The sequence below is a fragment of the Zingiber officinale genome, chromosome 6B (genome assembly GCF_018446385.1).
Source record: "Zingiber officinale cultivar Zhangliang chromosome 6B, Zo_v1.1, whole genome shotgun sequence".
Classification (NCBI taxonomy): Eukaryota; Viridiplantae; Streptophyta; class Magnoliopsida; order Zingiberales; family Zingiberaceae; genus Zingiber; species Zingiber officinale.
This window is the reverse complement of record NC_055996.1, coordinates 15,439,956-15,512,044: the sequence shown is the minus strand read 5'-3', so window position 1 is coordinate 15,512,044 and position 72,089 is coordinate 15,439,956. Positions and strand designations below refer to the sequence as shown.

At 41.9% G+C, this 72,089-nt stretch overlaps 2 protein-coding genes and 2 pseudogenes across 3 annotated transcripts; 2 read left to right on the top strand and 2 right to left on the bottom strand.

Annotated features, from left to right (window-relative positions):
* The first annotated feature begins 40,098 nt into the window (after window positions 1–40,098).
* Window positions 40,099–45,482, top strand: LOC121992085 (protein IQ-DOMAIN 32-like). Its single transcript, XM_042546224.1, has 6 exons — window positions 40,099–40,374; window positions 41,734–42,066; window positions 42,134–42,328; window positions 43,287–43,361; window positions 43,449–45,072; window positions 45,314–45,482. The coding sequence occupies exons 1-6, from the start codon at window positions 40,288–40,290 to the stop codon at window positions 45,328–45,330; spliced, it is 2,331 nt and encodes a 776-aa protein (XP_042402158.1). The 5' UTR covers window positions 40,099–40,287; the 3' UTR covers window positions 45,331–45,482.
* A 1,183-nt stretch (window positions 45,483–46,665) lies between these two features.
* On the top strand, window positions 46,666–47,946 carry LOC121990794 (annotated as a pseudogene).
* Window positions 47,947–50,299: 2,353 nt separating this feature from the next.
* LOC121990793 lies at window positions 50,300–52,277 on the bottom strand (annotated as a pseudogene).
* Window positions 52,278–52,978: 701 nt separating this feature from the next.
* Window positions 52,979–57,418, bottom strand: LOC121992083 (armadillo repeat-containing protein LFR-like). Of its 2 annotated transcripts, none has more exons than XM_042546222.1 (8): window positions 57,154–57,418; window positions 56,044–56,213; window positions 55,532–55,674; window positions 55,190–55,434; window positions 54,159–54,264; window positions 53,933–54,071; window positions 53,525–53,652; window positions 52,979–53,451 (listed from the first exon to the last, which is right to left on the bottom strand). In XM_042546222.1, exons 1-8 carry the CDS (start codon window positions 57,353–57,355, stop codon window positions 53,196–53,198), a joined length of 1,389 nt encoding a protein of 462 aa, XP_042402156.1. In that variant the 5' UTR covers window positions 57,356–57,418; the 3' UTR covers window positions 52,979–53,195. The 2 variants fall into 2 exon arrangements, with proteins under 2 accessions (XP_042402156.1, XP_042402157.1); XM_042546223.1 differs by having other exon boundaries at window positions 54,159–54,261.
* Between the last annotated feature and the right edge of the window lie 14,671 nt (window positions 57,419–72,089).

Sequence of the window (72,089 nt, the reverse complement as noted above, 5' to 3'; positions counted from 1 at the left end):
TTGCTGAGAAATTTGGATTAGACAAGCAATGAGACACGCGTTGAAGGACTGGTGCCGTGGCTTTCTTTGTTTCCTGTTGAAAGAATTATGAAACAGTCATGTTGACTTGGCGAAAAAATGGTACCTTAATGAAGGACTTTGTATGCACGATGAACATTGGAAAAGTGACAAGAATTAGAGAAAAAAAGGGGCAATAAAACAGCTACTTAGACAATACATATAAAAGCAATTCACTGATGCATACCCAACGGCCTTATAGTTCATTGCCAGTTCCCTATAACTGAAAATTTTCCTCGCATCGACCTGCGTTTATTTATAGAACATTAGTGTGAATAAGTGTTTTACTGTCCGAGATCTGAGCTGATTTCTACATTGACTGAATCATGGAATCTTTGAGAAAGAACAGGAAGAAGGCCGAATCAGCGGGAAAGCATGAGAGGGAAAAAGAGAGTTAGAATGGATCAAGGTCAGGATTGCCCCAACTCAATTACTCTAACGTCCAAGTCAATCTCCGATAGGGGAGAAAATGAATAGTAGAAGAGAAGAATAAGGGAATGTGTGACAATATATGTTCGCATACCTTGGTCCATGAATGTGAGCTATTCTCATTAATTAGATGTCGTATCACAGTAAAAAAAATATCTCATCGTTGTATCTCCGCCATATGACATTGCACATACTCCGTATCTTGTATAATCATACTATTTCATGTGTTTTGACAATCCACATGATGTAGCATTTATGATGTCATCCCATTAGATATGGATCTATTGGGTCTAACCAATTAAGCAAAAGAAGGGTAAGATGACTAATCTGAGTATACCAAGGGAGGCTGAGCACCTGAAGTCGGATCGGCAAGACCAAATGGAGCTAAGAAGGATGTGGAGTTGGCGAGGTCGAATAGAGTTGAGCAGAGTAAGTTGTTGGGGGAACTAACCCCCTAGAGTCGGGTGAACCAACTGGAGGAATTAGAGAGCTAGGTTGGCTGAGCGGAGTAAGATTTTGGGTGAACTGAGCCCCTAGAGTTGGGTGAACCGACTAAAGGAATCAGAGAGCTAGTTGTCGAGGACCTGAGCCCCTAGAGTCGGGTGAACCAACTGACCAACCTTCTCGTCTTGGATAACTTGACTAGGGGATATCAAATTAACCTATCGAGACTTTGACCTCCATCTTAACAAGACTATTGACCCTCTCCCCCTACGTGGAAAACTCTTAATTCACTCTCCGTATTACAAGTCTCCCCCGAGTTTAGTCGAAGAAGGCGTGAGTCTGATTGACTAGACTGTTATATCTAGGCAAAAGGCCTGTTTAGTAACGTTCACATCATAGCTATCGTTAACGGTTAGAAGAAGACATGTGGCGAATTCTAAGCGTGATCCGAGCGTCGCTTTGCATTAAATGTCGCCATGATCAACCTCAATTTCCTGTTAGGCATGCCTTGATGGTACTTTTCCAAGGTCGTGCCCACTAATGCGATATGAGCAATGTTCTAAAATTCAATAGGCGCTAATCGGACGTTAGACTAGCGCCTAGGCGGGGACTAGGCTCTGCTAGGCGAATTCTACGGTATTAACATAAATTACATAATAAATCACATATTCCAACACAATAACATCAAATTTAAAATTAATTCAAAATTACACAACCAAATATCACATATTTATTATATTTTTTCTTTTCTATAATTTTCAACAACTTATTCTTCATCGGACACAAACTCAATATCATCATTGTGATCCTTCACTTCTTCTTTAGATGCAAGATCATCCTCGTGAAGTTCTCTCACTCTAGAGCTTTTTTGAGATTATAGATTTTTATCTGCTCCACTTACTTCATCAATCATTTGTCATGTGAGCCCGGAACCTAGTTCAACTTCATCATCTTCCCCATCATCCACAATCCAACCTTATTCATTTAAAGCATATTTTGCAAGACGTACATCAACATTCCTTTCTTTTTTTCTTTTTTTTATTCAACAATCTAACATTAAATTGGACAAATACTATATTGTTCAACCTGTTGACATCCAACCTATTTTACTTCTTTGTATGAATCTTGAAAAAAAAGGAAAGAAAATATTATAGTCAGTAATATGAAATTAATGCTTTACTTTAATTAAAAACTTAAAGCTTACAGTTTACTTCTTCGAATGCACTTTAATTTCTTTCACATCCAGATGAATTTATAGTTAATGAAATTATCCTCAATGTCACTCTTAGCAAGTTGGGTGTGTGTGCACCGTATGTACTCTATCATGCACATGGATCAAATGTATCATCATTTTTTTCACATGTTTTTACTGTCAATATTTTTCCAAATAATCCAGTCTTATCTCAGTATTTTACAAATTCCTTATTAATAATTGTATCATGTACATCTAACTCATTTGCAAGTAAAATTTCTATGCATTCAAAAATCCTCGTCACGACTTTCTCTTAAAGTGCAATAGAACTATCTTTATAGTAAAAATAGAGATTCAACAAAAATACAATGATATGCAATGATGTATCAAGTCTTACTTTCATTTTTGACTCAATAATTATTATGATAGGCTGCTAATTTGACTCCACATTGTTCAGGGTTACTTTAATATCTTCTTTAGGATCATGCAAGAAAATGTTAGTCCGAGGTAAAATAAAAGCTAAACTACACTGCAAAACAGAAGTTAGCACAATTATAGTAAAAGAGTAGTAATTAGATTCCGTCTCACCAAGATCAGAATCTAGTCACGATCTCAACTTAGATTTCCGAAATTATTCTAAGTTGGATTGACGCCTATTGTTCCCTCGAACGGGGAACACATCCTCACTAAGTCACTCTCCTCCAGTGACTTATCTTAACTTACCTATCAGACATTCGGTCAACCCGTCGATCTGTCTGGACTTCGTGCCAGCTATCAGGTTAGCCTGTCAACCTAGATGGGCTTCGTGCCAGTTATCTGGTCGGCCCGTTGACCTAGCTGGGCTTCGTGCTAGCTATGAAGTCAGTCCGTCGACCTAGCTGGGTTTCGTGCCAGCTATCAGGTCAGCCCGTTGACCTAGCTGGGCTTCTCCTACACACTTCGTCAAAGTGTTAGATCACATTGAAACTAACTTAACCTTATTTTGTCATTCATTAAAACCTGAGTTAGACTGTCAGTGCTAACTGCACCAACAGATATCTGGCAGGAAGTTCAATTGAGTCTGGGAGACCTAACAACTAGCTAAAGTTCAGATGACGCATCTGGCAGGAAGACCTGGTGGGCCAAGAGTCGAGTAAGTCGACAAATGATAAGTGAGATAAGCACGGGAGGAGAGTGATCCAGTGAGGACGAGCCCCAATGGGGCCATATGCACTGGTCTAAATTGTTGGTGCAACCTTAGGTCAAGGTTGACCTGGTTGACCCGACTCGAGTTGACCTGACTCGAGTTGTATTTTGATGTTTGACAAGAACAGAAGAGTTGTATTTTGATGGGAGATTGTTGGTGCAACCTTAGGTCAAGGTTGACCTGGTTGACCTGACTCGAGTTGACCTGACTCAAGTTGTATCTTGATGTTTGACAAGAATAGAAACTTGGGAGGTTGTGGGTGCAACTCTTGGTCAAGGTTGACCTGGTTGACCCGAGGTGAGTTGACTTGGCACGAGAAAGTCCAAGTATGGAGACTTGGCACGGAGAAGTCCAAGTATGGGAACTTAGCAAGTGGAATTCAGAGAGGGCTCGGTAGCTCGTTCTCTGGACCGGAAGTGAAAGACGGAGAGGGCTCGGTAGCTCGTTCTCCGGACTAGGTCAGAGAGGGCTCGGTAGCTCTTTCTCTAGATCAGGAAGGCAGATGAAAAATCCTGGTGAGTGAAGCCAGGTGAAAGTCCTGGTGAGTGAAGCCAGGAAAATGGAAAGTCCTGGTGAGTGAAGCCAGGCAGACGGAAAAGTCCTGGTGAGTAAAGCCAAGCAGATTGGAAATCCTGGTGAGTGAAGCCAGGTGAAAACCCTAGTGAGTGAAGCTAGGTGAAAGTGAAAGTCCTGGTGAGTGAAGCCAGGCAAGGGAAAGTCCTGGTGAGTGAAGTCAGGCAGTTGGGAAGTCCTGGTGAGTGAAGCCGGGCAAGGAAAAATCCAGATGGATCAAGGCTGATCGGACATCTGGTGTTGTGAAGGTCAAGTAGGTCAAGGGAGTGACCGGATACTTGGCACGAAGAGAAAAGTCTAAATGGGTCAAAGGGATTGACCGAACACTTGGTAGGGAGCCTTAGCAGGTCAAGGGAGTGACCAGATGCTAAGCATGAGATACCAATAGGTCAAGGTTGACCGGATATTGTTTTGGAAGGCGTGGGACTTGGTTTGGGCAAAAACCAAGAGCTGGATCGATCAGTGGATCGATCCGATACAGTTATCGATGCGGTGACCGATCAAGAACAAACAATATCTCTTGATGTTATCGTCGATCCCGCGGATCGATCGAAAGCAAAAGGCAAAGAGAAAGGAGGGATCGTCGTGATCCACATACCTGATCGTCACGACCGATCAGAGACGATCGAGAGTTGGGCGAGTTCTGCGAAGAGTGCGATCCGTCTGGGACCGATCAGATAGGTCCTGATCGGTCCCCAAGACCAATCGGAGGCCTCGGACCGATCGGGGAGCCTGATCGGTCCGTATAGCCGTTATGAGTGACAATGGCTATCTCCGTCTTCTTCACCGTCTTCTTTCGCATGTTATAAAAGGAGATCGAGGGCTTCCTGATTTTTCTTCTTCTTCTTCCTCTCCTCACCGCTACCTCTTGCTTCGTAAGAGCTTCTTTCTGTCGAGCTTTCTGAGCTCTGAAGCTTCGCGTGAGCTTCCTCGGCTGGGGTCTCCAACAGTTGCTGCTGTATTTGGCCCGTGAAGTTGCTGCTTTATCAACAGCCGACGAGAAGGCAAGATTGTTTGTTTTTACATTCATATTGTTGCTTCTTCTTGTGTATTCTTGTACTCCTATTCTTTCTGGTGCAAGAAAGATTGTGGTGAGGTTTCTCCACCCAGAAGGAGTATATATATTAGCCGGTTCTCCGGGGACTCATCCACCGACGGATTGATAGGCTTCGTCCACCTTAGGGACACACCGAGGAGTAGGAGTATATCTCCGAACCTCGTTACATCGACGCGTATTGAGGTTTGATTTCTCCGCTTTCGTTTCTATTATTTTTATTTCCGCTGCGCTAACCTTGATTTGTAGAAAGAAACGAAGATTTGAGGTCGGCTATTCACACCCCCCCCTCTCTAGCTGCGTCCGAAGATCCTAACAAGTGGTATCAGAGCAAGGTTGCTCTTCGTTGGATCAACAGCCAGGGGAGCACGAGATAGAGAATGGAGTTATTTGGAGAAGACGTCACAATTCCACCTTTCTACGATCGCGACGACTTCACGTTTTGGAAGGTAAGAATGAAGTACTTTCTTATGACTAACCTAGAAAATTGGAGGTGTGTGCAATTAGGTTTTACTCCTCCATTGGATAAAGAAGGAGAACTTTTGGAGAAGAAGAAGTGGACGAAGGAGCAAATCCACCAATCAACCATCAATGATGAGGTAACGAAAATCATTAAATTTTCTTTACCTAATGATATCTTGTGTAAGATAGGTGGATACAACGATGCCAAGGAGTTGTGGAATAACTTGGCTAAGTTCCATGAGGAGAGCTCCACTTCAAGTCATGAAGAGGAGTCAAGTGAGCCAAGTAGCTCACATCATGGAGGTAAGGAATTAGAAGTTGAGGGCTACTCAACATCTAAGGAAGAAAAGGAGGAGAGCTCTTCTTCAAGATTGGAGCAAGAAGAAGAAGCTTCTACCTCCGGAAGGGATGAAGAAGAAAGCATACAACCATCCTCAACCCTAGGTAACTCAAGCAATTTACTTTCAAGTAAATTACATATAATGTGCTTTGAGTGTAGGGAATTTGGGCATTACAAGAGTAAATGTCCAAAGAGGATTAGGAAGACTCCACCGGCGCCAAAGGTCAAGAAAGCCGGAGTCCCGATACGCAAGGGTAAGGAGCACGTGGTGTGCTTCCAATGCAAGCGAAGGGGACACTATAAGAGCCAATGTCCGAGGGGGAGGCAATCTCACAAGGACAAGAGACCGAGCACATCGATAGGGGGAGCTAAGGCAAACCCTAAGGTACCTTTTAAGGCACATTATTGCAATTCTAATAAGACACATGCTAGTAGTTTTATTGCAATTGCTAATAATGATAAGCATGTTAATTATAGGAATCAATATATGTGCTTAGGTGCTAAACATGTTAGCTTGAATAAGGACAACTCTAGAAATGTCAACCCTAAGATTAACTCATCTAAGGTTAAGGGAAACCTAGATAGGAATCCCAAAACTACTAGACATATGCCTAGGAGTACCTCAAAGAACAATGACAAATTAAAACTTGAGGTATTAGAAAAGGAGAATCAAGTCTTGAGGTCAAGACTTGACACTTTAGAAAAGACCCTTAAAAATTTAGAGAAGTCAACTCTAGGGTCTAAGGGTCAAAAACCCAAGTCCAAGGACATGAAAGGTTTGGGTCACAAACCTAAGTTCCAAGTGGTCAAGCCCACTTATCATAATGTTCCATTCGATTATGGAACAAAACCTAGGACTAGGAAGACCATCACCAAGGTCACAAGGGGAGTCACCCCTAGAGTTGATCTTGATGAGTCCCAAATGACCAAGGCTTCAAAGCCTAGAAGGGTTATTAGGAGGGTTGCTAGGGAAGTCATCCCTAGTGAATATTTAGTGAACCCAATGAGCTCAAATAGGTATTGGATTCCTAGGAGCGTGATTTCATCACGCTAGATGAGTTAGGGTGTGCCAACCTTACTTGAATAGGTAGTTAACCTAATCATGGCAAAAGGTGACACTTTAGGAATTTTCAAGGTGTGATCAAGCCTTGAAAATGAAATTAAGAATTATTCCTAAGGTGATTAGAATGTGCCAACTACATTTGAGGAGTTCTCTTAGGTCAGTTTAATTGGCACATAGTGATCTAAACATCCTTGGTATATGATTTTAGGTCTATTACTCTTAGGAATATAGAACCTATGGCAAAATGATCAAAATTATCAAAAATGGCAACTAAGGCTAGAATTAGGTATTTCCTATACCTTTACATGTTATTTGCCATATATGGTTTGTCATATGCCATGTCATGACATCATATTTAATTTAGTATCATTTGAAATGTCATGATAATACTTGGGTTAGCTATATGTCATGCCTTATTTAAGTTTCATACTTTATGACATGACATCATGACATTGGCACATGTTTTTACTTATGATATTATTTTATGTCATGTCATCATCTCTTGCATTTATCAATTAATTTGATTTAAGGATAAACAACACAATTTGATATGGAGATCAAATTGTTGTTTAGAAAATGCATGAGAACTTAGCCTAAGACGACCTAAACCCATATCTCACATCAAAATTGACTTGAATGTGTTTGATACACCTTAGATGTGTGTGAGATATTAGGATCATGAGTTAAGATCAAGGTGCATAGTTCTTGTACCTAGATGAGCCTAATTCGAAATGGAGGATTATAGGAAAAACTTGTGTACAAGTCATGTACATATAGTCCTGAGATTATGGTCCTAAATTAAAGGGTTTTAAATCATTTTAAAATTGATTTGAAAAACCTTGATGAAGCTTTTCTAGTAATAGCATTCATCATTGAGCAAGTTGATACAAAGTTTTTAAAAATTTGAGCCATTTCAAAACTTTTCGAACTTTATATCAAGATTTGAAAATGGAAGTTATTTTCATAGAAAACTATTTTTCCATGATAGTATATGTTATGAGGAATGTATCCTCAAAATTTTATAATTTTTAGAATTTTCTGTAATTTTGTAGGGGTTTCTGAATTTCGGGAGGAAGAAATTCAGAAATCAGATGTGTGACCGATCAGGAGGTTCCCTGATCGGTCCAGGGGATGCTGGATCGGTCACTGGACCGATCCAGGGAAGTCTCGATCGGATCAGGGCGTGCCAACTTGCTGATTTTCGACTGTTTTGTCTGAAATTTCAGCTGGGAGTTGGTGTTTTGGATTTCTAAAGGCTTGAAACTCTCCAAGACATTGTTGGTGCAATGGTCAAAGGGGAGTTGACCTTTAGGGGGAGTTTTACCTATTAGTCAAGGGGGAGTTGACTTTTATCGGGAGTTTTTACTCCTAAAGACTTGAGTGATATGGGATTATCACTAAGTTAATTGTTGACCTTAGTATCGAGGGGGAAATTAAGGGTTTCAATGAAAGGTATGGGACCTTCATTAGAAAGAAACTCTTGACCTTGATTCACTCTTTTTGATGTGTGTCAAAAAGGGGGAGAGTGTAGGTTTGGGGAGAATGTTCAAGGAAGAATATTAGAAAACCTAAGTTAGGTTATGGTTTTGTCAAACATCAAAAAGGGGGAGATTGTTGGTGCAACCTTAGGTCAAGGTTGACCTGGTTGACCCGACTCGAGTTGACCTGACTCGAGTTGTATTTTGATGTTTGACGAGTACAGAAGAGTTGTATTTTGATGGGAGATTGTTGGTGCAACCTTAGGTCAAGGTTGACCTGGTTGACCTGACTCGAGTTGACCTGACTCAAGTTGTATCTTGATGTTTGATAAGAACATAAACTTGGGAGGTTGTGGGTGCAACCCTTGGTCAAGGTTGACCTGGTTGACCCGAGGTGAGTTGACTTGGCACGAGAAAATCCAAGTATGGAGACTTAGCACGGAGAAGTCCAAGTATGGGAACTTAGCAAGTGGAAGTCAGAGAGGGCTCGGTAGCTCGTTCTCTGGACCGGAAGTGAAAGACGGAGAGGGATCGGTAGCTCGTTCTCCGGACTAGGTCAGAGAGGGCTCGGTAGCTCGTTCTCTAGATCAGGAAGGCAGATGGAAAATCCTGGTGAGTGAAGCGGTGAAAATCCAGTGAGTGAAGCGGTGAAAGTCCGGTGAGTGAAGCCAGATGGAAAGTCCCGGTGAGTGAAGCCGATGCGGAAAGTCCCGGTGAGGAAGCCGCAGATTGGAAATCTCGTGAGTGAAGCGGTGAAAACCCTAGTGAGTGAAGCTAGGTGAAAGTGAAAGTCCCAGTGAGTGAAGCCGGGGTTGGTGAAAGTCCCAGTAAGTGAAGCCGGGCAAGGGAAAGTCCCGTGAGTGAAGCCGGGCGGTGGGAAGTCCTGGTGAGTGAAGCGGGCAGGAAAATCCAGATGGATCAAGGCTGATCGGACATCCGGTGTTGTGAAGGTCAAGTAGGTCAAGGGAGTGACCGGATACTTTAAGAGAAAAGTCTAAGTGGGTCAAAGGGATTGACCGGACACTTGGTAGGGAGTCTTAGCAGGTCAAGGGAGTGACCGATGCTAAGCATGAGATACCAATAGGTCAAGGTTGACCGGATATTGTTTTGAAGGCGTTGGACTTGGTTTGGGCAAAACCAAGAGTCGGATCGATCAATGGATCGATCCGGATACATCGGTTATCGATCGATGCGGTGACCGATCAAGAATCAAACAAGATGTTATCAGATGTTATCCGATCGCCCGCACCGATCGAAAGCGAAGAAGGCAAAGAGAAAAGGAGGGATCGGTCTGGTCGATCCACTATGCCCTGATCGGTCCATAGACCGATCGGGAGACGATCGAGAGTTGGGCGAGTTCTTGCGAAGAGTGCTGATCGGTCCGGGGACAGATCAAGATAGGTCGATCGTCCCCAAGACCAATCGAGGGCCTCGGACCGATCGGTGGAGCTGATCGGTCCAGTATAGCCGTTATGAGTGACAACGGCTATCTCCGTCTTCTTGTCTTCTTTGCAGTGCAAGTTATAAAAGGAGATCGAGGGCTTCTGATTTTCTTCTTCTTCTTCCTCTCCTCACCGCTACCTCTTGCTTCGTAAGAGCTTGTTCTGTCGAGCTTTGAGCTCTTCTTAGCTGAAGCTTCGCGTGAGCTTCCTCGGCTGGGGTCTCCAACAGTTGCTGCTGTATTTGGCCCGTGAAGTTGCTGCTTCATCAACAGTCGACGAGAAGGCAAGATTGTTTGTTTTTACATTCATATTGTTGCTTCTTCTTGTGTATTCTTGTACTCCTATTCTTGCTGGTGCAAGAAAGATTGTGGCGAGGTTTCTCCACCCAGAAGGAGTATATATATTAGCCGGTTCTCCGGGGACTCATCCACCGACGGATTGATAGGCTTCGTCCACCTTACGGACACGCCGAGGAGTAGGAGTATATCTCCGAACCTCGTTACATCGACGCGTATTGAGGTTTGATTTCTCTGCTTTCGTTTCTATTATTTTTATTTCCGCTGCGCTAACCTTGATTTGTAGAAAGAAACGAAGATTTGGGGTCGGCTATTCACACCCCCCTCTCTAGCCGCGTCCGAAGATCCTAACATAAATTAGATCTATTTTGAAAGTCTAAGTTGAGACCATGACTATATCCTGGTCCTAGTGAGATAGGATCTAAGTTATAAAATTGATCTTGTTTTTAATGTGCTAACTCTATTTTGTAGGGTATTTTTTATTGTTTGGACTAATGTGTCTTGTAGGTAATTGAACCTGCAAGATTGGCTGGAAAAAGGGTCTCCAGGCGCTCGAGAAGGGTCTAATGCGATGATGATGAGGGGCCCCACCCCGCTGCTACGGTGGAGGTCAAAGTCAAGACAGTCAATAGATGGATGGTATCGGCCGGTCGGGCGAATCATACTCCGATCGGGCATTAAGCACCGACCCACCGTCTTCGACAAAAGGAGTAATCAAGCCGACACTCAAGGGACTATGCGCAGAAGCCGAGCTGAGCGACTCCTCTGCTTGGCTGAGCAACATACTCAACAATCTAACATGCAAACAGTGGTAGGGGTGAGCATTCAGTTAATTCGGTACATAAATTAACCGAATTAACCGAAAACTGATTTAGTGTTGGCTAACCGAATCAAATCAAAATTTTACTAAAACTAAATTAACCGAATTACTTATTTCAGTTAACACTGAGTTAACTAAATTTGTTTAAAATAACAATAAAAAGAATTTATATAAAATTAATATCAAATTAACGAATGCTCACCTCTAGACAGTGAACTTCTGGCCGAGTGGCCATCCTGCTCGGCCCAAAAATAGCTCGCGGGGACACTGGACTTCTGGCCAAGCGGCTATCCCACTCGGTCTGACAACGGACAACACTTAAATAGTGGACTTCCAATCGAGCGGCTATCCCGCTCGGTAGGACAATATACAACACGTGGACAAGAGAATTTAGACCGAGCGACTATTCCGCTCGGCCAAGCAACAGACATAGCAGGATATCTTTTGACATCCTTTTAGGAGCTAGTGTCGTTGACAGGTGGCATGGTCAGATAGAAGATCGTACGGCAGAATCTTCCACTGTCACTTCAGAGATATGCTCGGCCTGTTAATGTACTGTGTCAGGGACACTTTATTGACACATCTTTTCAGGAAAAGATTTGAGATGCGTGCCCACCTTGGGAAGCATGCACGCGCGCTATAGGAGCTCTATATAAAGGGGGGTCCAAGCATCGACGGAGGTATGCTTTACACACGATTTCTACTATTGCGTTACAGTTCTCGTTGCTTCTTACTTCATCGGAGATTGACTTGAGCGTCGGAGGGTCAACACCGGAAATTGACTTAAGATACACTTGTATACGTCTACACTATCGTGGCATACAAAATTCACGGGGATTTTAAAGTGTTGGTCTTGACTAAATATTATTGTTGATCCGACGGTAAGAATGGGGGGCCCACCTTCTGAAGGGTCCTAGCCTAAGGACGGATGGAGGGCTGGCCAAGCGGGTAATGGTCCGAGCGGAGCTAGAGATAACTCATCCATGGGCTTGGGTTTCCGACGCCAAGGCAGGAGGATCGAAGGGCCGAGCGGGAGTCCGCTCGGCTGGGACCAAAGGGCCGAGCGGGTTGTCCGTTAGGCCAAGATAAGGGCGAGGGTACAAAGGCGGCCGAGCGGCCTATGCGCTCGGCTCGGGATATGGGATATCAGCAGAAGCATGTCTGATGATTAGGCCATACACAAGATCGCACGATGGAGGATCTCGCCGTCACATCATGGAGAGGTGGATACAGTAACGGTATGGCCTTAGGGATGTCCTTCTGACAGACCCATACCTGGGCATGATCGAAAGCAGGTGATCGCTTCGATTGGCGTGCTCAGGCTTCTTCAATAGGTCTATATAAGGCCCCCATTTCTTCACCGGAGGTACGGGCATCTAGATCTCTGAAGCCACTTCCTTTGTTATTCCTCGCCTGACTTGAGCGTCGGAGGGCCATCGCCGGGACACCCCTCCCGGCTCGGTTTTGTTGCAGGTTCGCCGGAGCACTCGAGGATCCAGCAGGGAGCGCCACGTCCCCAGCGTCCGTTGACTCCTGATTCGGACAGGATCAATTTGGCGCCGTCTGTGGGAACGCACCTGCATCCGAGCAGAGGCAATGGACGAGGCTGGAAGACTACACACCGTGGCACTCTCACAAGAGGAGTTTGACGCTATAGTCGAGGCGAGGGCAGCCAAGATAGTGGAGCAGCAAAAGGAGAAAGCACAAGCTGAGCGAGCGCAACAGCAAACAACCTCAGCTTCAGCAGGCCGGGCGGCGCAAGCAGACCGCCCGGAATATGTTTCAACAGGAGGGTTCCCTCGGGCTCTCTTCCGTACTCCCCCAGAAACCGCGCCCGCCCACGGGGAGCAAGGATCTTCGTCCGATGAGCCTCCCGTTCGGGATCATAGAAAGGGCAAAGCTCCCCGAGCGGACGCGCCACCCGAGCAGGTTCACCGGCAATTCTCTAAAGCCATACATCGGGATCCGCTACCAAAATATTATACACCACCGCCGATCGGAGCTTACAATGGAATGACCGACCCCGACGATCATTTGGGGAAGTTCGACAGCATCGCCACCTTGCATCAGTACTCCGATGGCGTAAAGTGTCGGGTATTTCTCACCACTCTATCGGAATCTGCACATAGGTGGTTTCGGAGACTGCCGGACGGCTCTATCACTAGCTTCCAGGAGTTCCGAACGGCATTTCTTCATCACTTTGCGAGCAGCCGACGTTATCAAAGGACAAGCGTCAGCCTGTTCACCGTCAAACAAGAACCAAGAGAATCTCTCCAGGCGTATATACAGCGATTTAATCAAGTAGCGATGGACATCCCCACAGCCGCTTCGGAGACAATGGTGAACGCATTCACGCAAGGCCTCGTGGAAGGGGACTTCTTCCGCGCACTCATTCGCAAACCGCCCAAAGACTACGACCACATGCTGCACCGGGCGAATGAGTATATAAATGTGGAAGAGGCGGAGGCTGCCCGACGGAAGGGATCTCATGCCGAACGTCCGGCCCAAGCCGAACGGAAGCAGCCCGCTGCCCATCAGCCACCAAGAGGGCCAAGAGTTGAGGCATCCCGGGCGCATCATACGAAGTCCCCGGTGGTCCAAGAGGTAGCGGCCGAGCGGCCAAGGATGAAGAAAAAGAGGGTATGGACTCCAATGTTTTGCTCTTTCCATAATACTGACTCTCACAACACCCGCGATTGTCGGGGCTTGCCTTCTATCACACACCCCGTGCGACGGGGTGGCCCTCGTCGATCACCTTCGCCCGACCGCCGATAGCGTCAGCAAGAGTCCGGTCGGCGAACATATAGGCGATCTCCCGAACGGCGTTTCCCTCCAAGGCATGAAGATCGTTCTCGAAGGTCCAATGAGCGACCTAGGCAGTCCGCTCGGGAAGAGGAGAATAGAAACAACATCTCCCGGGGAGAAATCAATATCATTGCGGGTGGGCCGACCGGAGGAGATTCACACAGGGCAAGAAAAGCAAGAGCTCGGCAGCTCAGAATCCATGAGGTGGGTTGCAGCCAAGAAAGGGCGAGCGGACCCGAGATCAGTTTCGGGCCCAAGGATCTTGAGGGAGTTGAAGTGCCGCATGATGATGCCCTTATCATTAAAGCGGTAATAGCCAACTACACCATCCACCGTATCTTCATTGACACTGGCAGCTCGGTCAACATCATCTTCAGAAAGGCCTTAGATCAACTACAAATCGATCAAGCCGAGCTGCTGCCCATGACAACCCCCCTCTACAGGTTTACGGGCATTGAGGTTCTTCCGGTCGGACAGGTAAGACTGGCTCTCTCCTTAGGGGAAGAACCGCTCCGGAGAACGAGGACAACAAACTTTGTGGTGGTCGACTCCCCTTCATCCTACAACGTGATATTGGGGCGACTGGCGTTAAGCGAATTTCGAGCTGCTGTGTCGACATTCTACCAGAAGATCAAATTCCCAGTCGAGGACAAAGTCGGCGAAGTACGAGGAGATCAATTAGCCGCTTGGAAATGCTATGTGGAAACAGTCCGAGCTGAATCCAGCGCCGCTCGAAAGTCTCCACGGATCGGGGTGCACGCCATAACCGAGAAGCCTCCTGCCTTAATTTATGATGAAAAGGAGGAAGTGCAGATTCATCCGAGCCGACCGGAGGCCACAACCTTTATTGCCGCCGACCTGGAGGACGAACAGAAAGAAAAGGTGGTCAAATGCCTCCAGAGGAATCATGACGTCTTCGCCTGGTCGACGCATGAGCTGCTCGGTGTCTCCCCCAGCATAGCCCAACATAAGCTTCACGTCCGACCGGACGCTCGGCCAGTAAAACAAAGAAGAAGAGATTTCAGCGCCGAGCAGAATATTATCATTCGAGCAGAGGTAGAGAGACTCTTAGAAGCCGGCCACATACGGGAGGTTCAATTCCCAAGCTGGTTAGCAAATGTGGTGCTCGTCTCCAAGCCGGGCAACAAATGGAGGGTGTGCATCGACTTCAGAGATCTGAATAAAGCCTGCCCGAAGGATTTCTACCCTCTGCCCCGAATCGGGATGCGAGCTTATATGTATGTTGGACGCCTATCAGGGCTATCATCAAGTGCCGCTCGCCCCGGAAGATCAGGAAAAAGTTAGCTTCGTTACACCGGACGGGACGTATTGCTATACGGTGATGTCGTTCGGGCTGAAGAATGCCGGAGCAACATATCAAAGATTGATGAATAGGGTCTTCCGCGAGCAAATAGGACATAACCTGGAGGTATATGTAGATGACATCCTCATCAAATCTTTTCGAGCGGCCACTTTATGCAAAGATATGGAAGAAACCTTCCATACACTCAGAAAATATGGGGTCAAGCTCAATCCTCATAAGTGTTTGTTCGGCGCCAAAGGAGGACGCTTCTTGGGCTATATTGTGACCGAGCGGGGTATTGAAGCTAATCCTAGCAAAGTGAAGGCTCTTCAGGACATGCCACCGCCCAAAAATATGAGGGAAGTACAGAGGCTGACTGGTCGGATTACAGCGCTATCACGCTTCATCTCTAAGACTGCCGATCGGAGCCTTCCGTTCTTCAAAATCCTCCGCAAAGCTACAAAGTTCCAATGGAATGAAGACTGCGATCGGGCCTTTGAAGAACTGAAGACGTACTTAAGTTCCCTACCTGTGTTGGCCAAGCCAACTGTCGGCGAGCCGTTGTACATTTATTTATCCTCAACCGAGCATGCTGTGGGATCGGCGTTAGTCCGGTCGAGAGGTGAGGAGCAACCTGTATATTTCCTTAGTCATATCTTGAAAGATGTTGAAACCCGCTACACCGGACTCGAGAAGTTGGCCTTTGCTTTGATTCTTGCCGCTCGGAGGCTTCGTCCTTATTTCTTGGCGCACACAATTATCGTCAAGACCAATAGCCCGTTGGGACGAGTGCTTTTGAACCCAGAAGCTTCCGGACGGCTCATCAAATGGACAACCGAGCTAAGCGAATTTGATATCCAATATCAACCCCGCTCGGCTATCAAAGCACAAGCCTTAGCCGATTTCGTGACAGAAGTGCAGAACCTGGAACCCGAAGCTGTGTGGAAAGTGTTCGTGGATGGATCGTCCACTAGACACGGAAGCGGAATTGGGATAGTATTGCTGTCCCCTCAAGGAGAGCGGATGCAACTCTCCGTCCGGCTAGATTATCGAGCGACCAACAACGAAGCAGAATATGAAGCCCTTATTGCTGGATTACAGGCCGCTCTGCACGTTGGAGCCGGCCGAGTCATCCTCTATTCAGATTCCCAGTTGGCTGCTCAGCAAATCTCGGGGATGTTCGAGATAAATAGTGTGAGGCTCAAGCTCTACGTGGAAGCTATTGAAAAACTTAAACTCAACTTCAGGGAGGTGGTTATTCAGAAGATCCCCCGGGCGGAGAATCAAGTGGCGGACGAATTGGCCAAGCTGGCAAGTGCGTTATCCCCGGTCGGCTCTCAGAAGCCGATCGAGCAAGTATCTTTAGTGGCACATGTCGATCGGATGGAGGGCATCACATACCCGAGCGACTGGAGGACAACTATTGTGGAGTTTTTGCGCTCGGGAGCTATCCCATCCGACCAGGAAGAAGCTCACTTACTGAAGAGAAGGGCTAGTCGGTTCACCCTCGTAGGAGATCAACTCTACAAGAAGGCCTTCTCCCGTTCGCTCCTAAAATGCGTCAGCTGGGAAGATGCCGAGTACATCATTCGAGAAGTGCACCAAGGTTCGTGCGGTGGACATCCAGGAGGAAGGTCATTGACCAGGAAGATTTTGCTAGCCGGGTATTTTTGGCCAACACTTCAAAAGGATGCTGCCCAGACCGTTGCAAATTGTCTATCCTGTCAGAAGTATCACAGCATGTCCCACCGACCGGCAGAAGAGATGAAAGCATCAACTGTGGCGTGCTCGTTCGACCAATGGGGGATGGACATCGTGGGACCCTTCCCCATGGCTACCGGGCAGCGGAAGTTCTTATTGGTGGCGGTCGATTACTTCTCAAAATGGGTGGAAGCTGAGCCACTTGCAAAAATATCCGAGCAGATGGTCAAAAAGTTCATATGGCAAAATATCATATGCCGCTTTGGCATCCCAAGATGACTCGTCTCTGACAACGGACGTCAATTCACGGGGAAGTTGCTCGAAGAGTGGTGCGATAGTTATGGTATCGAGCAGCACTTCACATCGGTGGCATATCCCCAGAGTAACGGTCAAGCTGAGGTAACAAACCGGGAAATTCTCAGAATTTTACGGGCTCGGCTTGACCATGAAGGAGGTAGCTGGGTAGACGAGCTGCCGGACGTCTTATGGGCTCTCCGCACGACACCAAAGGAGGGAACGTGCGTTACTCCCTTTCACTTGGTATATGGAGGTGAAGCAGTCATCCCGATTGAAGTTGGGGTGGAGTCCGTCCGGGTGCAAAACTACGATGAAGATAACGCCGAACGGAGGAGCGTGGAGCTAGACTTGGTCGAAGAGGAAAGAGCTAAAGAGTCCGTCCGGCTGATGGCGTACCGACAGCGTATGAAGCAGAACTACAACCGACGCGTGATCCCTAGGGCCTTTCAAGTAGGTGACCTGGTTTGGAAGAAAGTTAAGCCGGTTGGGGATGTCGGCAAGTTGGAAGCTCCCTGGGCAGGACCCTTTGAAGTGGTCGAGAAGCTCCGTTCGGGCGCTTATTACCTCAAGGATGCGGAAGGTCGTATGCTAGACCGGCCATGGAATGCCAATCACCTTCAGCCCTATAGAGCTGGGTGAGAGGTGCGCTTTGCTCTATTTTGTGTGAATTCAAAATAGCTGTACTCCTTTTATCGCAGGAAGTAAATTATTCCCAAGGCATTCTATGTTCATAGCCGAACGGTTGGTTATCCGAAGGCCCCGAGCCGTTCGGCCGGAGGTATATTGAACGAGCCACACGCTCGAACGAAGGCCAAGGCCATTCGGCCCGGTAAGGAGTTAGCCTTGGAAGGCCGACGAGCTCCGTCGTTAAAGATCGAGAGCCGCGCCGACCGGCTATAAATATCCGCGACGACGAGCTCCGTCGTTAAAGATCGAGAGACGAGCCGGCGTCTATAAATCCCCGAGCAGAAGACCGACGAGCTCCGTCGTTAAAGATCGAGAGCTGCGCCGACCGGCTATAAATATCCGCGCCGACGAGCTCCATCGTTAAAGATCGAGAGTCGCGCCGACCGACTATAAATATCCGCGCCGACGAGCTCCGTCGTTAAAGATCGAGAGACGAGCCGGCGTCTATAAATCCCCGAGCAAAAGACCGACGAGCTCCGTCGTTAAAGATCGAGAGCCGCGCCGACCGGCTATAAATATCCGCGCCGACGAGCTCCGTCGTTAAAGATCGAGCCGCGCCGATCGGCTATACGCTACCGACGGGCTCCGTCGTTAAAGATCGCGAGCCGCGACCGGCTATAAATATCCGCGCCGACGAGCTCCGTCGTTAAAGATCGAGAGCCGCGCCGACCGGCTATAAATATCCGCGCCGACGAGCTCCGTCGTTAAAGATCGAGAGACGAGCCGGCGTCTATAAATCCCCGAGAGAAGACCGACGAGCTCCGTCATTAAAGATCGAGAGCCGCGCCAACCGGCTATAAATATCCGCGCCGACGAGCTCCGTCGTTAAAGATCGAGAGCCGCGCCGACCGGCTATAAATATCCGCGCCGACGAGCTCCGTCGTTAAAGATCGAGAGCCGGTCCGGCGTCTATAAATATCCGCGCCGACGAGCTCCGTCGTTAAAGATCGAGAGCCGCGCCGACCGGCTATAAATATCCGCGCCGACGAGCTCCGTCGTTAAAGATCGAGAGCCGCGCCGACCAGCTATAAATATCCGCGCCGACGAGCTCCGTCGTTAAAGATCGAGAGTCGGTCCGGCGCCTATAAATACCCCGGGCGGACGAACGAGTACAAGAGTAAGAAACCGCAAAAACCAAAGCCGCTTGACAAAGAACACTTGGAGCATGAATGACTCGGAGCATAAGCATTAAGCAAACAGAAGAATATTATGAGTAATAACCAGGAAGACGCAAGCAAAGATAAATTGCATTAGAGGGAAAGCATGCCGAAACGGCAAGTACAAAGAGTTGTACTGGACATGAAAAACACAAAAACAAGACAGGAAACACTCCTCACTCGGGGTCTTCAAAGTTAAAAAAGGCGTCCGGGATGTCGTCTATCATAACAGCCAGATCCGAAGGGGGAATGCTTAGGTCAGCAGGAAGGTGCCCCCTTTTCTTCAAGTACACCATGGTGACCTTGACCGCCTCGGCGAAAGTTGAGGAGACGTTGCCACCGAATTTTGCGCCGAACCGCTCCGAGCGGAGGTATTCTTGGCGCGCTGCTGCTAGGCGGTTCGGCTCTCCCTCCTTATATTTTTTGAGTGCCGCTCGGGAAGCGGTTAAGGTATCTTGGACAGCCTTCAAGTCCACCTCGGCCTTTGTGCGTTCTGCCGAACGGTCTGTTGGAGCAATCTAGTGACCCTAGGTTTTGATGTTTGGGCAAAGGTTTAAGTTAGGTTTATTGTTGTATTTGATATGCAGTGTGAATGTGCAGGATACAGGTACAACAAGGAAGTCCAAGTGTGATCTTGGCAAAGGAGGAAAGTCCAAGGATGAGTCTTGGCGGTGTAAGTCCAAGCATGTAGTCTTGGCAACGTAAGTCCAAGTGTAACTTGGCAATGGATGAAGTCTCGGAGGCGCGACCTCTTGGCAAAGGAAGACCCGACAATAATGACAAGGCCGATGGAAGCTCCAGAAGGCAAGACGTGAAGGATGGGGAGGCATCCGAGGGACGCAAGGTTGATGGAGGAGGTTAGAAGGCTAGGTCTAGGTTGGTCGGGCAGGGACGAGTGCTGAGAGATTGTACTCGGAGTAAAATATAAGAATTAGGGTTTACTGTAGCAGTACTGTAGCGACTGGCAGCGAACAGAATGTGTGAAATCGAGCCGTTGAGGTGTAACGGTCGAATTTCCACAGAGGTCAGTCGACTGCATGTTTTAGCAGTCGACTGGTAGGCGGGGTTTTCAACCCGCGGGCTATAAAACCAAAGCTTGGGAGCTTGGTTTGAGTTGACGAAATTAGACTTGGTTAAGGTCTAATTAGTAGTCTACAAGTGCTCAAGAGTTTTCCTTGTGTCCAAGAGGTCTTGGTGAGTCTGTGGTGAGGTTTCTCCACCCACAAAGAGTTTGAGCTAGCCGGAGGTCTTCCGGGGAGTAATCCACCGACGGATAGGGATCGTCCACCTTACGGACACGCCGTGGAGTAGGAGCTTTATCTCCGAACCACGTAAATGATCGTGTAGCTTGGTTTGCATTCTTTCTTGTCTTGTATTTTGTTTAGCTTGTTTATTTTTGTATTATTCCGCTGCGCAAGCTAACAACGTAGGAAGCGAACGATTTGGGTGAGCCGCTATTCACCCCCCCTCTAGCGGACGTCAAGGTCCCAACACGGTCCTCTCGCTCGGCGTTCAGCTGGGCCTCCAGATCCTTGGATCGCTGATCTAGCGCACGGACATCTACTTTCATCTTGTCCAAATCGGCTACCGCTCGCTTCTTCCGGGCAGTAGCGTGTTTGGCATCCGCTTCGCGCTTCTTGACTTGGCCCTCTAGCCGAGCCACCTCTGTAGCCAGGTCGGCAGCCTTCTTCTGTTCGGCCTCGAAGGCTTGTTTCTCTCGCTCAGCAGACGGACCTCCCGACACTTGGAGTTTTTCCAGGAGCTCCTCCAGCTCGGCTAGGCGATGGCTAGTGGCGATTTGCTCAGCCCAACGCTGCAAGGGAAATAATGAAATCAGGAACCAAACAGTAGCATGGTACGGGAAGAAAAATGAATTTACCTGAGTGGCCTGCTGCATGTTGTTGTCGCCGAGCTGCTTGGGCGTCATGAGGGCCACTTGAATCTGCGCGTCCTCAAAAAGCTTGGCGAGCGGACCCGTCAAGGTTATTTCGTGAACGGGGCTCGATGGCCGATCGGCGGACAGTAAATATTCCTCCGACGGGAATCGGAGGGTAGTCTTGATGGTCGGATGTCCGGACGACGTTTCTTCAGTCGCGGTCGCCTGACGCGAGGACTCCCCTATGGTGGAAGTTTCGCCCAACCGACGTAAGCGGGGACGAGTCCGGGGAGGAGAGCCGGAGGGCTGTGCGGTGGGCGAAGCCACAGGGGTCCCGATCTGAGATGGCGTGCGATCAGGCGAAGTTACGCCAATCGGCGCTTGTGGTTCCCCCTCTTGAGACGGCGGAAGGCTGGAGTCTCTTCGACGTTTTCGCCGAACCTCCAGTGGTGGATCCCCGACCTGGGGGACGCCCAACTCGGCGGGGGCCGAGGAAACAGGATCCGTCTCAACCTCCGTTGAAGCGGATGGGGCAACTTCTGTTTCAGGGGCGGACTGCGCCCCCCCCCCCCCCCTCTCCTGCATCTGCCGGGCGGCTGGGAATGAGACCCCGTTCGGCAAGTTCTCTTTTGGTGGCCGCCTCAATTTCCACGGTTTTCAACTTCAGATGATCAGTAGCCTTGGAGCGCCACATGACTTCAGCTGCAGTGAAAGAAATTAAAATCAGTTAGACAAAAAAGGCGAAGGGAGTAAAGAGTCCTTACTCATGCGGTAGGGAAGATTGGCCCAAACGGGAGACAACCCAAAAATGTACAACACCCCCTTGAGAAGCAACTGGTCGATCTTGTACCGCTGACCGGACAAGCAGTTGGCCGCATGAAGATAGGCCGGATCGCTTCTGAATTTGCCGAGCCCCGGCTGGGTAAGCACAGCAGTCTGCCATTTGGTTCTGAATGCTGGCCGCTCGGGAAGTCGTATGTAGAAGAAAAACTCCTTCCAGTGCTTGTTGGAGGTCGGCATATTATCAAAAAATATGAAGCCTATTCTACTTTGGAAGATAAAAGTGCCCAACTCGGATTGTTTGGGGTAGAAGAAGAAGTGGAATATTTTGGGGTCAAGAGGGATACTGTGCAGCTTAAAGAGGACGACCACCCCGCTCAGCAGCCTAAAAGAATTCGGCACCAGCTGGCCGAGCGGGATGCGGAAATAATTACAAACCTCCAAAATAAATGGATGGGTAGGAAACCTAAGGCCGCCCTAGAATTGGTCTAAAAAGAAACAAATGGTGCCGATCGGCGGGTCATGTGGCCGGTCGGTCGGGTCGGCTATAATTATTTCATGGTCATCAGGGATCCCATACGTCCGAACAAGATGTCGAGCGCTCTCCTCGTCAAATCTACTCTCCATGGTCACATACCAGGGACTGTGAACATCTACGGCGGGGGCGGAAGTGCTCGCCATGACTAAAGCCCCAAGAAGAGGAAAGAAGGAAGCCGAAAGACACTCGGAAATAGAGGACCGATGAAAGTTCGCAAGCAAGGAGACGAAAGGAGTTCCCCGCGAAAGGGAAAGGCCGAAAGGAAGGGAGAAGCTTACTGAGGGAAGATGGACAAAAAGGATCACCAGAGAGCCGAAGACCACCAAGAGGCGAGGGCTGGGACGGCCGGAATGATGCAGCAGCAGCGGGCACCTTCAACGGAGAATATGCGATGAAACAGAGAATGCGGCGTAAAAGGCGAAGACGAGGGCTTTATACGAACGAGGCTGGTCGGCCTCGTCCGTCGGATGCAGGTCACGGAAGACGAAGTCATCATCTAACCGTCCGTTTCGAAATAACCGGCGTCCCATCGTACGGATCATCACCGCCACGCGAGAAGAGCCACGTGGCGCTCTGTCACCAGGCGCAATTAATGCGCCCATACCGCGCATGCTTCGACTTAATGAAAAGGATTTGCGCGATGTTCGAGAAGATTTAGACAAGCAAACATCCACGTTGAACGCCAAGACATCCAAAACAAAGAGCCGAGCGGCTGAATGTGGCGTAAGGGCCGAACGGCTCAAGGGATATTATAAGCGACGGTAAGGCGACGACCGCTCCGTTCGGACACATAGTCCAGTCAGTCGGACTCACTACCTCCTTCGACTAGACTTGAAAGAGAGGCAAGTGATCCGGCGGTAAGAATGGGGGGCCCACCTTCTGAAGGGTCCCAGCCTAAGGACGGATGGAGGGCTGGCCAAGCGGGTAATGGTCCGAGCGGAGCTAGAGATAACCCATCCATGGGCTTGGGTTTCCGACGCCAAGGCAGGAGGATCGAAGGGCCGAGCGGGAGTCCGCTCGGCTGGGACCAAAGGGCCGAGCGGGTTGTCCGTTAGGCCAAGATAAGGGCGAGGGTACAAAGGCGGCCGAGCGGCCTATGCGCTCGGCTCGGGATATGGGATATCAGCAGAAGCATGTCTGATGATTAGGCCGTACACAAGATCGCACGATGGAGGATCTCGCCGTCACATCATGGAGAGGTGGATACAGTAACGGTATGGCCTTAGGGATGTCCTTCTGACAGACCCATACCTGGGCATGATCGAAAGCAGGTGATCGCTTCGATTGGCGTGCTCAGGCTTCTTCAATAGGTCTATATAAGGCCCCCATTTCTTCACCGGAGGTACGGGCATCTAGATCTCTGAAGCCACTTCCTTTGTTATTCCTCGCCTGACTTGAGCGTCGGAGGGCCGTCGCCGGGACACCCCTCCCGGCTCGGTTTTGTTGCAGGTTCGCCGGAGCACTCGAGGATCCAGCAGGGAGCGCCACGTCCCCAGCGTCCGTTGACTCCTGATTCGGACAGGATCAATTGTGATTCATAGGATTTTAAATGTTTGTCAATCCCCTAGTTGTTATACTATAGAAAAGACTTAGTAGTCTCAATTATAATGATAGGACTTGGACATTAAGGTAGACTGTCCTCTTAGAACTGAGAACAATATAGGTGTATTTAATTCATTAGTTGTTGAAACATATTTAGTGGTGTTATCTACCAGTACCTGGAGTGTAGATCCAGATGTCACTAATCATGTTTGCAATTCATTGCAGGGTTCCAGGAAACCCGACAGCTATATGAAAAGGAAAACATCGTCTACATGGGCATTACTGCAAAAGTATCAGCTGTTACAGTGGAAGATGCTTATCCTCTGATAGGAATAAAATATGGATTTTCATAAATTGTCTTTACGTACTAAGTTTAGAAAGAACCTGATTTCGATTTCTAAACTATTAAAGAATATATATTCTATCTATAACAAACTTGTTATCAATAAAAATAGGGAAGTTATCTGTTCTGGTACGTTGGTTGACAATTTATAATCCAATAACTTCCACAATACAATAAATGAAAATTAATAACATATTTTCTAACTTTAATAAGAGAAAGTAACCTTCGGGAATGAACTAATCATATTTTTGGCATCTAAGGCTAGGTTATATTAACTTGAGTAGGATTCAAAGGATAATAACCAATGAACTCTTGGCTTCATTGGTAGTGAAAATCTTTCCAACCTGCGAGTCTTACTTGGAAGGAAAAATAACCAAGAAGCTTTTAAGTCTAAAGGGTATGGAGCCAAAGATATGTTGGAATTGGTTCATTCTGATTTGTGTAGACCTTTGACTATCCAGGCAAGAGGTTGTTTCGAATATTTCGTCTCTTTTATAGACGACTATTCGAGATAAGGATACATTTACTTGACGTGCCACAAGTCAAAGTGCTTTGATTAGTTCAAAGAGTACTAGGCTGATGTGGAGTGACGTCAAAGTAAAAGTATCAAGACACTACGGTGAAATCGTAGTAACGAGTACCTCTTAGGGGAGTTTAGGAGTCACTTATCAGAAGACGGGATTTAGTCCCAACTAACTGCACCTGGTACACCCTAACAGAATGGTGTAGTAGAAGGAAGGTATAAGGCTCTTATGGAATAATTAGATCGATGATGAGTTATTCAGAAAATTACCAAATTCATTTTAAGGATGTACACTGGAAACGGAAGTGAACATAGTACCTTCGAAGTCAGAACTCTCTACTCCTATTGAATTGCAGAATGGGTGTAAGCCTAGTCTGAAGCATATTCGGATTTGGGTGGTCTAGCACATGAGAGACACTGATAAGTTGGACATGAGTTCGCTTGTTTGTGAGTTATCCTAGAAAAACAGAAAGAGGTTTATAGTCCTTAAAATCGGAAGGTCATTGTTGGCACCAATGCTTGATTTTAGAAAAGGACTATACTATGAACCACAAACCCATGAGTAAAAATTATTCTTAAGGAAATTAAAGGACACGTCTAATCTAGTACCAACTGTACAAGATGAAATATCACAAAAAACTGCAACACGTATCACAAATGATACACAATTGCAGAAAATGACTCGCCGTAGTGGGAGGGTTGTTAGGCAACCTAAAAGATTCATGTTTTAGGAGAGTCTTTGGACTTGATCCCTGGTGGACATGAACCTGATCCCCGGACATATGACGAAGCACTCCAAGATAAAGATGCGATATCTTTGCAAAGAGCAATAAATACAGAATTAGAATATATGTATTCTAATAGAGTTTGGGAGCTTATAAAATCACCAAATGGTGTACAAGCCATTGGGTGAAAATAAGTCTACAATAAGAAAAGAGGGATAGACAGGAAAGTAGAAACTTTCAAAGCAAGGCTTGTTGAAAAAGGAAACTTTTTCACCGGTAGTCATGCTTAAGTCTATCAGGATTCTATTATCTATTACTTCTCATATGGACTATGAGATTTGGCAAGTGGATGTCAAGACAGCTTTCCTTAATAGAAGTCTTGAAGAAAACATCCATATATAGCAACCAGAAGAGTTCATTGCAAAGAGCAAAGAGCATCTTGTGTGTAAGCTCAATTAGTCTATGGACTGAAGTAAAGCTTCAATGTCTTGGAACATCCGGTTTAATAAAGTAATCCAAACCTATGGATTTATTTAATAACCGAATGAGTCTTGTGTATACAAGCAGTGTGATGAAAATGTGATGGTATTTCTTGTACTATACACAAATAATATTTTTGGTAGTTGGAAACAATATCAAAGTGTTGTCAGAAGTAAGGGTATGATTGTCCAAACAATTCGATATAAAGGACTTGGGAGAATGCATATATTCTTGGGATCAAAGTAATAAGGGATCACAAGAAAAGAATATTTTACTTATCCCAAGCTTTATATATCGAAACAATCCTTGCTCGTTTTAAGCATGCAAAACTCCAAGAAAGGTTTCTTACCTTTTCAGCATGGAGTAGGTTTATCTAAAGAGATGTCTCCGAAGACATCAAAGGAGATAGAGGAAATAAAGGCAGTTCCTTATGCTTCGGCTGTTGGAAGCCTAATGTATGCTATGCACGAGATCAGAAATCTGTTTTGCCGAGGGCATAGTTAGCAGATATCAATGTAGCCCTAGACAAGGACATTGGACTTTGGTAAAGCATATATTGAAGTACCTTAGAGGCACTAGAGATTATATGCTAGCTTACAAGGCAAATAATTTAGTCCCTGTGGGTTGCACAGATTTTGACTTCCAATCGGATAGGGACAATAGTAAGTCGACCTCGGGGTTTTGTGTTTACTTTAGGAGGTGAAGTCATAACTATGGAAGAGTGATAAGCAAAGGTGCTTTTTCGGACTCTACCATAGAAGCTGAGTAAATGGCAGCCTCTGAGGCAGTCATAGAAGCTGTATGACTCAGATACTTCATGATGGACTTAGACATGTTTTCTATTTTTCCCCAAAATTATTACAATTTATTGTAATAATAGTGGTGCAGTAGCAAACTCAAAGAAACCATAAGTCCATAAGGCAAGTAAACACAATAGAGTGCAAGTACCTCCCAATACGAGAAATCGTATAAATGAGGAGAAGTTATTGCCGCCTAGATTGCATCAGGTGATGACCTGTAGATCCTTTCGATAAGGTCCTTAAGGCAAGAGCTTTTGATGGCATGTTGAAGGGTTGAGAATCAGATGTATGGCAACATAGTCTTTTAGTATAAGTGGGAGATTGTTAGAGTGTATACTAAAAGTCTAGCTTTTGTATAAACATTTATTTAGAAATAAAGAATCACAGTGGTCAATATCTACATTTATTTGTTAAATGTAATTTGTTCAATTAATTTATATAGTAGACAACATGGTGTGTGGTGTCACACACAGAAGATCATGTTGTCGGTTCTTTATAAATTATAAACAGTTGCTCGCGACTAAGATGGAAAGGAACAAACCGTTGAAGTAGTCGTAGTGTAATTAAGTATTAGTTTATCTTAACTAATAAATTACACTGATACACTCCAAGTGTATTGAGTATGCCCATTTTAGATAAGTTCTTTTTTACTGACTTTATAAAAGAATTAAACCTTAGTTTTTATGGAAGTGTGTGCTCTTAATCCTAATATAATAACAAACACATATATTTAGTATTTATTTTTTTGGCTTATCAATGGGTGAGATTTAACTCGATAAGTCAATAAACCCGATAAGTTGGGAAATGATATTACTTATAGTGTGTGTTGTTGATTATATGAGGAAACTGTGTCCTAGTTATCTAGGTTGAGAATGTCCCCAAGAGGAGCTCATAAGGATTGTCATGTTAAACCCTGCAGGTGGACTTAGTCCGATATGATAATGAAGTTGAGTGGTACTACTCTCGGAGATAGATATTAATTAAGTGAGTTGTCAGTAACTTACTTAATTAGTGGACATTCGTTATCTTAAACACAGGGAGACTAACACACTCATGATAAGAAAGAGCCCATAATGTAATTTGGGATTGGTGCGGTAGTGCGATAATAACTCTCTAGTGGAATGAGTTATTATCGATGAACTTGAGTTGTGTGTTCGGGGCGAACACGGGATACTCAAGCTCATCGGAAGGCCAAAACCAATTTCTCCTCTAGGTCCCTGTCGTAGCCTCATTATAGCCTCAAGTCCATCCAAATATAAGCTCATCTTGGTGTCTAAGAAGGGGGCCGATCCAATGCTTGGTGACCAAGCAAGGGTCGGCCACATCCTCTTCTATAGGGGCCGGCCCTATTGCTTGGTGACCTAGCTAGTAGGGGTCGGCCACAATAATTCAAACAAGGAGGGTTGTTTTAAATTTTTAAAATCTTCTCTTTGTAGAAAATTATAAGTTTTAAAAGAGAGATTTTAATTTTTAAAATTTTTCTTATTTGAATTAGGCCACATGTTTTAAAAGAAAGTTTAAAAGATTTTAAAACTTTCCTTTTTTAACCATCCTCATGGTTTAAGAAAAAAAAGGAAGATAAGTTTTAAAATTTAAATTTTCTATCATCATGTTAAAAAAAGGAAATTTTATAAGAGAAGTTTTAAATTTTAAAACATGGTTTTAATTTTTAGAACTTTCCTTTTTTAACTCCTACTTTAGGAAAGAGAGCTTGTAAAATTTTATAAGAGTTTTTTCTTCTTGTAAAATTTTATAAAAAATAAAATTCCTTTCCTCTTATGGGGGCCGGCCACCCTTGCTTGGTGCCCAAGCAAGGTGGCCAGCCATATTATAAAAAATAAAATCATCAAATTAATTTTTGGTGATTGATTCAATCAAGAGGAAAGAAAATAAAAATAAAAAGGGAAAAGGAAAAACTAGAGGAAGATTTTAATTTTTGTAAAAATTCTTCTCTTATTTGCCTTGGGCAAGTATTATAAAAGAAGGGGTGGGGAGGTTTCATGAGACACAACTCTTATTCTCTTGCTTGGAGATATCTTGGTGGCCGACCCTCTCTCTTCTCCCTTTCCCTTTGCTCTCTTCTCCTTGGTGGTGGTGGTGGTGGTGGCCGAATTTTAGAGGAAGAGGAAGAAAGCTTTTGGGTGGTGTTCATCTTGGAGGATCGTCGCCCACACGACGTCCAAGGCGAGGCGAGGAATACGGCAAAAGATCTCGATGTCATTAGCATACAAAAAGAAGGTATAATTAGTAATTGTTTTTCGCATCATGCTAGTTATTTCTTTTTGTAAGAATTTCAAACACAAGAGGCATTAGATATAATATTTTGAATTAGTTTTTTCGAGTTTGTGTTTTCTTTGTTTTCGAATTTGTGATTCGATTGTTCTTTTTGGTTAACCTAGAGTTATTTAAGGAAATTAAATATTAAAAGTGAAACTCGAGTTACATTTGAGTCTAAAACTATTTTACAATAGGAATATTAAAAGGAGGGCACGACACACAGGTCGTGTAACAAAATACAACACTCACAATCAACTGATGGCTCGCAGGCCGTATTATGAATTACAACACACAATATCCAATCATATTGGGTCTTTTGGGCCATAACCATGAACAGATCACACACATATTCAAAATATGCATTTTTCATAAATTTTCATATATTTACTACCATTCTAACAACCCTTTATGAGTCGCAACTTCGCAGCGATCTCGCTTGTTGATTTTTTAGCCGAGGTCAAGTAACAATTCCCCTTGCGGGGTTAGGGGCAGTACCCCTACTCACAAAATTATTTTGTGAGTGTTACATAGACTTTACAGCAGCTAAAATCACTTAGATCACCGATTTAGCCAATAGCAACTCATTGCGAAAAATTTTTCTCAGTGGCCGAAAACCTCCAAGTGACTATACACTTGTTGTTTCGCTCCCAAGAGAAAAATACTCATAAAATGTTAAAATTTAGTAAATCTACAGAAATTTACAAATCTTCAAATATCCAATAAAATGCAAATAAAACTAGTATATGCTTTGCACGTGGCTCTGATACCACTGTAGGAACTTTCGAGCCGCAAAAATCGCTTTTTGCGTTGCGGAAAACCTCCAAGTTCTTGTCACGGATCCGTGCGAAGATAAAAATTTACATATACATAGTTTTCTCCTAGATCTACACTAGATCTACATGATAGAAATTATACCTTTGTAGTGAAGTCCTTCGCTTATCCCGCTCGTCCAAAAGTTGTCGGGTCTCGTAGAGTGTCAAGTGAACACTCCTCTATACGTATCCACATGGACAAGAGATGGAGAAAAACTACTTAGAGTGTGCTAGCACTCTCAAGGGGTTTTGACAATGGAGGAGAGGGAGAGAAGAAGAAGAAAGGAAGAAGATGATGCCTTGAATGAGCACACAAAAATGCATTCACTCACACACACAATGTGGTTGACCACTTTTAGAGGCTTTTAAACCTCCATGTAATACCAAGAGTCATGACTCTTGGTCTCCCTCATTAGGTGGCACACACTTGATGTAGCCTTGATGATGTGGACCATCATCATTGGCCGGCCCCATGCCAAGTCACAATGAGGTGGCATTTGGTCAAGTCAAACTTGACCCTTCATCTTCCCTCTCAAGTCAAGTCAAACTTGACCTCTTATCTCCCATGGTTGATCAAATCTAACATTTGATTCAAGTCAATTTAATTTAATAAATCTCTATTCATTGAATTAAATTGACTCAATGAATTCAAGTCTAAATTAGACTCATTTGACACATCAATCAAATTGAGTCCAACTCAATTAGTTTAATTTGGATTACTCTTAATCCAATTTGATTCATCATATGAACCTAATCCTCTTAGTCCATCATATGAACTCATTCTCCATCTAATTGCCCTTTGTGTGTGACCTTATAGGTTCTTGTAACGTTGGCAATACTCCTAAACCCATTTAGAAACATAAGTAATGAGCTGTATCTAGCAACACATCATTACTACCCAAGTTACAAGAATGTCGAGATCCAACATCACCTTTGTGACTACTAATTGTGACTCTCACAATATATGATAATGTCCTTCTGTCCTTGACATCTAAATTGATCAACTGAGGCATAGACCATGCCATCCTCTAATCAATTTATGTCTTGAACTCCAAGTAGACTCACTCTAAACAAATGAGCTCAATATCTCATATTGACTCATTTGGGCATGTCCATGCACATAGTGGTCTCACTCTATCAAGAATCATGATGTCACTCCCGTCATATAGGAGGGATAGATCTCATCTACATCACTCACATCCCTCCGCATAATTTGTTACATACTCAGTAATCGCCTTTATAGTCCACCCACTTACGGGTGACGTTTGACGAAGCTAAAGTATGCAACTCTTTATGTAGGGAACCATGGTGACTTCAGGTCCAAGGATTGATAGTCATACTAATAGTCACATGAGAAAGTATATGACACTCATATAACGATCCATGATACTTTCTCATGGTGGGTCATTCAATATACATTCTCCAATGCATACCCATGTGTCAACTTGATATCTTTATATCTATGACTTATGAGATCAAGTCATCGAGTTGACCTACATGCTAGTCTCATCACATTAACATTGTCCCTAAATGTTAATACTTGACTAGGAATGATTAAGAGTAGTGTTCTCTATATCATCTCACTATTAATTTAACCAATCGATTGATATAGATAAGAACCTTTTATTCAAGGACGCTATTATACTTAGTTATTTGGCACCAATACAAGTAAGTATAATAACCATAATGAAATGCCTTTATAAGTATATAGGAATATGATATATCGAGTCAATACAACAATCATCATATGATTGGCTCTAGGGTTCTAACTAACAGGCCCTACCAAGGAGAGGTCAAAGTAAGGAAGATCGGTTGACGTTGAAGGTGGGAACGAGTGGGGTGTCCAAGTATGCCAAGCGGACCAAGTATGGTTGAACGAACCAAGTATGGCTGAGCAAACCAAATATGGTCGAGAGGACCATGTATGGCCAAGCGGATTGCATAACCTTATGAGGCAAGCAAGTCATGCATTTCTTGGACATGTAAAGATAGTCCTTCAACCACAAAGAAGGCTAAGAGGTTGCTGGTCTCGCTGACCGGTCTCCACATCCGGTCAGACCAAGATAACTGATAGCTGTCAGGAAATAAGGAAAATGATGAGCCTGCAAGTTCGATGGACACTACCGAGTGGGGGCAACCCAGCTGAGTAGACTTCGGTTGGCCACACACGACCCCACTAAATATTTTATCACATCTTTTTGGGAGTTTGTGCCGCTAACAGCAAGGCATGTCCAGTAGGTAAATCGTACTTTAGAAGCTTTCAGGTTGTCAAATCAGACGATTGCATGGCTACTTAAGGAATGGTGGCATGGACACTTTGTCACATGTCTTTTCCTAGGATACCTAGAAAAATATACATATGCATTGAGATGCGTGCACGAACATTATAGTTCCACTATAAAGGGGGTTCCCAACTATAAGGAGAGGTATGTGTAACTTCATTTTCTACACGCTTTAGCTACAGTTCTCCACTTTGCTACTCTCTAAAAACTGACTTGAGCATCGGAGGGCCAACACCGGGAACCCCTTCCTGATCCGGCACTGACGTTTTTGTGTTGCAGGGTTACATGGAGTCTTCACCGCGTCAACTTTGAAGTCACATCCCCAGCTTACCATCTTTACCGATTTTGGACAGGATCAACCGATTTTGTGACTAAAATATAAAACGCCGAGCCAGAGGTAACTTGGAAAGTATATGTGGATGGGTTGTCCACTCGGCAAGGCAGTGGAGTAGGAATACTTTTAATATCTCCACAAAAAGATAGGATGCAACCGTTCGGCTAGACTATCAGGACACAAATAATAAGGCAGAATACGAAGCTCTATTCACTAGTCTACAAGCAGCTAGGCATGTAGGAGTAACATGGGTCCTTATCCACTCAAATTCCCAATTGGAAGCCCAACAACTTTCAGGTACTTTTAAAATAAATAATCTAGATTAAAATTATATGTCGAGGCTTTTAAAAAGTTAAAGGCGGGATTCTAAGAGGTAATCGTGCAAAAGATCCCTTAGGTGGACAACCAATATACGGACGAGCTAATCAAGCTAGCAAGTTCTTTAAGCCCCGTAGTGCTGGATAGATCGAATGAGCAAGTGATGTTAGTAGCTCATATCGAGAGAGTGGTTGAAATAGGAGCACCAATTGATTAGAGAACACCTTTGATTGAATTCCTCTGATCGGCCAACGTGCCAACTGACCCAGAGCAGACTCGATTGATAAAAAGAGAGACTGGTGGTTCACATTAATAGGAGACCACTTATATAAGAGAGTTTTCTCGAGGCTATTGCTAAAATACATTATGGATAGGAAGACGCTTAGTACATCTTACAAGAAGTACATCAAGGTTCTTATAGCAATCATCAGGGCGGTCGTTCACTAGCTCAAAAAATCTTATTGGCGGGATATTTTTAGCCTACTTTGCAAGAAGATGTCATTCAGATAGTAGCGACTTTCCTATCATGTCAGAGATACAAGAACATACCGCACCGACCTACAGAAGAGCTGAAGCCATCCATTGTCTCTTGCCCATTCGACCAGTGAGACATGGATTTTGTTGAACCTTTCTCCATAGTGACCGACCAGAGAAAATTTTTTCTCATGGATGTGGACTACTTCTTTAAATAGGTAGAGGTTAAACCACTCGCTAAGATAACCGAGCAGATGGTTATCAAATTTTTATAGCAAAATATCATGTGTCAGTTCGGCGTTCCTCACAAGCTTGTCTCTGACAACGAAAGGCAATTTCAAGGATGAAGGCTGAAAGAATAGTGTGCCAGCTATGACATTCTATAGGCCTTCACTTCGGTGGCTTATCCCTAAAGTAATGACCAAGCGAAGGTCACTAACTAAGAAATCATTAGAAGACTCAGAACTCGGCTTAACCATGTTGAGGAAGCTGGGTTGATGAGTTGTCAAGCGTGCTGTGGGCCTATCGCACCACTCCTTGAGAAGCCACCAGCATAACCCCGTTTCACTTGGTATATGGGGGAGAAGTAGTAGTACCAGTCGAAATAGGCATGGAGTCTGATCAAAGATAGTTATACGACGAAGACAATTCCAAGCGGCATCTTATGGAATTAGACGTGATAGATAAAATCAAAGATAAAGTAGTCATTCCACTAATGGCATACTAGCAAAGGATGAAGTAAAACTACAATAAAAGAGTGATTCCCAGATCATTCTCGGTCGACTACTTAGTCTGGAAAAGAGTTAAACCGGTCGGTATGTTAGCAAGCTAGAAGCCCCATGGTGTGGACTGTATACAGAAGCTCAGCTTAGGATCTTATTATCTGCGAGATGAGAACGGAAGGAATCTGGATGACCATGGAGCATAAACCATATATAACCCTATCGGGTCAGGTAGTAAGTTTGCGATCGAATTTATGTAAATTGTAAAAATATTTATTCTATGAATGCTGAAAAATTTATAGGAAAAATTATTAAGTGTCCCAGACTCTCACACCATTTGAGCGAATTATAAGTAAGCATGCTCTCACACCTCCAAATTCTCATGTCATTCGACCGAGTTATAAGTGAGCAAAGCTCTCGCGCCAAGTGTCCCAAACTCCTGAGCAGCCATCTGGTTATAAGTGAGCATGCTCTCGGCCTCCAAATTCTCGTGCCGTTCTACCAAGTTATAAGCGAGCAAAGTCCTCGCGCTAAGTGTCCCAGACTCCCGACTAGCCAACTGGGTTATAGCGAGCATGATCTCATACCTCCAGACTCTCGTGTCGTTCGACTGAGTTATAAGCGAGCAAAGCCCTCGCGCCTAAGTGTCCCAGACTCTCTCACCATTTGGGCAAGTTATAAGTCAGTATGCTCTCATGCCTCCAGACTCTCGTGTCGTTCGACTGAGTTATAAGTGAGTAAAGCCCTCACACCAAAGTGTCCCAGGCTCTCGCACTGTTCAGGTGAGTTATAAATGAACATGCTCTCACGCTTCCAGACTCTTGAGCTGTTCGGACAAGTTATAAATAAGCAAAGCCCTCACGCCTAAGTGTCCCAAACTCTCGCACCATTTGGGTGAGTTATAAGTGAGCATCCTCTCACGCCTCTAGACTCTCATGTCGTTCGGTCGAGTAATAAGCGAGCAAGGCCCTCACGCCTAAGTGTCCTAGACTCTCAAGTAGCCAATTGGGTTATAAGTGAGCATCCTTTCACGCCTCCAGACTCTCGTGTCGTTCGACCGAGTTATAAGCTAGTAAAGCCCTCACACCTAAGTGTCCCAGACTCCCGAGTAGCCAATCGGGTTATAAGCAAGTATGCTCTCACTCTTTCAGACTCTCATGTCATTTGGCTGAGTTATAAGCGAGCAAATCTCTCGTGCCTAAGTGTCCCAGACTCCTGAGCAATCAACCGGGTTATAAGCGAGCATGCTCTCACGCCTTCCGACTCTCGTACCATTCAACCAAGTTAAAAGTGAGCAAAGCCCTATGCCTAAGTGTCCTAAACTCTCGAACAGTCAACTGGATTATAAGCGAGCATGCTCTTGTGCCTCCAGACTCTCAAGCCATTCAACCAAGTTATAAGCAAGCAAAACCCTCGCACCTAAGTGTCTGAGACTCTCATGTCGTTCGGTCAAGTTATAACCGAGCAAAGCCCTCACGCCAAGTATCCTAGAATATTGTGTCATTCGGTCGAGTTTTGGGCGAACTTAGCTCTTGTGCTCTGTATTGCTCTAACATTAAGTAAATCGATGAAGCTAAGTCTCGAAGATGAGAAGTAAAGGTTAACATGAATGAGCACTCTAAAATGCAGAACGGACGTGCATCAAGTTAAACTTAGCAAATTTTTATAAGAAATACTTCATTGCTACAAAAGGATGTGGATAAAGTTAAAAGAAACTACGCCAAATCTGCTATGCCAGATCGACAATTACATCATCTGGGAGTGAATCCACGTCTTCTCCCTCTTGATGAACTATCGGGACCTCAATGGAAGGATAGCCACCCTCCTTTAGCTATTGAAGGGTCCCATCAATGCCATAGCTGAACAGTTGAAAGGTTTGATCGATCAACATCTGGTTGAAAGCCTCCAGGCGAAGGTACTCGACTTTGAAAGCCTCTAGTCGACCGGGCTCCTCTTCCTTGAACTTAGTGAATTGCGCTTGGGAGGCCTCCAATGCGACTTTTGATGCTAGCAGCTCGGAGTCTTTTTTTAACAATTTCTCATTTATGCTCACCAAGCTAGAGTTCGTGGATGGCTTGCTCGACCATACAACCGACTTGCTTTATGACTAAGGTTGTTTCCTCTTTCTCAAGTTGTTTGGCCAAGACTCGGGCTTCTTTGTTTTTGATATCTAAGTCTTGGATGGTCTTGAGCTTCCTAACATTCGCAGAGTTGATCTTGGCCTCAAAGTTATGAGCCTGCTTGGTCAGCTGGTCGAGCTGGAGGGCCTAATTATGATTTTTATTTTTTGCCACTATCAGCGCCCACTGAGACCCTAAGAGCTGCTCGGAGGTCGTATCCAAGTCTTTCTTTAGTCGAGTCGCCTCCACGGTTAGTCGATCGACTAAGGCCTATGAGACACTTGTCTCCCCGATAGGGGTCTGTAGTTGTTTATTTTCATGTTCTAGATGGGCCAGTCTCTGGCACAGAGCCAGACTTTCCACACAGAATTGCAAGTAAAAGGAGTCAATTATGGTTGACCAGGAAAAACGAATAAGAAACTCCGGATAAGGCTTACCTTGGTAGATTTCTGGTTGAAGCTGTCAGTAAGCTCACCAGGTGGAATTATAGTCGCCCTGGCCCTAGCATCCGCCCAGGTCAAGGCCAAGGGGCCTTGTATGTAGATCTTATGTTTGGGGGAGTACGACTCAGCGTCATTCAGATGGCGCCAGTCGTCAATTGGCAGTTTGATAATGGTTGTGGTATGCCTATGGTCGCTCGGATTTGAGGGTTCTGAGGTTGCCTTGCCCTTGGACTTGGATAGAGGGGTGGAACGAATAATAGATGTAGGGGTCACTGGGTCAACCGATGGGGGCATTAAGTAGGAAATCAACTGTGCTATGGTTGCCTCGGTAGGCAACTTGGACAGAGAAGGAGCCCGATTAGATGATGGAGAAGTTGGTAGACAGACCATCCTCTCAGGGATAACAAATGAAGATCTCTCGTCCCGCTCTGATGGAGGCCAAGTAGCCGACGCGACAGCGGAAGTCTATGGAACAGAGGACTCTGAGAGGGAGGAAGCCTCCGACTAGAGCCTTTTCCAGCATTGGAAGTGGATCAGTGGTTCACCGGAGGTGACTGACTCCAACGGGACTGCTATAGGTGGCATGGAAGGATGCTCGGGAGGCAGCTCACCGATGTTAGCTACAACATCACTGGCCGCCACCCAGCTTGCCTCTGCTTCACCGGTCTGTTCTTCAGATTGCCCGACTGGCAATAGCCTATGGGTTTCCAGCTTGGCTGCCCCCTTGGTGTTGATTTTTGCATCGGTTAGTTCGCCCTTACCGTTGAGCAACGCCTTGAACATGACTTGGGCTGCAAAAGAGAAAAAAAAAATCAGTCAGATTCAAAAGTGACAGAAGGAAAAATGGCTTACCAAAGGAGCTGGGCAGCTAAGCTCGGATGGAACTCAACCCGAACATATATAGGACACCCTCCAGTAGCAGCCTATGTATATGGTATTTCTAACTGGCTAGGTGCACAACCGCTTAAAGGTAGGTCAGCTCCCATTGGTATTTTCCCAACGTAGGAGATTTCGACAGCTCCATCTATCAGCCGGTCAAGAAATCGAGCCGGTCAAGAAGTCAGACATAGAAATAATGGGATTTTCAACCTTTATCAGATGTGGGCATCTTCTTAAAATAGACGACACCCACTTGGGTTTGAAAGAGGAAGACACCCAGCTTGGAGACTTTGGGGTAATAGAAATAATGAAAAATACGAGGCAACAGAGGAATGTCGTATAGGCAGAATAATACTACAACCCCGTACAGTAACCTAAAGAAATTAGGTACCAACTGTTACAAGGGAATGTGAAAATGCCTACAAACTTTAGAAAAAAAGATAGGAAAGCGCAGACCGGCATACAGTTGGTCTTTAAAGAAAGGAAGAAAGCCATCAAATGGTGTATGAGGGCGAGAATAGGCAGAAGGGGTTACGATTTGGTGATCGTCGGAAATGTGATAAGTCATTTTCATTTAGTATACCTTGTCGCCATTAAAATCTAACTCGGTGGAGGTATACTACAACCTAGGGGCAGCTGGGGGTGGAGAAGGAGAACACACCATATGAAGAAGATGAAAAGCGAAGATCGAAAGGAGAAAAAGGAGAGGACTTATTGAAGGGAAATCGTCAGCGATGAGCAAAGAGCAAGAAACGAAGGAGAGGAAAACGAAGACGAATGTTTGCGATACGACAAAGAAAGAAATAAAGGGTTTAATAACCCTGTTGGTGGCTACCCTCAGTCGTCCGATCAAGTGCTTGGAAAAATAAGGCTTTGACCATCGAATTCGAAAAGACAACCATCACATCAGATCCCAACAGTCACCTGTCACATTACACATTTGGCGATAGGAAAAGCAACATGTGGCATCCAATCACAGGTGACATTAATGAGGAATGGAAATTATTAACAACCGTTTGATTAAAAAGCATGTACGACATGCTTTACATTAATGACAAGGGATTTGAGTGATTTTCAAGAAATTATGGTGACGTCAACCGCAATTAAAAGACACTAAGTAAAGGTGGCCACTCGGGAAAGAAATTATAAAAGGGCTAACAAATGACCAAGTGTCGTCCATGTCAGGTCCGAGCGATGTCAATTTCGGAGTCTTCTGATTGTGCAGAGATCGGCGATTGAAGAGTTGTGAGAATGACAATTGTGTTAGTCGAGCGGCAGCTCTAAACCCTAGAATGCTAGGTCGGGAAGAAAAGTTGCAAAAAATATTAAGTGTCCAGTTAGTCGAACTTGCAGCCTTTTTTGACTAGACATGAGGGAGAGACTTGTGATACGACGATAGAGGTGTACCCCCCCCCCCCCCCCCCAAGAACAAGAACGGGTCAAGATGGGGAAGGCCAGCTAATGTAGAAGTCAAAGTCAAAACGGTCAAAGGCTCAGGACTACAGATCAGGCGAGGTTGGTCGAACGAGCCTTCAATGTTGATCGGACGTGACCGTCCGAATGGTCGTCCTCCGAAAACTGTGGCTGGGGTTAAGAGACAAATAGTAAGTTTTCCGACCCACCGTCCCTGCCTATCGGACGACATGTCCGGTCGGACAAAAGACAACCCTCTAACAATAGGAAAGTCGAGTGAAGGACGATCGAGCTGGTGATGTCCCGACAAAACGGATCCCGGTCGGCCTATAGCGAGATCTCACCGTACTCTTTTGAAAGTTCGTGTCGCCGACAATAGAGAATGTCCAGTAAACAAACAGTACTTTAGAAGTTTATAGTCTGTCACATCAGAGATTTGCGTGCTCACTTAAAGAAAGGTGCCAATGATATTTTTTTATTTGTCTTTTCTTATGACGCTTTGAAAACGTGCACATACTTTGTGATACATACACATGACGCTACAATGACACTATAAAAAGGGGTCTCTATCTACATGTGGAGATATGCGATACTTTATTATTCTACACGTTCTTAGTTAGTACTGTTGATTTCTACTGTTCATCTCTACCAAACCAATGAGTGACTTGAGTGTTGGAAGGTCAATGTCAGGGATCTCTTCCCGTCCCAACACTAAGCTCCTAATTTTATAGGACAACGTAGAATCTTTATCCAGTCAATCACAGAGTCACATTCTCAGCCTGTCGTCTTCTTGGTTTTGAGATATAACCACTTCACTTTGAGAATCCACTCGAAGGAGTACCCAACAACCAATATACCATCTGATTTTGATCTAGATGGAAACCCTAATTGATTCTGATCCCAAATATGTCTGCCTTTCCCCTCTATCTCGATTAGGTCAACCTATGATGGTGAGCTGCGTGAGATGCACACCATGATGGTGGTCAGTCTCTGTCTTCCCTGCACCTTCGGTTTTCTTGCAGCAGCTTGGCCATGTGCTACTTGTCACTGATGATCAGGAATGGGATCATAGTTGCTCCTTTTTCTGTCACAAGCAACATGCGATGGAGTGGAGTGTCATCTAGCTGCAGCTGCATAGTAGTGCATGGTAAACAGTTAGCCAGTTCCATATTCTTAGGCTGCAGCCAACAAGTTTCATCAATGATTAGGCCTTGGTTAAGAATAACTCAAAGGCCACTCAGCGTACGTCGAATTATTTTAAAATTAATTAAAATATTTTAACACGGGACCAAACTGTTCCAATTTAATTTAAATTATTTCGACTTGTTAGAATTATTTATAAAAGTATTATAACGTGTTATTAATTTTAAAATTGTTATAATATTAATTGATTTTGAAAATAATATCGTATGTCCTGGCGCCTCAACGGAAGCGGAAGCGACACCGATGGACGTTCAATCAACGGTAGGTAGGTAGGCAGACGGAAACTCTAACAACCCTGTTTCGTACCTGCTTCAGCGGCCTCCTGAAGTCTGGGCCCGCGATGGCAGGAGGATTCTACGGTGTTGGTAAGTTGCAGAGGAGTTCTGAGAGGATGTTGACGGATCGGGAGCGGATGTCAGCCGAGCGGCATTTAAGTGGATTTAATTTAACTGAAGCGGCTGGCGTTTTCGATCTGCTTCGCCGGAACCGAGCTCCGGAGAAACCGAGGAGGAGGAAGAGAAGAGCCTGCTTTCTTTCTTTCTAAAAGGGGGCACGCGATCCAAACCCTAGACCAGAGCCGAAGGGAGAACAGGGGGAGCGGAGGGAGGGAGGCGGAGATGGGAAGGTCTTCTACTTCATGCTTCAAGATCATCGGCTGCGGTAGCGGGGATGCCGTCGATGACGACGAGCACGTGGTGGATGAGGTAATCGTTCTGGTTCGCTGGTTCATTGCCGTGCTTAGTTGATACTGAATGTCTGGTTTCTGGATCGGAATTCGGATCCTCTTTGCTGTTTCTGCAAGTGAAGGGAATGCTAGGATCTTCTCTGCGTAGTAGTTGGAACAGGTCGCATCCATGATCCATGGTCTCTTGATATATATTCATTCATTCATTTAGTGAACGAAGTGATGTTGATCAGATCAACATGTTCTTCCTATCTAGCTGAATCTCCAGTCAAGTTAGCTCTGTTCTCATCTTACTCTTTCGAATGTGAATTGAGTAGGTAAATCAAGTGATTGTTTGGATCTCCGTGAGTACATTGATCCGGATGAATTTTCCCTTACCTGTGGATCTGAACTCTGGAAGATTGGAGATGGAGGTTACTCCACATTGTTCTTGCTAGATCCTTGATTTTCGTTTTCTAATGTAATTATTGCGTGCCTGTGTTAAACCGTTTCAATATTTGAGAGGAGAGAATGTTCGTATATCATTGACATTGGCCTGTGTAACGAATCATGATGTTTGATTTTTAAGTGTCAACCTGGTGAATGCAAACTGAAGAAAGTGGATGAACAGAGAGACAGTGAATACCACGAGTGGGAATGAGCATCCTAATTACTATTTTTATTAGTATGTTTTTTTTTCCTTTTATGATCTACAGAATACGAAACCAATTTTGCTACCAAATTTTGATAGTGGAAGATACTTCTTGATGCTAAGATCCAATATGCTCATTATTTGAATTAGATTCTTCCCAGTGAGTTGGTCAATCTCAACTGAATTTTTTTTTCTTTTTTGGTAAAATCTCACGAAAATTTGAACATCGATGTATTTGCACTGGTAATTCTAGTCATCTCATGAGGAGACTATAACCCATTATTCTATGTCAAGCTCTAGCAAGTTGATATTGTTTCCTTCCACAAAATTGATAAATGATTTTTCCTCTTTCTGTCTTGTTTCTCTCTTGCAAGAGAATAAAAACCTTGAATGAGAGAATTAAATGGCAGATGATAGTACAGATTCGTGAATTCACTTCACTCTTCAGTAAACTAAAGCTTTTTCCATTGCTATAAAGCACATCATGTCTAAAAGGCATTTTCACACTGATATTATTATTTCATCAGTAGTAGCATAATACACTATGAATTTGACTAGAATACTTAACAACCTTGTATTAGCTAAGTTTTTTTCTTTTTAATTTGTTTATCCCACTGGGATCCCTTAACTAAAAAAGGCTTTTTGAATAAAGAAATTCTGATGCTCAAGCGTTAATTGATTGCCTTTCAAACTGTGAATCTTCTCGTGTCAATTTTTATGGATTGTTAATATGTCCTGCTTTGTCAGGCAAAATCTTTAGCAGATAAACGTAGATGGAGTTTCCATAAGAGATCATCCAAGCATCAAGTGCTTAATGACAGTGTTATCTCAGAACCTGTGTCTGTTTGCTCTAGCAAACAGAGCCAAGAAGCTTCAACAACTACTCTTCATTCATCAAAATATAACTTGTCAGAAAACCCCCCAGCTCAAGAAAAGCCAGTTAAAACATCTCCAATTCCATCAAATATTGTGAATTCAAAGGCTCCACCATCTCTTGCTAACAGAATTGATACTCCAGCTGACCCTTCTCTGAATGAACCTGATGCTATTATTCTTCAGGCTGCCATAAGGGGCTATTTGGTAGTATCCATACTTGTGATTCTATGTTAGTTTTTTTGCATCTTTTTTAGCAATAAAAATGTCTCAGGCTAGGAAAATGCTCCATAAACTTAGGAGCATTGTCAAGTTGCAAGCAGCTGTACGCGGACATCTAGTTAGAAGACAGGCTATTGGAACTTTGCGGTGTATCCTAGCGATAATAAGAGTGCAGGCCTTTGTAAAGGGTCGTCTTACTTGCCAATTAATTGGAAACTTACCTTCCTCAGGAGATACCAACTCTGAGGTATATAAATCAGAGATCTTTCAAACTCTTATTGCTTATTGTTTGTTTATTAGCCAAATATAAAAATATCACATCTTACATCATGCTATGTTAATTGGATTAGTATTTACAAAAATTATAAAATAGGTGGTTCTAGAACTTTAAATGTGTTGGTCTATTAATGGTGCGCTTGGGCGAGTTTCTGAGGATTACAATCCTTAAAAATGTATCTTAGCTTGATAGTTTTCTGTGTGTATTCAAATTACTTTGTCAACATTGATTTTGCTGGGAGTATATTCATGATTTACTGTGATTTATGATTTTCTCATTGTTTTTGGTCCAATTGCTTTTAATCATTTCAATTCTGGACATTGTTTTCAGTAACTGCCCAACAATCATGATTGTGCCCCTCTTCACAGTTTCTTTTTTTCTAAAAACATGAAATGCGAACAAACTAGTTCACCAGAATTGTGTTAATGTATAAATCATGCCATTACACAAATTATGAATGATTTAGCATAGGGATTCATACTGGGCTAGTAAAAAAGGTGGATGGAGGGAGACCAGTATGCCAAGAAAGGGGCAAAGAAAGGATTTGCAGGCCTTGTATGAAGAAGCCTCAAATAGAACCTTCAATCCACCCACATGTAAAAACAAGAACCTAAGAAGGGGGCACTGGTTGGAGTGTGATGAGATAATATCTGTCTATTATATCCTTTTACTTAATTTCCTTATTTGACTATGATATGGGTACGGATGCTAGGGCTACATTTTTTTTCTCATTTTAGTTTGGATTTCTTCACGCATCAGTATACACTAGTATCCAATAACAAATTTTATCTTTCCTGTACTGAATTTTGTAGTTAGGACTTGGTATTACTGTTTTTGATTTAACAATTTTCAACAAAATAAATGCTTTCATCTTAATTATTATTTTTACTGCTTGGTTTTATTTTTCTTTATTACAATTTTTTCTCAGGGAGTGGAAGCTTCTTCTGAGAAATCAAATAAAACACCAATAAAATATTTACTTTCAAATAGCTTTGCTCGTCAGGTATGGCAAATTCTTAATTTTTTCTGAATGGTTTTCTCTTAAATTTAATTTCCAATAATGAGAAATTCCATTTTATTTTCTTGCAAGCTTCTGGAGATCACGCCAACCACAAAAACCATGTACATAAAATGTGTTCCATCAAAGTCTGATTCAGCATGGCAGTGGTTAGAGAGATGGATGGCTATAACATCATCGGGAGTAAGCCAACACGAGCAAAGTGTCAAAGAAAGTAATTTTGAATCAGAGGCCGATGCTGCAGTAGCAGACAGTGAACCAGAGAAAAATATTCCACCTACTGTTTCCACAATGCTATCGGAGCCTAATTTGTCTTCCTCAGAATCGTCCTTCAAAGATGATAAAAATAGTGTAGCAACTGAAAATACTGGAAACTTTGAGTTGCAAACTTCAGTTATTGCTTCAGATGATTCTAGCAAATGTTTGCCAAATGACGATGGTGAAAATTTGGAGCTCGGAAATGAGGTTTCCAACATTAGTGTTGAAGGTTCTATAAATACTGAGATGGTGAATGACAGTCCAAATTCTTTTTCAGATCACAAAGCATTGCAACCAAACTTAAGCTCAGAAATACTATATGATACTATACCTCATATGCTTGGATGCACAAAAGGCACGTCCACTAGTGAAAGTGAATTATCTGAATCAATTGAGACAGAAGGGGAGAACTCTGTAATTGCTTCCCAAAAATCATGTAACCCTGTATTTATTGCTCACTCTGCTAGTTCAGATAATCAAAATCTTGCATCAAAAGTGAAAACAGAAAGCAATAAATTAAAGGTGGAATTTTTCACTAATACTGAGGCAATTTCAGCAGAGAACTCAACGTTCCATAATTTGAGGATTCCAGCTGCAGCTTCAGAATGTGGTACCATCTCCTCCACTCTCGACTCACTGGAGAAATTTGCAGATGATGGTAGGCAAATTGTTCTTGAAATTGGTACACTAGAGGAACAGAACCATGCTGAGAAAACTGTTAGTCTCCAAAATTTGGATAGCAGTGTTAGTGTCTCTACCTTATATTCTGATACAAATGAAACACAAGGACCTGATGGAGTTGAGCATACTACTGCTGACTCAGATGTTTCTGTTAGCATAGTGCATGTTCATCAAAATGCAGCTATGTCAACTATTTCAGATTTACAGAGCCGTTTGGAAGAAATAGAACAACCTAGGTCACCTGAGGGGATTGGCAGAACTCATGCAATGGTACCTGATCCACATGGCACGCCATCTAGTGACATTTCTGTGAGTTCCAGCAAGAGCAAGAGGGATCATAACAAGCGTACTCATGGGTACAGTTCTAATTTGGCAAGTAAAAAATCACCATCCAATCCAGATAAAGATCCAGTTGGAAGAAATAGTACAGGGGACTTATCAAAGGATGCAAGGAATCCAAAGAGGAGCAACTCTTTTGGGACGGCCAAGATGGATCCTGTTGATCAGGAGGCCAGGCTCAGTAATAGCAGTTCTCTACCAGGTTATATGCAGGCCACTGCGTCTGCTAGAGCTAAAGCTCATGCTAGAGCATCTATGAAGTCCAGTCCTGATCTGCTTGATACCCCGCCTAAGAAAAGACATTCGCTACCTATCGAAAACGGAAAGCAGACCTCATCTCCGCACGTGCAAAGATCAGCTTCCCAAGTTCAGCAGATTGCGAAGAGTGGTGGAGTTCATTCTCCTCAAAACTCTGCTGGTAATTTCCTGATCCCATGAACGCTCTCTGCAGGAGAATTGCATTCCTTACTGAGCCAATGATGCATGTGATTTCCTTTCAAGTTGAACAATTAAGACAACATTCCTGCAATCGTTACCAGAGGACTGTCTACACGTTCAGAATCGTCTTACTCTTAAAACAAATTAAATTCTTTTCATTTTTCTTCATTTCAACTCTTGAGATCTTTGACTGATAATAAAAATGTTAATACTTTTTTCAGAAAGATGGCAAAGATGAGATGAAGCTTCAGCAGCAACCTATGATCTGAACCAGTTCACATATACTTACCAATGTGATATGTTTGAATACGGTATTTTGTTATTTGCATATGTTTGTAAAGATTCAGAATTTGTTTAAGACTTGCTATATATTGTTTTTATTTTTTTTTACTTTGTTTCTTTAACCCTGAATTTACACCCAATCTTGTCATAAGCTTTAAATCAATCTAGAAGAGAATCCGTTTAAGTTTTGGATAAACTAAAATAGATATATAAATTAATTTCTCTTTAAAAAGCTTGAGCTTTTAGAATGGGTGATTAGTCAATCAGCTGATTGGAGCTTCATCGAGGAAATCTATTATCGACGGGAGAGCAGAGATTACTTAGGGCATCTCCAATCCATCATCAAAACACCAAATTTGATGTCAATTTGACACCAAATTATTTCAACCCATCCCAAATATGATGATGTGAATAGTGCAACACCATATTTGGTGTTGCACTATTCACATCACCATATTTGGTGATGGAGAGATTTTTTATTTTTATTTTTATTATATTATTATAAAATCAAATGTAATTAATTAATAATTATTATTTTCTTTTTCTTTATTTATAGTATAATTAAATGTAATTATTATTTATTATAAATTTAAATTAAGTGCATTTAATAGAATATTTAAATTTTATTATGTATATTTATAAATATTTAATTTATTGAAATTATTATTTTAATTTTATTTAATATATTTTAATTATAATTACATTTATAAATTATCACTAATTTCATAAACATAATACAATAAAATACTAAAAAATTTTATATGCATAAATATACAATACATTACCCATTAAATTGACATACAAAATAAAGATAGTAATGACATTAAATTAAAATATTACTAATACAAACTTAAAAACATAATTAACTAAGCTTAACAAACAAGTACATGGTACAAACGATACTATTAAAGCACACATAAACTTAAAATTACTTTAATAATATTATAATACTAATATTCAGGAAGATCACTCCCCATTCCGCTAAAATAATTATGAAATTGCCCAAAAATATTCGTAGGATTCTGAGATTCTTGATCTTCACCTTGATATTGATTAAGTTGTGATCCTTCTTCCTGTATTTGAGATGTTTGAGATCCTTCTCCTTGATGTGCAGCTGAATGAGAAAAATGTGTTTTCAATGTCCGGTCATGTCGCCTGCTAAACTTGTCTCGATGTTGTCATTGTTGTGTCATGTCATATGTGCATATTTGTCCAAATGTGTTTATAACATACATTATAAATACATACCCCATAAGCAACATGTACCTCATCCATTCAATTATCTCAGAAAATGGATAACAATATTGAAGGTTCATCAAATTTATCATCTTCAAGCTCTGATGATGATAACTATGTAGAAAGTTTTAGTGCAAGGCAACAACTGATCGCTCAGGTGATTTCTACCAATAATCAAATTGTCTTAAATTATCTCAATGAAGGAAGCAACAAAAGCAGGCATCGAGGCTCAATTCCTGGTCATAAGATGATCAATCGTAATCGTGAAGCTGCTGATCGTAATCTATTCAATGATTATTTCGCCGAAAATGCATTGTATAATGATGCAATGTTTCGAAGAAGATTCAGAATGGGACGGAATTTATTTATGCGTATTTGTGATGCTGTTACTAATCATGACAACTATTTTATACAGAGAAGAGATGGGCTTGGAAGACTTGGTTTGTCAAGCTTGCAAAAAATAACAGCCGCATTTCGGATATTAGCATACGGTGTACCAGCAGATGCTACTGATGAGTACATTAAAATAGGGGAATCAACTGCTATTGAAAGTGTGAAACGATTTTGTCGTGTCGTTGTTGAAGTTTTTGGAGGGCAGTACCTACGATCTCCAAATGCTCACGATGTTGCTAGGCTACTTCATATTGGTGAGCTACGAGGTTTTCCAAGTATGTTAGGTAGCATAGATTGCATGCATTAGAGATGGCAAAATTGTCCAACAGCTTGGGCAGGACAATATTCTGGTCGTAGTGGAAAGCCAACAATTATTCTAGAAGCTGTAGCCGATTATGATATGTGGATTTGGCATGCGTATTTTGGGTTGCCAGGATCGAACAATGATATTAATGTACTTGAGTCTTCTCATCTTTTTGCTAATCTTGCTGCAGGTATTACAATTCCTGCTCATTATGTCATTCAAGGAAAAGAGTACAATATGAGTTACTATTTAGCTGATGGTATATATCCAAAATAGTCAACACTTGTTCAAACGATTCATGCTCCACAAGGTCGAAAGAATAAATTATTTGCAAAGAAGCAAGAAGCGTGTAGAAAGGATGTTGAGCGAGCATTTGGCGTGCTCCAATCACGCTTTGCAATTGTTGCAGGACCTTCACGTTTTTGGCAGAAAAATATTTTATATGATATACTGACATCATGTATTATTATGCATAATATGATAATTGAAGATGAACGTGATTTAAATGCACCAATCGTGGAACACTTTGAGGTGCCGACTCCAGATGTTGAGCCCGCAAGAGATGATGGTACTCGATTTGAAGAGTTTCTAGCTCGATACAGACAAATCAAAGACAAAGAAGCTCATATTGCCCTTTGAAATGCATTAATTGAGCATTTATGAGAACAATATAGTAATTCTGAAAGTTAAAGTCTTGTAATATTGTATTTTCAATTAAGTATCCTTGTTTGTTTTAAATATAAAATAGTAAAATATTTTATCCTAATTGTGTGTGATTTTATAATATTTTTAAAATATATTTATGCCTGAGTAATTATATAATAAAATTAAAAATAAAAATTATATATATATATATATATATATATATATATATATATATATATATATATATATATATATTAATTAGTTGGATACTAAATTTTAAAAATTTTAAAATATCAAATATTAAGAAGTATTAATTTTAAATATAATAATTATCATATAAAAAAAATTAATAAGAATTATAGAATATTTTAAAGAATATTCCTTTCTGGTGTGATATGATGATGATGGGTTGGAGTTGAAATAGTGTTTGGTGTTGAAATAATACCATTTTGGTGTAAAAATTGCACCAAATTTGATGATGTGCATTGGAGATGGTCTTATGGATTCTATTGATACAAAATTGGCACGTAGAAACAAAATCATGAATATTTAAGTGTTGAAGAAAATACCATCGATCATCCTTTCCATGATCGCAACAATATTGACGATATTATGCACTAATTGTGAAAGGTTTCTCATAAGTCCCTAGGTCACGTGAATTCTTTGAAACAAAATAAGAACTCTACAGGAAATACAAGAGTATGGATCTTGTTTCAATAAAAATATGGCATAACATTAAAGCATAAATAAAAAAGATAGGGAACCTGATTGAAAAGTTATTATCCTTGTCCTAAAGTATCGTAGAAGAAAATGAAGTAGTCCTTTCGGATGGGTCTAGTGGTTAGCACATGAGGTGTTGCCACAATGAGGTCTGGGGTTCGAATCTCGACAAAGCCGAGGTAAATACCTCCCTTATGTGCTAGTCACTATTCCAAAGGCTAGTAGCCGCCCGTGATTTACCTCCTCCGTGTTGGTCTTGGGACGGGTTGGCGGGGCGCTGGGGGCGAGCGTATTCGCCTTTTGCCACAATGGAAGAAAATGAAGTATTATTATCCTTTACATTTGCATAATATTATTGTTGCTCATTTTTTTCATCCTTTGCCCCTAGGGCGTAGCATAGACGGTGGGTGCATGACATCTCTGGCGTAATGATCAGGGATCGATTCTCACAAACTAACGACCTGGGGTTTACCCCATCATGTACCTGATGCCTGTGTACTTACATGTACCTCCCTCTATATCCGTGGGATTGATACTACGGGGTCGTTAATATAGCGGATCTATATTTTGTTTTGGAAGAAAATGAGGTGGAAACAAACAAAGTGAAGTCAAAGGACTTAGGGTGACTGTACCAGATTCTCTTCGTCAATAGAAAATGAAAAAATGTATCTCAAAAGATGCCTTAAACCTTTAAGGACCTCATTTTATATAGACAATCAATCCATTATTAGTTCATAAATGATAATAAATTAGGTTAAAGGATTCTATACATTCAACCCGCATCGATTAATCCAAAACCCTTAAATTAAAATTAAATCACTTTAACGAATTCAATTCGATTTGTATCCACACATGCAAATTACTATTAAGCCCACATAAAGATATAAAATCCAGCACTTAGATTCTTTCCGTGGAATGTTTTTATACATATATGCTCAAACTTGTCTCTGCACCTGTCTTTGTGCTCTTTCTCAGCCTTCCACTCCTCGAACTCTATTAAGCCAGGTGTCCAATTCTTATCATCTAATTAATCACAGAGGTAACTGGCTGATCCCATAAAAAATTTTCATCGGTCTCTAAGAAAAAAATCATGAAAACATAGTATCAAGTTGTCAGGAGTCGACCCCCACAGTTTGTGTCATCCTTGTTACAAGACCATTTGATGCCAAATTAGTACTCTACTTGTTGGATTTTTTTTTTTATCCATGGATACTTTGACCCACGATCGTCCAATCCAAGTATTTCATAAAATTCAACGTCAAACATGTCCTATAGTTCCGAACTACAACACTTTAGGAATCCCCGTTAACCACTGCACCTGCACGTGAGGGAATGAGATCCTCTAGACCATCTTTCCTGATCCATTCTTGGATCAGGAAAGGTGGATTGGTGGGAGGCAATGGCCTTAACATGTGAAGGTCATTGCCTCCTACCAATACAAATACTAGACCAGAGGATGATCTAGTATTTAGGACCAGATGATGATCCCTTCCCGCACGTGGAGGCTTTTAGACATGCTTCTTTTGCTCCTCCATGAGATCGCCGTGGACAGCCTTCTCCTTCCCAGACCAAAATAAAGTTAATCAACATCAAAATTACATGTTTTATAAGATATTCTTTGCCCGGGCTACGGTGCAGCAGCAGTAAGACATTTCAAGTTTTCATTAAATTCATCGTCAAACATTCTCTGTTTCTGAGTTGCTGTCTGTACTCAGATCAAATTTCTAAAATAACAAAGCAAATTTGTATCTTTTGCAAAGAAACAGCATTTCAAGCGTGATATGAAGTTGAGAAAATTTCCCTTCTCATTTTTCCATCTTCAAATATTCTGTTTCCCAAATATACTAGTCATTTTAACATTCTGTTTTCCAAATATAAAGAATAATCTAAAAAGCCTTAAAATAAATTGGGTTTGGGTCTGAAAAGTTTCTGTTTTCCACTAGTCGAATGGTTTTTAAACAGCTACGGAGCAAAATAATCCATATCTGATGCATATAAATAAATGATTTGGCTGATGAGAAAATTATTGCTCAAAGTAGACTCACCTTTATCTTCTCAGAATCTGCTGATTTGCCTGGCATGATGGTGTTAAATTCACTGCAAAGAAACCAAAAAAAAGGTTCATAAGAAAATTAACAGAGCACACACATATAAGTTGAATGAAACAATTTACCTGCAAAGCTTGGTGAAGGCAGTATGAAAATCACCATAACCTTCAATATCAGAGAAATATCTATCATAGACGGTGTCTGTAGATAATGAATCCACATCGGGCAAGACTGCCAGAACAATTAATATACATACGATTACCAAAATAAGTATACAAATCTAATTATCCCAGTTCCTTGGTTTGATTTAGATGATGTTTGGTTTAAGGGTTTGGAAATGAGAGAATGGAATAATAGAAATATAAAGTATTTAATTAATGGATTTAGGAATAATAATTTTGGAATCATTCCTAAATAATCGGCAATGGATAAAACCTAAGGAAAATGATGGGTTTAGAATTCATTCCCATCTTTTAATGGTCTTTTCTTTTTTGTCACTCATTTCTCTCCACCGCGCAAACAGGGCATGCCTTCACCGTGCCGCTGTCGCACACATCGCAGAGGCAGAGGTGACAGTAGGGGAGGATGACGACCGATGCTGGTCGGCACCCGCAAGCGCAAAATGCCCACTTCAGCTCGAGTTGGCACTCGTCGATAAACGCCGACTCGGCCAAGTAAGCGCTCTTCGGTGGGAGGATTGTGGTTGAGCTGGGCGTGGAGGGAGGTGCTTCGGCATGGCCAGCCTTGGCCCTCGCTTGCCACACCATCAATTCAATCCGGAGATGGATGAGGCGGTGCTCTTGCTTGGCGCCTCGCCTCGCCGCCCGCTCCACGTCCACCTCCTTCTCACGTAGCTATTGCGCCACTCTCTTCCTCGCAGCAACTAAAAAAGAATGGATGCTCCTCCGCCTCCTCTCCAACGTTTGTCGGAGGTACTCTCACTGAAAAAACATCAAATCTTTTCAAGTCTAATTGAAAAATAGAAGCAATTGGATCAATAGAGAATGAGGAATGCTACGTGGGCGTGAAGAAAGAACTCAATTTCATCCATCTGCTGGTTAACACTGACAGCGAAATCATCAGAGAGGAAGGTGTCCAACGATTGTTGGTTCTGCTATGAGCGGCGATGCTCCTCAACGAGAGGCCAATGCCAGTAGAGACAAGGGGAGGCACGCAGCTCTGAAGCTGCGCGAGGTATTCCGGCAGAAGATTCATTGCCGAGTGGCTCTACAGCACCAGTGCCGCTGCCGTTGTCGGAGCATACGTAGAATCTCTCCCTCTCTTCGTCGGATTCCACACACCGCTGTTAATTCCACCTAACAACAGCATTGAAATGGCCAAACTCATTCTCATTCCAGTCTACTATCAAATCCATTCTCATTCCTATTCCTGCACCCCAAACCAAACGCCCCCTTAATCTTTCACCAGGTTTATACTGTATTTTTCTGTCAATAAAAATACATGTATTTTGCTCCTAGAGTGATTGCTTAATACCAAAAAGACAAACTGTAATATATAAATTTGAAATGACACTTGCAATAAAGAAAGCTAGTAGCATATATAGCTCAACATCTTAATTCTCTCAAAGTTCTAATGAGAAATTATTGAGACTGATTTTGAGACAACCTGCTTAGAATAGTTAAGTGACTAATTACCTTATCCCATTCAACTACTGGCCCAAAATACTTAAAATAGCTTATTCATTTAAAAGCTTAAAGAGCTTCTTTATTAGCCAACAACTTACTGCGAACTAAATTGGGCTGTCACAATAATAATATACTATCATGTGATGTTGGGCAGGAGACAAACAAAAGATAATAGTTATTCATGCAACAAAAATATAAGCAATGCAATAAAGGTACTTATTATACTTACTAAGAATACCGGATGAGATACCCATTGTAAGCAAGGAATATGACAGAAATTCTATTGTTCTGCCCTGTCGAGGATGATGGAGGTTACATATATTCTATAGCGAAGAAAGAGGAGAGCTTGAGAAGTTCACATGTGTACAGGTAGATTTGGCATATGCACCTTTCCTTATGATGCGTATTCTTCTCTGCTTGTCTTTTGATTCCTGACCTTGTGATGAAGTCACAATTATGCATCTTAGCCTCGAAGTGCAAGTCTTTCTCCAGAAATCAATGGGGAGCCTTTAAGAACAATCCCCCCACCCAAATTGAGATGATTCACATCTGCATGAAATTTAGTAGCAAAACTAGGTGATTGCAATTATGCCTGCACTTCAAGATTCACGATAAGAAAATCAACATCGATCCAAATGGCCATATTTCTAGTCACAAGTCACTTGGTAAATGTTACATACACATTTGTTCATGAAAATAGAGTGAGCAACACTGTAAAAGAGTCACATGGAATGCTACAGACTCAAATTATGAAATTGTCACTAAGGAAAAGCACAAGTCACATGGACGCTGCAGAAACAAATTATAAGCTGGTGTCACCATTGCAAGATCATGCACCCCAGACAGCACGAGTAGCAGAAGATTTGTTATTTGGTCTCGACGTCAACTCAAACAGTATCCGTGCAAAGGTATCAGAATATCTACCATCTGACATTAGGATCTCTGCAAAACTACTTTCATGTGCCAAAAGCAGGTGCCGGTTCTGAGGTTCACACACCAAGCTTTCCAGTATCATTGCAGCTTTTCTGCAAACATCTGGTACTGGATGTGGAGTCTTGACTACTTTGAAGAGTCTATCAACCGCCCTGAATTGATTGCGACAACATCAGAAGAAAGACTGATAGAACAAGAAGAATTGCTATTTAGAATGAAACCAACCATCTTTCACTTGCAAGCTTCATCCGGGAATCTGTATTGACTTCTGCTAGATTATAGAGTGCCCCAACTGCCGCTGCTTGTGCATCCACAGCTGGTAAGCTAAGAAGATCAACTAGTCTTTTGTATATCTAAGTAGAAAAAACGAAGCATAAAATCAAACCCCAAATACCACATACAGCGACTTTTTTTACTATAGCCACTAAGTATACAAAGTTAAGTTGTAAATACATGGAACTAGAATAGGTTGACAATTTGACATGCAGTCAGTTTAAGGAAATTAGGTCATGTCTAGTGGTATTTGCCTCATGTTTCTATTTGGGATAAATTCAGACAAAAATGTGGTGTGCATCAGTAGGAATCCTTTGTCAAACATCAGGAACCTACACAAACTTTTACAAGTATACTGACCTCTGAAGATGATGGAAGAAGAAATGGCTCATTATCAGGATTTATAATAAGCCTTCCTAGCAATTCAGCAGCTGCACAATGCCAAGCCTTAACTGAAGATCCAAGCATGCCCATGATGGCTTGAACTGCACGTTTCTCTCTGCTCTCAGAAAGCATCATCAGATGTACAAATATTAAAATATAGCTGACAATAAACAAGAGGAAGCATGATAGTAGATAAGCTCACGTCATTCCACAGAAAGAAGGCTTAGACGAGCTAAAAATACGAAGGTCCAAAAGTGGTGCTAAATTGACAATTGTCTCTAATGCATTTGTTACCAGCTCCTCATCTTCTGTATAATAAAAATAAACATATAAAATTTACAACCAGACATTACTGGAACCCATAAAGGTGAGATAGTAATTGAAAATAATACAAACCAAGAGAAGTTATTTGCCTCACCTGGGTTATTTCCAGATGACCGTGGAAATAATGTATTATGCACTAGTAAGGCACCAAGAAAAGCTATTTGCATCACCTGAGTCATTTTCAGATGACCATGGAAATAATGTACGGTACACTACTAAAATACCTTTCCACCATCACATCATTATTCCTCAATCCACCCTAGTAGTTGTTATGGTTGGAAACTTCTTATGAACAAACTGTGTACTCAGCTAGTTCAAGGCTTATCTAAGTTTGTTAATACATAAATGTTGTGTCAAACAGGCTGAAGGGAGGAGGGACACAAATCGTTTCTTTTTCTACTTGGGTGGAAGAACAAAATGCAAAGGAAAAGAAAGGCACAATTTGACTCTCTTTTCCCCACTTTTGGTTCTTTCCAAAAGGGTAGAAGAGGGGTTGTTCTCTCTTTCCCCTCTTCCTCCTAAGTAGCATATCTTTTTCAGTAAGTAACTACAACTGGACCTATAATTATGACTAAATGAGGATATCTAAAGATTTATCAGACTGTTCTATAATAGTCGATCAAATGTGGATATCTATCAATTTATCATTCTGTTCTCTTGATTTTTTGAATAACACAAACAATGTTATTTGCCAATTCATTGTCGTCCTAGATGCAATACAAAAGTAATGACCTTGAAAGTGCACAATGCTAAAGAATTTGTGGTATTCAACAATTGTTACCAACAAAATCTCCCAATAGTACTACATTAAAGCAAGTAGATTTGGCTCCAATAAACAAAGACGCACCAATAGAAGAGAGGCTATAAAACATGCATAAACGAGAGAACAAAACAAGAGATGGGTTATACCTGTGTTCTGATCCTCTATACACTGGAACATAGTTTCTATGCAGTGTCTATGCTGTGCCATGACTTGTTCATTATCAGGCATGAAAGAGAAGTTCCTAATGACATTCGAAGCAGCAACAGCACACAGTTGCTTTTCTGCACGGCCTTCTTCATCAATGTTAAACAAACCATCATCATTCAACCACCAGTCAGCTGTCCGTTGCTTCTTCAAACTAGAAGCCTCCATGTTAGATAAACCTTTATGACTACAACAAAAAATAAAATAAAAAAGTTAGTTATGATAGTTTCATGAACAAAAGGTGTCTCCAAATAAGACAGTGACTGAAGCCCATTATTTCGCACCCAGGGTAGGATATGGTACCAAGAGAGTTTGTTCCTTCAAACTCATACCCAAAACCTGTAACTGCTGTATTGGAACCCAATGACCTTACCCTTGCGGGCTTTGTATAGTCTCGTGGAAGAGCAATGTCACGCCAGTCATCAACCTTACATCCAAAAAAGACATGAAAAATCTTAATGAAAAGGTTCAGTTTAGAAGTAGGGTTTAGGGATGAAATGTAAGAAATAACTTTTTAAAAAAAAACATTTTGATAAGTTAATCAAATACTTTTTCTAGCAATATTCTTATAATGTTCTCCTTAATTATGAAAAATAAAAACATATCCAGATTACTGGGACCATTTAGTGAATTGTAAGGGGCTTGAGACAAGCACATAAAGGGCAGGTCCTGCTACTTTATAGAATTTACTAATATACAATCAAAATTTAGTACTTGGCCCTTCTGATAATCACCTCAAGAATGATAAAACTGTAACTAAAACAGAATTAATGGAAGGTAAGATAAGAAAACTTACAACTTGAAGGAGCGCATCCAATAGGCCAGGTATCTTAGCAAGTGGAGTTGAATCTCTGCGGAAATCATCTTTTTCTTTAAAAGAAAGTAGTGTAAGAGTATTCAAAGCCCATCTCAGCTCACTCTTTAATCCACTTTGCAGTGCTAAGACAATTCTCTTATTGTTTTGTTCTGTAAAAGAGTAGCCAGTAAAATAAACAAAAACAAAAAAACCAACAGCATACATGCATGTTTATGGTAAAAGCGTAGTGTCACCAAGTAAGCTCCTTAACCATGGAATAATCTTTCTACATATACAACAAGCATATCAATATTCTTCTTTTGAAGTTTATAAAATTTAACTTATACTAAAAATGTTCATAAATACAAACTCCCATCTGTCTACCTGTCTCCCACCTCCTATTTCTTCATATCTCATCCTTTCTTACAACTATCCACAGGCATTTCCACCACATATTGCATCTTCTTCAACAAGATTATGATTACTGCTGCGTTAGCAGATGGCTTGTGCATTGCAGGTCTCAAAGTCATTTAAGATATCAAAATAAAAATATAATTATTAATATTAGTGTTTTTTTTCTCAAAAAGATATTAGTGTTTTGTTAATGTGAATCTGAAACTGATCAAGCTTGTAATAATTATTTCCTCATCTTTCTAACTGTTGCTGATCTTTAACTTAACATGCTACTAAATTTCCTGTAGCCATAAGAGCAGAAGTTACTATCTTTTTATGATATGCATAATACATAGTAAACTCTTCGAATAAGATATCAGGAGGGACTTGTAGCTTATGGTAACTGGTTAACTCAAGTGTAACAAAGGCAACTTAAAACACTAATCCCGATGCCCCAACCAAACAAAGGACGGAGTAAACGCTCCCAGTTATCTTGATACAACGTGTAATGATCGAGTCGAAAATCAGAAAGGGTTTCAATTTAACTGTTAAAACTACCAGTTCAACCCCACAAATGCACGAAAATCGCGAACCTGTCCACACCCATCCCTTAGCCACACTTTATACGCGTCCTAGAGCTAAAATAAGTACTTCAGGACCATTTGTAGGTGAATCAAGATGGTAAGTAGGTAGGAGAGAGGGGGATATTGCGCTAACCGGCGAAGGATGTGGAAATCTGGAGGGTAGGGCCAAGGAGAGACCCGGGGGAGGAAGCGTCGCCTGCGATATCGGACGTAGCGGAGTTAGCGGCTGCGGCAGCTGCAGCGGCCGCTGCTGCGGCTGTGCTTCCGAACGGGCGGCCGCGCTTGGCCGGCGTTGTGGACGAGCCGCCGAACTTGCCGGCTTCCCTCTTCTGCATCCCTAGTTTTTGCTTTCCTCCAAGAGACGCGCGTGGAGTAAACGAGGCCGTACCCGATTAACCCAACCCGGCCCGATATGGGGATCGAATCGTGAAATTTTACAAAATTACCCTTTTCCGGCGTTTGAGTTTTTTTACAAAATTCTCCCCAACGTTTCGGGAATGTCAATATTATTAGGTAATTTGGAAAAAATGTCCCCGGATTTTTTTGAGAGTTCCTTATAATTCTTACAATTCAAAGGTCTTATATGTGAGAAATTTAATTGGCGACGTAAGAACTTATTATTTGGTCTTGACTATTTATTAGAAATTAAAATTTTAAAAACCTTATTTCTCTTTTAAAATAAGATGTTAATGATTTTATTCATACACTAATTATAGACTTATTAGTGATAGTGTTTTATTAGTGATAGTGTTTGTGGTAATAGTTTATATAAATTAAAATTTTATGAAATATTTAGAGATTTTTTTTTTATTGAGTTATCGATTCTCATATGTTATTAGGATAAATTTAAAGACACGAATAATAATGTGTCACAACTAGGAATTTTTCTATGAGTATTCAATTAACTACGGAAGTACCTCGTCGTTCTTCTAATCAACTAAGTTGGAAGATGATCGACTATGTCCCATACAAGTTTCCATCAATAAATTCAGAAATATAAGTGTCTCGTCGTTTAGCCACCAATGCCTCATATTTGACATCCTACTAAAGAAAAATATTTTACAATACGTTGTAATTAAGAATCGGACTACTTACATTGACTAATCTTAAGATACCGGCTTGGTCTATAAAAATTTTCTATCGACTATCAGGATAAATTTAAAAGTATCTCTAATAATAGATGTCCTATCAATCAAGTATTTTTAGATCCACCGATGATTAAAAAAATTATTCATTAATTTACGGATATTATAACTCAATCCTTGTTTAAAAAACTGAGCACGTCAGAACTATATATCCAATTTTATTAGACTAAAAAATAGTATGGCTCATTTTAGAAGCCAGTGACAATATATAGGCTGGTAAGATATTTTGCTCTAGCCTTTGCGGTAATCAAATTTAATAATTTGATTAGATCAACCTTAACTACGAGGGCAGATGATATAGGTCTAACTTTAATATTGTTATTATTTTTACTTTCTTAAAAATAGAAAATATTTTTTCAAAAACCGTTTGAATGAAAAATAGAAAATAGAAGGGAAAAAAAAAGGAAACCACATAAAAAAAGGGCAATTTACTAGAGGACATATCTAAATTTCTAAATTGACTAAACAAATGACACATCTTTTCAAATGCACTTCTTGTTCTACCCTTCTAACAAATCTAACATTTTATATCATTTTTCTTTTTTCTATCATTTATCTCTCTTCTCTAAAATATATAATAGACAGCATATTTAAATTTCTTATAACTCCATAAATCTACAGAAATTAAAATGAGTACAATCTGAGATCCCTAGATTTATCGGTAGATTTGATCGAAACTCACTGATGGACTTAGAAAATTCCGATTACACCTATTTCAGTTCATGTGGATTTCTCGTATTACAAGAAGTTCAAATATATTATTCATTGCTAGTTTTGACTTCTCAAAATGTATTAAGATGTTGTCAAAAATTCAACTAAACCTTAAATGTTGTGGGTCTGATATGATTTGCATATCAGACCTACTTTATGCGTGCATGCAAAAAAAGAGGAGGAAAGAGTGAAATGGAAAATAAGATAAGCTACATGTATAGGAGAGAAGAGAGGAAAGAGAAGAAAGAGAAATAGTAGAGAAAAGAAAAACAATATAAAAGTTAGATTTATCAAGAAGGTAGAACAAAAAGTGCACTTGAAAATGTCCGTTGATCCTGTCCAAAAACAGAGATGGTGGTGAGTTGGAGATGTGGCTTGAAAGTTGGCAAAGCGAAGACTCCACGTCGTCCTGCAACATAAAAGCATTAGTACAGGACCGAGAAGGGGTTCCCGTCGTTAGTCCTCTGATGCTCAAGTCAGCCCCCGGTGAGTAGAAAAAAGGGCGAACTGTAGCTAAAGCGTGAGTAAAATGAAATTACACATACCTCCGCCTGTAGATGAGAACTCTCTTTTATAGTGTTATTGTAGTGTTCATACACACATCTCAAAGCATAGGCATATTTTCCTAGACATCGTAGGAAAAGATAAGTCAAAAAGTGTCTCTGACATCATTCCTTAAGCAACCATGCAACACTTGGATATGACAGTTTGGAAGCTTCTAAAGTATGATCTAACTGCTGGACATGCTCTGTTGTCAGCGGCACCAACTCCTAAAAGGATATGACAAGATAGATGGTGGGTCTATATTGTTGGTCCCTTGGCGATCGGTTAGAGGTGGTGAATAGCCTACAAAGTAAAAACAAATAAAATCCCTTCTCGAACTTTACAGCTTAATTAAATCATACATTTGCATAAAAAGAGGCACAAAAGAAATTACTTGGTTTGCAATTAAGGGATTGCTAATCCAAGGAAGTTGAAAGCTCACTGATGTCTCATTCGGACGGAGAAGCCTCTTACAGTAGTCAAAGCACTTAAACAGTAGCAGAACAATCAAAGAAAGTGATTACAAGTGTTATTTTGACCTTCTGGGACTAGGGCTATATTTATAGCCCTGGTCGGAGCGCCTAGAAGGGTTCCAAGCACCTGGAGGGAATAAACTTTTATCCCCGTTGCAACGAGACACACCACGTCGAGTTTGGATAAAATTCCTGGTCTGGGCACCCAGAAGAGTTTCGGGCGCCCGGAGTCCAGGCGCCCAAACCAAGAAAGTCAATATTTTGTTGACTTTCGATCCCGGTCTTCTGCTCCGGTTCTGTTCGCATTGGTCCAGGTCTTCCGCTCCGGCTTCTTTCGCTTGGGTGATTTCGGCCATCCTAAATAGGGCTCACCCGAACCCCTTTTTCGGCTTCTCGTCCCTCGGAAACATCACACGTCTTCTTTTTGTCCATCAACGTACTCTTCCGCAGCACCTCGTCCCTCGGACGCATTGAGCATGTCGGCTCTCTCCTGTGTCATTCTTCTCGCTAGCTGCGTCTTTCGCTCAACTTCCTATGCTTCTAAGTTCCTGCACACTTAAACACAAGAGTTAAACTACAATAGGATCTAACCTGATTTGGTTGATCACATCAAAACTACCTTGGGGTACTAATAATCTCCTCCTTTTTTATGTGAGCAATCCCAAGTTAAGTTAGGGTAAAATACAAACAAATAACAGTTATAAATATTTGCAAGTACAAAAATTATAAAAAAAATTATACTACCCTCCCCTTAGACTTAGTCTTCACTACCCCCTTTGATCACATTAAAAATGGCGTACTTTAAAATACTAATTGGAAAGTTTAAACTGAAAAGTCTAAGGGAACACTCCAAAAAAATTGGATCTATAAAGTTTTTTTTTTAAAAAAAACTTTAAAAAAAATTGCTTAAAAAAATTGAATAGAGAGAAATGGCTCTCAAGATAATTTCTAAAATTCAAAAGTATGAAAAACAAACATAGAGTAATAATGCGTTAAAAAAAATTGAAAATTTTTCTTTAACAGAGAATATGATATACTTTTAGAGAAAAATAAATTTTACTGAATAATTAAAAAAAATTAACATTCAGGAAAATTTAAAACTTTTCCTACATATAAATGATAAAGTTATCTTTTTTGGAAAAAATAACTTCTAATTAATTTCTAACGGAATTTTTGGCAAACACTTGAAAGCATTAGTTAACAATTAAATGCTTTACAGTTAATAATTAAACATCTATTTCAGTAATTGGCTTCCAAGCTGTGGTGATGCATTAAATCTTCTTGGTTATTGGAACACCAACCACTTCTAAACAAAGCCTTTTAATGAAAGTAAATATTTAATTTTCTCTCTGAAAGTCCAAAAAATAATTAATCTAAATATGATTTTGGAACCCAATATAAGTTCCTTCCTATAGGATTAATCAAAAATTTCTTAGGAACATATTTTTGTGATATCCTTCTAACTTGGCCCTTATGAAATCTAAAATGTCAATTAAGTCCTCGATCATATTTAAAATTTCTATTAATGCATGTAAAAAATTTAAGCATGAATCATCTTTTTCTAACATTTTAATTTTATATTTTCATCTATTAGTTTTTCAAATTCTTCTTTTAGGCATGTATGTTCCTTCTTTGACTTTATATACTTTGTTCTCTTTTTATATAATGACTTATTTATCATTTGCATAATTTTAAATAATTGCTCTGGAGGAAGCTTACTTACCTGATTTACTATATATTCGTCGGTAGATGCTCCCCTTTCATTGTTGCTTTCTTCTGCTGTGTCTCTCCCTTCATCGATGCTTTCGATGCTCATTTCTGGGTACTTTTGTTATCTTCAGGTCGGTACTCGGCAATTAGTGTTGTTTCGGTAATCTCCTCGGATCCGAATGCTTTTGAAGATGAGTCAATATCCATAGCGTAATTAGATTCTTCTTTTGTTGATTTTTCGTAGAGCTCCAAGAACTTTTCCCAGAGTTCTTTTACACTCAGTAGGTGGAACTCAGCCTTACCATTTGCTATGAATTTGTTGTGCTACTTCTAAGTCCAAAGATACTCCCCGAGTTCCTTTTGTTAGCTAGAGCCCTAGAGTCAATCATTTGATGATTGTATTTTGGACTTATTGTATCATATTCTATATAAATGAAGACATTTTGATTTTGGTTATTATACTTACTTGTATTGGTGCAAAATAAACTAAGTATAATAATGTCCTTGAGTAGACGGTTCTCACCTATATCAATCGGTTAGTTGAACCGATAGTGAGATGATATAGGGAACACTACTCTTAATCATTCCTAGTCGAGTATTAACATTCAGGGACATTGTTAATGCAATAAGACTGGCATGTAGGTCAACTCGATGACTTGATCTCACAAGTCATGGATATAGAGATATCAAGTTGACACATGGGTATACATTAGAGAATGTATACTGAATGACCCGCCATGAGAAAGTATCATGGATCGTTATATGAGTGTCATATACTTTCTCATGTGGCTATTAGTATGACTACTAGTCCTTAGACCTGAAGTCACCATAGATCCCTACATAAGGAGTTATGTACTTTGATTTCGTCAAACGTCACCCGTAACTGGGTGGACTATAAAGGCTATTACTGGGTATATAACAAATTATGCAGAGGGATATGAGTGATGTAGATGGGATCTATCCCTCCTATATGACGGGAGTGACATCGGTATTCTTGATAGAGTTAGACCACGAAGTGCATGGCCATGCCCAAATGAGTCAACATGAGATGTTGAGCTCATTTGATCGAGTGAGTCTACTTGGAGTTCATTTTTTAGATTGATTAGAGGATGACACGGTCTATGTCTCACATTGATCAATCTAGATGTCTAGGATAGAAGGACACTTGTCATATATTGTGAGGAGTCACAATTAGTAGTCACAAGGTGATGTTAGATCTCAACATTCTTGTAACTTGGGTAGTAATGATGTGTTGCTAGATACCGCTCATTACTTATGCTCCTAAATGGGTTTAGGGCATTGCCAACGTTACAAGAACCTATAGGGTCACACACTAAGGACAATTAGATGGAGATTAGGTTCATATGATGAACCAAGAGGATTAGATTCATTTGATGAATCAAATTGGATTAAGAGTAATCCTAATTGGGCTAACTTGAGTTGGACTCAAGTGGATTCATGTATTCAATGAGTCTAATTTTGATTATGACTCATTAAATCAACTTAATTTAATGAATTAGATTCATTATATTAAGTTGGCTTGAATCAAATGGTTAGATTAGATCAACCATGGAAGAGATTTGGTCAAGTTTGACTTGACTTGAGAGGAAGATTAAAAGTCAAGTTTGACTTGACTTTATGCCACCTCATTGTGAGTTGGCATTGATGTGGACCAATGATGTTACTCCACATCATCATGGGTGCCATCTCATGGAAGTTACAAAGCCATTTTCTTTAATAGCTTCACATTAATTGCACTTAATGCAATTTTTTGGGAGTTACACAACTTGAAAGTGGCCGGCCACTTTTGAATGGGAATCAAATTGATTTTCCTCATTCAAGTGCATTATTCCTTCTTCTTCCTCTTGGAGCTCTCTCCCTCTCCTTCTCCCTCTCCTCCTCAACTTGGCCGAACCACACATAGGTGTTAGCACACCTTTTTGTGTGGTTTTCTCCACCTACGTGTTCGTGTGGATACTTCTAGAGGAGTATCTATCTTGATACTCTTGAGATCCGGCACCGTTTGGACGAGCGGGAACGCAAAGGGCTTCGCTTCAAAGGTATAACTCGTTTCATGTAGATCTAGGAGTAGATCTAAGTAGAAACTCGTACTCGTAATTTTGTTTTGAAATTTTTTCTTCGCACGAGATCCATTGGCTAGGGTGATTCGGGGTTTCCGTGACGCGAAAAAGCGGTTTTCGCGGCCCGAAAAACCCAACAGTGATATCAGAGCCACGTGCGAAGCGAGTACGAGTTTAGATTCATATTTTTATGAAAAATATAGATCTGTAAACTTTTTGTAAATTCATGTTTTTATAGTTTTAATGGGTAATTTTCTCATAGAAGTGAAGCACAAGTGTTTCGGCACTTGTTGGCTTCGACTACCGAGAAGTTTTTCCAAAAACGATAATGTTTCGACCCAAAATCTTTTGGGACAGCGGGGTAAGGCGCTCTTGGATCGCTTAGGAGCAACTCGCGATGGTTAGATCACGGGTAGGGGTACTACCCCTAACCCCGCAAGGGGATTTGCTCCGCGATTGCGCCCGAAATCGCTAATCGGAACCGCCGGGAAAAATTTACTCATAAAATCTGTAAAATTATGAAAAATTACAGAAAATTATGAAAAATAAATAATTTTGAATTATATATTATTTTTGTGATAGTCATGGCCCAAAGACCCAATTCGATTGGATAATTGTATTGTAATTCATAATACGGCCTGCGTGCCGTTATGTGATGTGCGTGCTTGTATTTTATTTTATTTTCGCGACCTGCACGTCGTGCCTTTCTCTTATATTCTGGTTGTAAATTAGATTTAGACTCGAATGTAACTCGAGTTTCAAAATTGTAATGTAATTTTGAAGCGGTGGAAGGTCCACACGAGACGGAGTTACGAGGAGGGCGCGAGCAACACAAGGTGGTCAAAGGAAGAAGCTTGAGAATCTTAGGTTGACCATCCGATCTTCTCATTGGCTTGAGAAGATCGTAGTAGGGCCATGACTAAATCACAAATTAATTTAATTAATTTCTTTTGTGTGTATGTGATGCATGCTAGTTAATTAAGTAATTAATTAGTGTCTAACGATTAGATTAGATCTTAGTTGTGCACATGATGCACCCTTCGATTAGATTAGATTTATCGAGTATATGATACGCATCATCGTTTAGATTAGATCTAAATCACGTCAACTCGTAATGCCTACCATGCCGTGATACCTACCACTACCTCGATCGCATGTAGTTGTTGAATCTGCCAAAGCAGAGCAACACATACTATCTTGGTAGGGTACGGAGGGACAATCTTGGTCCCACCTATCAACGCATGGGTGAGTACAACTCAATTAGATTGAGTATTCCTAGTTAACTCGGTTGGATCGAGTATAACTATAGGCATTCTTCCAACGGTTGGAAAGTTAGGTCAAAATCACATATATATTAACTCTCGGGCGTATTAGCCAAAGCTAACTCGAGTTTTAATATAAATGCGGATTTTGATTCTATAAACAAGAGTTGCATAGAGATGTAATTGGTAATCGTTACCTACCGATCATACTAAATCTTGGGCGTTTTAGCCAAAGCTAACTCAAGGGTTAGTATGATGTGGATCTTGTCCCACATGAATTATAGAATTCAGTGGGAGCATCATTTAGTTAAAAGGCCTAATTAAATGATTAAGAATATGATACTTATTTCTGCATTTATTTCTGTTGTAGAATTGCCATAACGTCGAACACGAACACCTTCTCCCTGCGATCTGTCCTCGAGAAGGACAAGCTCAACGGAGCAAACTTCCTGGACTGGTACAGAAACCTGAGAATAGTTCTCACCCAAGAACGTAAATTGTACATTCTGGAGCAGCCCATTTCGGAGGCTCCTCCTACCACTGCCCCGCGAGCTGACCGAGATGCTTTCAAGAAGCATCAAGATGATGCATTAGATGTATCTTGTCTAATGCTCGCGACCATGAACTCTGAGTTTCAGGAGCAACACGAGTTAATGGGCGCTTACGATATGGTTGAACATTTTCGTCAGCTGTATCAAGGACAAGCGAGGCATGAGAGATTTGAGATCTCAAGGGCACTGTTTCAGTGCAAGATGTCAGACGGGGCTCCCGTAGGCCCATATGTACTCAAAATGATTGGGTACATAGAGAACCTACAAAGGTTGGGGTTCCCTCTTGGCCAAGAGCTGGCCACTGACCTGATCTTGCAATCCTTGCCGGATAGCTACAGTCAATTCGTTCTAAACTACAAGCCACTGCCCGAGCTGCTTAGCATGTTAAGAACTGCTGAGCTAAACCTTAAGAAGACGAAGTCCAACACTGTTCTGATGGTTCAGAAACATAAGGGCAAGGGCAAGCCCAAAGGCAAGGCACTGAAGCCTAAAGGAGGGGTCATCAAGGATGCTACCTGCTTCCACTGCGGTCAGACCGGGCACTGGAAGAGGAACTGCAAGGTATACTTGGAGGATCTTAAGAAGAAGCGAAGTGAGACTTCCACTTCAGGTATATATGCTATAGAAGTCAATCTATCTATTTCTACATCATGGGTATTAGATACTGGATGTGTTTCTCACATTTGTACTGATGTGCAGACGCTGAGAAATAGCAGGGCATTGACAAAGGGCGAGGTGGACCTACGAGTAGGCAATGGAGCACGGGTTGCTGCTATTGCTATAGGGACTTACTGTCTATCTCTGCCCTCTGGGCTTGTACTAGAGTTAGTCGATTATTGTTATGTGCCTGCATTAACTAAGAACATTATATCAGTTTCTTGTTTGGACAAGAAAGGTTTCTCGTTTACTATAAAGAACAAATGTTGTTCCGTCTATTTAAACGATATGTTCTATTGTAGTGCACCTCTGATAAACGGACTCTATATTCTAGACCTTATCTATAACGTAAATACCAAGAGCTTCAAGTCAAATGACATGAACCAAACCTACCTCTGCACTGTCGCTTAGGTCATATAAATGACAAGCGCTTATCCCAGCTCCATAAGGATGGTTTGTTGGACTCATTTGATTTTGAATCATATGAGATATGCGAGTCATGCCAACGAGGCAAGATGACCAAGACTCCCTTTAGTGGGCACAGCGAGAGAGCAACTGATTTGTTAGGACTCATACATAGTGATGTATGTGGCCCTTTCAATGTTGCTGCTAGAGGCGGTTATAGATACTTCATCACATTTACTGATGACTTCAGTAGATATGATTATGTGTACTTGATGACACATAAGTCTGAATCCTTTGAAAAGTTCAAAGAATTCAAGAATGAAGTACAGAACCAGCTTGGCAAGAGTATTAAGATACTTCGATCCGATCGAGGTGGAGAATACCTTAGCCATGAGTTTCGTGACTATCTAGCAGAGTGTGGGATCCTATCCCAACTCACTCCTCCTAGAACACCACAGTGGAATGGTGTATCCGAAAGGAGGAATCGTACCCTATTAGATATGGTGCGATCTATGATGAGTCACACAGATCTTCTGACATACCTTTGGGGCTATGCTCTAGACACGGCAGCTTTTATACTCAACCGAGTTCCATCCAAGGCCGTGATAAAGACACCATATAGGATATGGACTGGGAGAGATGCCCAGGTGTCTTTCATGAGGATTTGGGGTTGTGAGGCTTACGTTAGACGTCAAGTCTCAGACAAATTAGGACCCAAATCCGACAAGTGCTACTTTATTGGATATCCCAAGGAAACTAAAGGATATTACTTCTACATTCCAGTCAGCACAAGGTAGTTGTGGCAAAGACTGGGGTCTTTCTAGAAAGGGACTTTGTTTCTAGAAAGACTAGTGGGAGCGCGTTCGATCTTGAAGAAGTTCAAGATGCGAACAATAGCACTGATGCCTCGATGGAAATTGAACTGGAACCACAAAGTGTTGTGGATGATGTTGTTCCACAAGGAGTTGAGGAACAACAACCAGTTCAAGTAGACATACCTCTTCGCAGGTCTGATAGGGTACGTCGTCAGCCTAAGAGATACTCATTTCTCTTGTCTGACCATGATGACGTTATGCTCATAGAGGATGAGTCTACCACCTATCAGGAAGCTGTGATGAGACCAGATTCTGAGAAATGACTAGAGGCCATGAGATCCGAAATGAAATCCATGTACACCAACCAAGTATGGACTTTGGTTGATCCACCTGAAGGGGTAAAACCCATTGGGTGTAAGTCGGTCTTTAAGAGAAAGACTGACATGGATGGACTTATCTATAAGGGCCGCTTGGTAGCTAAAGGTTTCAAGTAGATTCATGGTATTGACTATGATGAAACCTTTTCTCCAATAGCGATGTTTAAGTTCATTCGGATCATGCTTGCTATTGCAGCCTACCATGACTATGAGATATGACAGATAGATGTCAAAACCACGTTTCTGAATGGAAACCTGCTCGAGGATGTGTACATGACACAACCTGAGGGTTTTGTAGATCCACAGCATACTAGCAGAGTATGCAAGCTGCATAGGTCCATTTATGCACTAAAACAAGCTTCTCGGAGCTGGAATCTTCGATTCGATGATGCAATCAAACAGTTTGGTTTCATCAAGAACGAAGATAAGCCTTTTGTCTACAAGAAGGTTGTAGGGGATATAGTTGTCTTCCTCATATTGTATGTGGATGACATATTACTCATTGGGAAGGACATCCCTATGCTTCAGTCTGTCAAGACCTGGCTAGGGAGTTGCTTCTCAATGAAGGACTTAGGTGAGGCATCCCGCATTCTAGGGATACAGATCTATAGAGATAGATCTAAGAGATTGCTTGGCCTAAGTCAGAGTACATACATTGACAAGGTACTCCTACGGTTTGCCAATGCAGAACTCCAAGAAGGGATTTCTGTCGATGTCACATGGCGTGAGTCTTTCGAAGACTCAAGGGCCCTCTTCTAGAGAGGAGAGAGACCGCATGGATCAGATCCCTTATGCCTCAGCCATAGGATCGATCATGTACGCCATGCTATGTACTCGACCTGATGTCTCGTATGCTTTGAGCATGACTAGCAGATATCAGTCAGATCCAGGTGAAAGTCACTGGATAGCAGTCAAGAATATTCTTAAGTACTTAAGAAGGACTAAAGAATATTTCTTGATATATGGAGGCAATGATGAGCTAGCTGTAAAGGGTTACAGTGATGCTAGCTTCTAGACCGACCAGGATGACTATAGATCGCAGTCAGGGTTCGTATTTTGCATTAATGGTGGTGCTGTCAGCTGGAAGAGTTTGAAGCAGGATACAGTAGCTGATTCTACAACAGAAGCCGAGTACATTGCTGCATCAGAGGCAGCAAAGGAAGCAGTTTGGATCCGCAAGTTCATCACTGAACTTGGGGTGGTTCCTAGCATTGCTGACCCCATTGAGCTCTATTGTGACAACAATGGAGCTATAGCACAGGCGAAGGAACCTCGTTAACACCAGTGGACCAAACACATACTACGGCACTTCCATCTCATTCGAGAGATCATCGAGATAGGAGATGTGAAGATTTGCAGAGTACCTACAGAGGCTAACATCGCAGATCCCTTGACCAAGGTTTTGGCACAGAAGAAGCATGATGGTCACACTAGGTCATTTGGGTTTAGAGCCTACACTGATTGGCACTAGTGCTAGTGGAAGATTGTTAGCTAGAGCCCTAGAGCCAATCATTTGATGATTGTATTTTGGACTTATTGTATCATATTCTATATAAATAAAGGCATTTTGATTTTGGTTATTATACTTACTTGTATTGGTGTCAAATAAACTAAGTATAATAATATCCTTGAGTAGACGGTTCTCACCTATATCAATCGGTTAGTTGAACCGATAGTGAGATGATATAGGGAACACTACTCTTAATCATTCCTAGTCGAGTATTAACATTCAGGGACATTATTAATGCAATAAGACTAGCATGTAGGTCAACTCGATGACTTGATCTCACAAGTCATGGATATAGAGATATCAAGTTGACATATGGGTATACATTAGAGAATGTATACTGAATGACCCGCCATGAGAAAGTATCATGGATCGTTATATGAGTATCATATACTTTCTCATGTGGCTATTAGTATGACTACTAGTCCTTAGACCTGAAGTCACCATAGATCCCTACATAAGGAGTTATGTACTTTGGTTTCGTCAAACGTCACCCGTAACTGGGTGGACTATAAAGGCGATTACTGGGTATATAACAAATTATGCAGAGGGATGTGAGTGATGTAGATGTGATATATCCCTCCTATATGACCGGAGTGACATCGGTATTCTTGATAGAGTTAGACCACGAAGTGCATGGTCATGCCCAAATGAGTCAACATGAGATGTTGAGCTCATTTGATCGAGTGAGTCTACTTGGAGTTCAAGATTTAGATTGATTAGAGGATGACACGGTCTATGCCTCACATTGATCAATCTAGATGTCTAGGATAGAAGGACACTTGTCATATATTGTGAGGAGTCACAATTAGTAGTGATGTTGGATCTCAACATTCTTGTAACTTGGGTAGTAATGATGTGTTGCTAGATACCGCTCATTACTTATGCTCCTAAATGGGTTTAGGGCATTGCCAACGTTACAAGAACCTATAGGGTCACACACTAAGGACAATTAGATGGAGATTAGGTTCATATGATGAACCAAGAGGATTAGATTCATTTGATGAATCAAATTGGATTAAGAGTAATCCTAATTGGGCTAACTTGAGTTGGACTCAAGTGGATTCATGTATTCAATGAGTCTAATTTTGATTATGACTCATTAAATCAACTTAATTTAATGAATTAGATTCATTATATTAAGTTGGCTTGAATCAAATGGTTAGATTAGATCAACCATGGAAGAGATTTGGTCAAGTTTGACTTGACTTGAGAGGAAGATTAAAAGTCAAGTTTGACTTGACTTTATGCCACCTCATTGTGAGTTGGCATTGATGTGGACCAATGATGTTACTCCACATCATCATGGGTGCCACCTCATGGAAGTTACAAAGCCATTTTCTTTAATAGCTTCACATTAATTGCACTTAATGAAATTTTTTGGGAGTTACACAACTTGAAAGTGGCCGGCCACTTTTGAATGGGAATCAAATTGATTTTCCTCATTCAAGTGCATTATTCCTTCTTCTTCCTCTTGGATCTCTCTCCCTCTCCTTCTCCCTCTCCTCCTCAACTTGGCCGAACCACACATAGGTGCTAGCACACCTTTTTGTGTGGTTTTCTCCACCTACGTGTTCGTGTGGATACTTCTAGAGGAGTATCTATCTTGATACTCTTGAGATCCGGCACCGTTTGGACGAGCGGGAACGCAAAGGGCTTCGCTTCAAAGGTATAACTCGTTTCATGTAGATCTAGGAGTAGATCTAAGTAGAAACTCGTACTCGTAATTTTGTTTTGAAATTTTTTCTTCGCATGAGATCCGTTGGCTAGGGTGATTCGGGGTTTCCGTGACGCGAAAAAGCGGTTTTCGCGGCCCGAAAAACCCAACAAACCATCTTTACTTTTGGGGACATAAAAATCAAATTTCATACAAAGCATTATATCAAAATCAGTTCAAAAAATACCTTCATTTTTCATTTCCAGAATGAGAACTCCCCCTCAAACGTTGGCGGGTGGATGCTTGGTCCGACCCTCTTTTTTGCTTCGATCGGCTGTTAGTCCTCCTGAAGCGTCCTTGCTCTGATACCATTTGTTGGTCCCTTGGCGACCGGCTAGAGGGGAGTGAATAGCATGCATACTAAATAAAAACAAAATCCCTTCTCGAACTTTACAGCTTAATTATATCATACACTTGTATAAAAAGAAATTGATTAATTAAATAAATAAAAGAGGTACAAAAGAAATTACTTGGTTTGCAATCAGAGGATTGTTAATCCAAGGAAGTTGAAAGCTTACTAATGTCTCCTTTTGGCGGAGAAGCCTCTTACAGCAGTCAAAGCACTCAAATAGTAGCAGAACAATCAAAGAAAGTGATTACAAGTGTTGCTCTGACCTTCTTAAACTAGGGTTGTATTTATAGCTCTGGTCAGGGTGCCTGAAAGGTTTCCAGGCATCTGAAGGGGGATAAACTTTTATCCCCACCGCAACGGGAAACATCACATTGAGTTTGGATAAAATGTCTGAGCCCCCGGAAGGGTTCCGGGTGCCTAGTGCCCCGAACTAGGTTCGGGCGCCCGGACCAAGAAAGTCAACATTTTGTTGGCTTTTGGTCCCGATCTTCTACTCCGATTCAACTTGCTTTGGTCCGGGTCTTCTGCTTCTGCTCTATTCACTTGAGTGATTTCAGCCATCCAGAATGGGGCTCACCCGAACCCCTTTTCCGGCTTTTGAGCTGTCTTCCACTTTAGGTTCTTGTCCCTTGGAAACACCGCGCGCCTCCTTCTCGTCTGCTAGTGTACTATTCCGTAGCACATTGTCCCTCGGACGCACCGAGTCTGTCGACTCTCTCCTGTGTAGTCTTTCTCGCTAGCTGCATCTTTCGCTCGACTTCCT

What these genes read in the sequence shown, in the direction of transcription:
- LOC121992085 (XM_042546224.1), top strand. Translation starts at nt 40,288, where the DNA reads ATGGGAAGGTCTTCTACTTCATGCTTCAAGATCATCGGCTGCGGTAGC. An exon ending in ACGAGCACGTGGTGGATGAG is followed by an intron (nt 40,375 to 41,733) that starts GTAATCGTTCTG and finishes CTGCTTTGTCAG; the next exon opens with GCAAAATCTTTAGCAGATAA. An exon ending in CTGCCATAAGGGGCTATTTG is followed by an intron (nt 42,067 to 42,133) that starts GTAGTATCCATA and finishes AAAATGTCTCAG; the next exon opens with GCTAGGAAAATGCTCCATAA.
- LOC121992083 (XM_042546222.1), bottom strand. Translation starts at nt 57,355, where the DNA reads ATGCAGAAGAGGGAAGCCGGCAAGTTCGGCGGCTCGTCCACAACGCCG. An exon ending in CCTTCTTTCTGTGGAATGAC is followed by an intron (nt 54,072 to 54,158) that starts GTGAGCTTATCT and finishes TTCTGAGAGCAG; the next exon opens with AGAGAAACGTGCAGTTCAAG. An exon ending in TTCTTCCATCATCTTCAGAG is followed by an intron (nt 53,653 to 53,932) that starts GTCAGTATACTT and finishes TTTTCTACTTAG; the next exon opens with ATATACAAAAGACTAGTTGA.